Source organism: Mugil cephalus, chromosome 5 (genome assembly GCF_022458985.1).
Source record: "Mugil cephalus isolate CIBA_MC_2020 chromosome 5, CIBA_Mcephalus_1.1, whole genome shotgun sequence".
Classification (NCBI taxonomy): domain Eukaryota; kingdom Metazoa; phylum Chordata; class Actinopteri; order Mugiliformes; family Mugilidae; genus Mugil; species Mugil cephalus.
This window is the reverse complement of record NC_061774.1, coordinates 23,914,523-23,985,309: the sequence shown is the minus strand read 5'-3', so window position 1 is coordinate 23,985,309 and position 70,787 is coordinate 23,914,523. Positions and strand designations below refer to the sequence as shown.

Genomic DNA, 70,787 nt, shown 5'->3' with positions numbered 1-70,787 from the left:
CCTCTACGTTTAATTCAAATGCAGATGTTCAAAGTAAAAAGATGAGCAGGCGAAGGGAGGAATGAAACGGTACCTCGGTAATAAACCAGCCGGGCTCAGCCACCAGCGTCAGGGGGGAAACGAACCTCCCTCCTCCGTAATGGAACCGTTTAGGAACATCTTGTCTGCTGTAGACGCGCATGTTAGGAACCTGGGACAAGGCTGCATACACCTGGGATAACAAGAGACACACACTTATACAGAAACCTTTAATGGAAGGGAAACAAAAGACGATGACATTTAAAGCACAACTTTATTGAAAATTCAAAATGACTTTAGTGACGACTTGACAGGATGAAGAATAGGTTAAATTAGGTGGTAATTAAAAAACATGCTTCTCTAGACTAAAATAAAAATCTACAATTTGGACCTAAATGTGTTTTTCAGCTTTATTATCTTGGCGAAAAATACACCAAATATTTAACTGTTTTGTCTAAATCCCAAAGAGCATAGCTCTTCAACAGGGAGTCGCAAAATCTTTGGTTGATTAAACATTTTTTATACACATTTTCCCCCCACGAATTTAAATTTCCTTAAATACACTTTAACATGAATCCAACATATTTTAATAAAGAGATAAATGGAGGTAGAAAACATTATCTTCTCAACAGAGCGCCACACTAACCGAGACCTGTCAATCTCCGCCTCCTGTACACAGTAGGCCCCGCCCCTATTGATGCTGAGCCAATCACGAGGCCACATATTACGCTCTGACAATTGGCCTATTCAGTCTCCAGGTGAAATCCAGATACATGCTGCAAAATTAGCCGAGGAGAAGCTAACAGCTCGTTCCCATCAACATCCGTTCATCCACGGTTAGAAGCTGTGCTTCTCATCAGGGTCGGACATCTTGCTAATTGGGGAGTATCTGTATCAGATGAGTTGGTGATTCATTGTCCCTACTACATTTAGCTATGTTTAAATCTACTCAATATTACATATTTATCATAAGGCAGTGTTAAATATAGAACACATATAGTTGGTAGGGGGTAGCTACTTAATCTCCTTGGCCTGAAAAACATCACCTGCCCAAGAGCATCACGCCATGAAGGAAAACAACGATTCTGGTTTCACCTCTTGGTACTTGTTATCTCTGGGCCACAGACTGACCACCGGCCCCCTGTCCATCATCTTGGAAACGTCCGCCATGCTGATGTATTTATCCAGTTCGATGACCTTCTCCATCCACTGGATCTTCGTCATGCCGTGGTCTGAAAACAAGACCACGTTCAGACTGTTCCCCATGTCCATCTCCTAAAACAGAATGAAACGTGAACATTAACCACAGCAACAGAAAAGAATATATATATTGTAATAACAAGAATGATGTTATTACTCTGATTTTGCTGTTGAGCGTCTGCATGGCAACATCCAGTTGTCGCACGGCTGTTCTGACTTGTTGAGACTCTGGACCAAAGTGGTGTCCCTCCACATCTATTTTCTCATAATATATTGCTGCCATTTCTGCTTGGCCTGATCTAAACAAGGCGCAGAGAGATACACATTCCTTTAAGGATCAGCTAATATCACAGACATTTTCTTCATAGTCACATTAGTGCAGTTTAAATGCTGCAAATGTTTAAAAATGAATCAAACGATGCGATCATTTTCTCAACAGAACCATATTCTGTGTTGTTGAAAGCCTGTATCGTGACTAAATTAAAGCTAAAGCAAGTAGAGCTCCCCCTGGTGACTGGCTGCAGTATAGGTCATAAGCCCCACCTCCTCCATGATAGTGGGCGGGGCTTGGTCCAACATTTCCAATCAGTTTCAGTTTCATTTTAGTTATTTGTCACTATAGAACATTTATCTATTATTTACTTGTTTTTTTTCAACTGTAACTAATCATTTTAATTGATTGATTTGTCTATTTTTATTTTATTTACTTATTTCTTCTTTTTTTTTTTAATGGTATCCTGTGCTGCTATACGGCCTGTCACTGTGGATTCATATGTCAGGAAATGTTCTGTGAAGTGTTCTTTAAAATGTTTAAATAAAAAGTTCAAAACAATGAAACAAAAAGAAACAGGATGTGACATCATGATGACTACCAGTTGCCATGCCAACCGCTGCATGAAGCGGTCCATAGGGCAGTAAGAGTGGAGATTAGAATGGAATAGAATAAATAAATAAATAACTTTTCTTGGTGGGGGTTGAGCAGAGTGTAATATTATGAAGGAAGGAGGAAGAGGTGGAGCCTCAGGGCGGCACTATCATGTATCCCAGAGGAAGATCAGTGGCTAACTCTTTTATCCCTTCAGTTATCAGGCTGATTAATACCAACATTTAATGAGTAGTTTGTGCTTTGTGGCTTCATTATTATTGTTTTTCTTATCCTATTTGTTCCATTATTCATTCTTTTCCCTATTTTTGCATATTTGCACTTGCACATGATATTGCTGCTGGGAAACCATTAGTCCAGCTGATTACTGACAACTGAGAGTGCACTGTTAGAGTTGTATGTCTAACAAATGATTGTGTTGATGATTGGTTTATTGTGCCGGGAGCTGTAAACTGAATTGCCCGCATGGGATAAATAAAGTTTGTTGAACTGAACTGATAAAATGGCTCCGTGTGGCTCCACTCTCTGAGAAAAACCAAGATGGCAATTGTATCCGAGTGCATGGAAGTGGGGACGTGTTGTCCATATTTATATACACTCTATATCTAATCTTTTACTTTTCTGTTTGAGTGCCTTTGTAGTGTTGCTCTACACTGACACAATGAAATGTAAATATTTTAGTTGTTACAATAATTATAAATAATATTAAAAAACTATAAAAGACGCATTTGTTATGTTGCGAGACCCTGCGTCCTCATACAGGGACGTTAAGTTCTTCATTCTGCAGCCAATCACAGCACAAAAGTGGACAAAGTACAAAACCTCATCAAATTCTATGGTTGAAACTAATTAACTTTTCTGGTAGTTTGATGTGATGCGCAAATTTAACCAATTCTGTCAACAGTAACGGGCTACGACGTCGCTAATTAGCACGTCCTCGTTTGAGGACGTTGGGATTTTGGGATCTTTCCTATAATTTACCAATTAACTAAAGGATAAAAATGAATAAAATTCACTTAAAAGCCAAACTAAAAAGGTAAAAATAATAAAAATAAGTTAAAATGAGTTAATAGCCAGACTAAAAAGATAAAATATGAAACAAATAAAATAAAATAAATAAAAATCAAGTCACCAGACTAAAAAGGTAAAAATAATACAAAAAAAGTAAAATTCAGTTAAAAGTCTTCCTACCTCAGGACTTTGAGAGCATCCGTTATGGATTCTGTGAGATTCTTCTCGGAGGGGTTGTACACGTATTCCTCGCAGAAAGTTGGACGGACGCCCAGAATCTCCACCTCACAACCTGAGAATAAACACACAAAATTAATATTAGTGCATTATTGTCCATACTATAGTTTATACAATAATAAACATTATTACTCCATAGCTCACATGCTTGGCATCAGTAAACAAATTATTCAGTCTGCATTAAAAGTAGGTGACTTCTCCTTCTCTCTCTCTCTCTTTTTTAAAGTAATTAAAATATGGTTTTATCTTTATTAGGGTTCCCGTTAGCTTTCAGCCACAAACACAACAAATTAAGCAATGAAAACAAACAAAAGTTGAAATTATACTATATAACTAAAACAGAAAAACACATATCAGATAAAATAATTCAACAAATAAGTGAAGTCACGCTGAGTGTAAATCAAACAACATTAACCAATATAGTTTCAAAAATACAGCACAAAAATGACAAATCCATACAGTTACTTTCCATCTACTTATCTATATCTAATTTATGTAACTTTTTAAAATAAAATCTACCACTGATGCATATTTCAAACCAAATAAACTCTATAATGTACAGTCATATACATGAAATATACAGAACTAAATGTGTATGAAGACAAATTACAGACAATGCTCCAGACAACACACAGATCAGCCACACACATGACACATAAAGCGGATGCGTGTGACGTTGCAAACACCAATAAACACATTAATTTATATGCAGGCATTAATTTATAACAGCATTAGAGCTGTGAGCTCCTCGGGTGTTTACTGTACAGCAGAGGGAGACGTTGCCAGAGAAAACTTCTCCCTAACGATGGTGGAGCCAGATCATCTCTGTGGACGTTCACTGTCAGCAACATCCAACAATAAACTCTGAAGTCGAAAACAATCCAGAGTTTGGCTCATCTCAGGGAACTTAAACTGTATTCGAGTATTCGTCTACATTTTGAAGAGGTCCAGTTAGAGAAAAACGTCTTGAAGCAAAACGCTAAGGATCATAATGATTTAACTACTTAGTGTGATAAGTAGCCTCGTAGTAGGTGATCTATACCTGACTGTCACATTAAATTAATTCAGTACGAACAGAAAACTTTTTGACAATATTTATTGTCACATAACGTAGTTTTCTGGACACGTGTTGCTATCTTTCTTTTTCTTTCTATTTCACATGTATCTCATTTGTCTGTAGAAACTAGAGAAGTGGGCATCGATACCAGGACTTTATGATCTGAAATCCTTTTTTAAATCAAAATTTCGATACTTCAGTCATTGGAGGTGGAGGTGACGTAGGAACACAGTGGAAAGTAACTAAACTACTGAGCTGTAGCAGCACAACAAACCTTGTGAAACATCTCAGGTTAAACCACAACACAGAATATGTGTCACGACCCGTCGGCCATGAGCTGGCTACTTTGGGCTGCTGGTGGGCGTGGTTTGGGCAACTCCAGACAACACACCTGCTACTCATCTCACCTGCACTCCGGTTCCTCGTCACCTAATCAACTCCCCTATAAAAGACCAGTCTGAACATCCAGTCCCCGCCGGATCGTCGCATCAGCTCGTATGAGACACGCCAGAAAACCTGAATTTAACTTCGACAAGTAAACCTGCCTCTAACTTTGCTTTTTTCCTGTCTTTACACCAGACCTTCACACCCTCTGCTTGAAACTAGATCCGCCTGCCAGCAAGCCCAGACCGAGACCCCTGGAGCTCCGATCCATGCGCTCGCCCAGACTCTTCAGCAACTCACGCCACGACTCATTTCTGTGTTTTCAAATAAAACTCACTGAAAATCACTTTAACTCCTGGTCTGCGTTTGAGTCCTGTCACCAGTCCTGACAATATGAGACATTTGTGATGAGGAGGACGGAAGAGGTGACAATTAAGAAGCAAGTTTTCATTTTTTATTAGTTCTTAATAGTTAAACAGTAATTTATTTTAATGGTCTTATTATTTTTATTACTTATTTCTTTTTTTATTTGAAACAGCATTTATTTTCACATATTTTGTATGATTATGTATCTGTTTGGTTTTTCTGTTGTTGTATTAGCTCGGCTAATAGATAAATGAGGCCGATACCTCGAAATACGTCAGAGTTTAAAATAAATAAATAAATTACTGATGTATTCTTTATGAAGCTACGATCTGAAATACACCACTTTTTTAGATTTACCAGACACGTTAGGGTGTAGCTGCACAAAGTATCGGTATTGGATTGGTATCGCAGATACCAGCTTGGATTTTACTCAGTATCGGATCAGAAAGGAAATCGGTGGTATCGAGTTAGGGACGTACTATTCGCCACCTGGACTTGAGCATTATTACGTTGGATGCTTTAACTCTCATGCAACTGGTCTGTGGTGAGTTTCCTCTTTCCTCATCCACAAGACCTCACCAGTTGTGCACGAGGCTAATAGAGACGTCCATGCAGTCTTTAGTGACCAGTGATATCTTCTAATGCACATAACAGCAAAGGAGTAGTGGTACCAACAAATAGCTGTTGAGGAGGCGTAATGATACTTCAGATTCACTTTATTTATCCCAACAGGTCAATTCGTTAGCAGCTTTTCCACATGCATCCCATACACAGTCAGTCAATCCAATAAACAAACAAGCGAGCCAAGGAAACAATAAGTGCATGGGCCCATAATGATCAATCATAAATATCAGTGCTCCTTAAGATCAATAATCTGAGTAGTAAAACTACAAATCCCGTGGATAAATAGAATAAATAAACAGATAAAACTGAGTGGGGTCTGTGTTTACCAACAGACAATACGTCCAACAGTGACCAACAGAAAAACATGGCTGACATAGCATCTGCAGAACAATAACCAAGCTAGCGCTGTGTGTACTTACCAGGCCAGTAGTACATGAAAACCTTCCTCCCCGTCTTCTGCATGGTGACCCATAGAGGCTCTGACCCGTCCCACCAAAGAGGTAACCGGCTGTCAGGATTGGTCCCAATCACAAACTCCTTCCCGGAGGTTTCGTCCCACATGTAGTTCCCAGTCATCTGATGAATATCACAGTGTCGGCCTGAAAAGACATCAACACAGTCTGAAGGACCTTATAACATCTAACATCTCAACTACTTTAAAACTACTACTTTAAAAGTAACTACTTTAAGGAAACAAGCCCTTAGTTTGAGCACTGTAAAGAGACAAAGATGTCACAACAACATTTCAACGTTATAAACAGAAAGACAAATGCTAAATAAATAGGTATATATTGCAATAATAACAAGTGGTTTAAATTGAGAGATCCTGTCTCAGACCACTTCCCAATATGTTCAGAGGTCAGAGGTCCTTGGTTTTCATATCTGAACATTACACTGGTCACTTCCTGGATCGGATTCCCAACGATGGACGTCAACACAAGGTCTGAACGGGGCCTCATTCGATCCCCAGTCTTTACAATGTGTTCCTCACAGTCACAGTGTAATTATCCTCTTTCTGTGCCTCTATTTCATCCTTGATTTTTAGATGAAATGCTTAACATAAAACTATTTAAATGCCGATTTCACTTAAATTAGTTAATAATTCAAAAGGATTAAAAACAGGAACGTGATGAAAAAAAAACAGCATGAAATTATTAAAATCTTAAAATTTGAAATGCAGTTTTAACAAGAGGAGTTTTCATTTCCTTGCGGTGCTGTGCAGTCTTCACTGAATTCCCGAACCGCTGTGCAGAGAGTGGCTTGTCTCTGTTGTGTGTCTCGTAAGTGCAACACATGTGCAACGCATGCCCGTGTAATTGTGGCGACGTTCTAAAGCCGCCAGTGCTCTGCTCATTCTTTTGTTGCATGCCTGCGCACACTGGTCATCAAAAAGCTATGCCGCGCTGCTACTTGGCCCCCACCGCCGCCACCACCACCACCACCGCCGCCGCCACCACCGCTGCTGCTGCTACTGCTGCTGTCAGCATTTCAAAAGCCCCTCCTCCACACCAGCATCCATGCAGGCTTTAAGAGGAAACATGGGAACCGAGGCGCAATGAGGTCAGAGACAAAACATTAATGCTGCACACTACGTACTGTACAGCACAGCCTACTGTACATCACAACTACATATGTCGAATTTCCACGTTTACCCAGAAATAAACACTAATTTGTGGCGTAAAATAAGTCAGAAAAACACCTGATCATGTTAACTAGAAGTTTCTTTGAGTTGTAAATCTTTTATTGAAGCTCACAGTCAGAGTTTGGGATTATTAGGACCTAAGAAATATAAAAATTAAGCATCATCTTTCAGCAGGAAGTAGTATTTTTTTTTGTCCTCATATGTGGACACTGGGATTATTTCATTATTTATATTAGAATAATAAAGTCACCAGTGTGTGACATAAATGTAAAACTTCAAAAACAGAACTGCAAACAATTCAGTCCCAACGCCCTGAAATGATTACTTGCTAATTAGCGACGTTGTAGCTCGTTGCTATTGATGAAACGTCGCAGCCAGTGAAGTCACCATGGTTACAGCCACTGAGCGGGAAAAGGTGACAGGTGATCGTGAAGATTAGCAGCATTAGTTTGAATCATAGGCTTTAAGAGTGTCTAAATTGTAAAATTAATTAAAACAGCTGTTGTGCGATTGACTGAACCAACAGATCTGAAAAGCAGTCACTTATATTTTTACAGATATCTGACAAAGAAAAGAGAAGTAAATGGATCACTGCATTACTAAAGAAACAACTGCAATCCAGACACAGAAATCTGGTGTTGTGGTTCACATTTAGTGTCAGGTATTAATATTAATTTATGCTGTATTTTTTGATGAAGTCATACCTTAAGTTACTTGGCGTAGTTACGGTTGACAGAAACTATTTCAGTTCCAACAATAAATAAGAATAAAACAATAAACTCAATATTTGCGATCACTCCTTATCATCCTTTTAATGTCTGGTCTGATGCTAACGTTACTTCTCAGTAAAGCTCTTAGCATTAGCTTCTTTTGTTTAGCTACATTTATCATAACTAAAATTACCTAAAACTAACTTAAACTAACTGAAACTGAGGCTAATCCATTTTTACAAATCCATACTAGTTCCTATGGATCATTGTTGAGTCCATTTGTCCTTAATTTCATCTAATAATCCACATTTTTCCTGGTCTCACTGTATTTACTGATACATTTCATCATGTTTTTGCCACTTAGGGGGGCACGGCCCCAGGCAGCAGTGGATACACTCTATAGAAACGTTAATAAGCGTTAATAATTAAATTTTAACCATAGAATTTGATGGTCCTTTTGTTCCTTCCGATAAAAAAACCCGCGATCATGTTTTCACCGACTGGTGTATTGACCCTTTGCTACCACTAGATGGCAGACTACTGTGCCCACTAACAGAGAAGAATAAGCTGCAATAAAACCTAAAACTTAATGTCCCCCTATGAAGACGCAGGGTCTCAGGGGGCTAAATTAAGAGCCTAACCCAGCTGTCATTGGGCCGGGGAGGGCCAGGGGTACACCCTGGACACTGTAACTCAGGATGCATTGCGTTCAAAAGGAATGTGGACACATGTGATCCAGATCGCCTCCAAATGTGGTCAGAGACGTGGTCAGTGCTCCCCTGGGGGTGATCTGATCTTAATGCAAGGCCCCTCTGTGTTATGTTTGAGATATGTAAACCACCATTTGGTGCCACAGGGGGGCCGACTTTTGTTGGTGGCTAAGGACGTCCTCTTGAGCTAAATATTCCTACGTCTGGTTCAAGGGGTCAGATCCAGAAGTGAAAAGAGCTGCGGTAGTCATTTGCCCTTGTATGTGCATGTTGTGGAAAGTCTTAACTCGATCACACAGCCTGGTTGCCAGGTCAGTGTGGAAAATTCAACAGCAACAGTTAAATGAGTGTGAAACTGTCTCGCTTGGATTATATAGTAAATGGCCTGTGGTAGAGGTCTGGAAAGAGCGAAACTTCTTGTGGTGTTGAAAGTGATTGAGGCTTGTCTTGACAAGTCAAAAACAAACAAAAAAAACAAACTGAAACAATCTCGGGTATAACGAGTGCAAAACAACGCGTGAGATCGACTCTGCAAAATCCCTCAGGAGGTTTTTTTGGCAAAGCAGCAGCGACGGTTGATTGAGCCCATTCTTATTCCTCCACCAAAGACCAAAACAAAACATCGGCAGCACGAGCCAGCACCCTCCTAAGTTCTTCAAAACGCTGCAGAGTAGAAGCCCAGTTTATGAGGAGGTTCAACCAACCAGGTCTAGATGCTCTGCAGAAACTAGAAGACACTGACTGGAGGAGGGTTTTGTTAATCAGTAATGTCTGCGTGTGCACTATGGCCAGATCTTGTGGAATGTTAACGGCACCAGAATAGTAAAACCCCTGTTGTGCAGTTACACTTTATGTTATAACCACTTATATATCCCATCTATTTTTTTCATATGTGGCCCTCAGTACGTAGTAGAGTTCACCTGAGCTATAAGAAACACTGCTGACTTGCAGAATGAGTCAGTATCAGTATATTCAAAAACCAGCTGGTCATGTTTCAGTTCAACCACTTCATCAGATCTTGCGTTGACGAAGCTGTTATAGAAGAATGACAATTGAAGTGAGAGCCTTATATATTTAACATTATTGTTTTTGTCCAGATGTGAGTAAATGCACCAGATAATTGGTTTGAAAATGTACCTGTGTTAAATGCAAATCCCTCAAGGTTTCAATTCAGTTCAGATTTATAGTTTTGTGACCCCTGATTATAATTATAATTGTTTATTTGTGGGCTAGAGTACCACATCAGGACTACATGTGCCCCCCCTTTTGCTGCCGTAAGGAGAAAGTTAATGTATGGCATGTGCACTATGGCCAGTGTACAAATAGGAAGTTAAACTGCCTCCCGTTCAGTCAGAGTTGTCTGAAACTTAACAAAAATAAGGAAATCTCTAATTCTATATTATTATATACAGTAGAGTAGAAGCACAAAACCATCAAATCCCCCAAATAATGTTGTTTTCTTTAAATAAAGTTTGGCTTTAGATGCTATGAAGAAGGGTCGTAACAGCATAAATGCTTTGGTGTTGGTAATCAGCGCAGTACAGAAGCTACAAATAGGGGCTTTACCTTAGATAACGTGAAAGTTCAATCAAAAGTCGACCATTGACCTTTCGCAAAGCCCCAACCCCCAAATGGTCATTGTTCAATCATACATCCTAGCAACCGTTCCTATGTATACAAGGTCCGTTAAGCTGCCAACCTCCGTAAAACTAAATTAACATTGGCTAACTTGACGTCAGCTAGCTATGTAGCGAGTTCACGTTAGCCAGCTAACATTAGCTGTTGTGTCGAGTCTCAATGCTGGAAACGCTCTCTAACGTTATGTTTTGTCAGTTCACATCAAAGTTGAACATAGCGCTACAACAAGTAATTTAAACTTCTTTTTTTCATCTTTCATGTAGCATTTTGTGAATGGACAGCCTACTCCTGAGGCTACTTCTTTGAGGTCGAGGTTTTTCAGATTTTGCCAGCTATTGCTTCAATAATCGTATTTTCCCCTTCGTTTACATATTTGAATATTTTGGACATAGCCGTCAGATGCATACTGAAACTTCCTTTTGCCTCAGATCAGAGGATATCGCGCAAGTATTGCTCCAAAAAGAATCACTGACACACACCAGTGCACTGTGTTGAGACTCCGTCGGCATCGGGAAGCTTGACAAGTTAGCTAAGAGGGAACGTTTTTTTAAAAAACTGTGCTTCCAGGTGGGATCTATCAATCCCCACCAATGCCAAATTGTCTGGAATTGAATGGTATATCAAACATATGGTACGTCCTCATTACCCATAATGCCTTTGTCAATAAAAGAGAAATGTGGACAACATTCCTTCTACGTCACTATCATCATGTCATTAACAACAGCTTGACAAGAACAACTGAGAAGAGAGAGGATAAACGGATTGTTAGTCAGGATTTGATACCTGATACTGATGCACAAAGTTTCAGGAGCAAAGAAGCCTAAAAAATGCTGCTTCAGACACTTTTTGCATATATATATATATATATATATATATATATATATAGGGTCAGTGGAGAAGGGTTGGGTTTGTTGGAATCCGATTGATCTTGCACTGCCACAACTTTAATGTATAAACCTCACACATTTACAAGGCAGAGGGTTAGTGTAACTTTCTTCCTTAACACTTGAGTCTGGATGATGTGATGAGTCAGTTCAGGTCAGGATACTATGTGAATATTTAAAAATAATTTCCACATCTTGATAAGTTTAAAATGATGAAAAGTGAAGTGATATATATATATGTGTGTGTGTGTTTTCTGTGATCTGTTGGTTGTATAACTGAGATATAAAGCATGAAAACAATAAACAAGGCAAATATTTTATGGTGCATAGATTAGAGGTCTTCCATCCATGACACAAACATCAACTGTGCCTTGCAAGACAAACACAAACACATCTGCAATTTCTTAAAGCACCCAACTCTCGAGCATTGAGTCAAATCTATTGAAATATGCTTTGCACTCTACAGTGAAACTCGGAATTTAAAGCAAAAACTAAATGATAAACAAAAGAGTGGGTTTCTCTTTTTCTTTCAGCTAAAACCAATGCTATTGTGTAACAGGTCCAAAGCCCACCACCACCACCACCACCACCCCACCTCCCATGTGGCCCCCATCAATTAAAATGAGTTTTTACGCCCCTGCTCTGCACATAAAATGGATAAGATTGGGCATTACCTGTCATTAAGGAGTAATAATTGGGGTAGGACAGGCTCGGGAAGTCCGGCGTCATGTAGTCCACCTTCACCCCGTTCCCCACCAGCTCCCGGAATCCGGGCAGTGCGTTCAAGTCATCCATGTAATCGTAGCGGAATCCGTCGATGAGGAAAACCAGCAGGGGACGACCCCCGAGACCCCCGTGCGTCCCGAGGCAGAGCAGCAGCAGCACGGAGAGGACGGCGGGCTGGATCCGGGACATGGTGGCGTCGCGTCGTCCGCCAACAGAAGCGCTGGGAGCCGCTGGGAACCGGGGGCTCCTTTTAAAGTTTTTTTTTTTTTTTTTTTTTTTTGAAGAGAGAGAGAGAGAGAGAGAGAGAGAGAGAGAGAGAGAGAGAGGAGGGGTTGCCAACCAGTTTACCACCAACACCACTAGTGCGCAACCGCCATCTACAACATTGGAGAGTTCATGGTTTAATTCTTTCAGTTCTTCTTGGTTCTCATTTTATTATTTATTAGTAAGAACAAGAACACGTTGGCGGGTTTGAACCCAGGACCTGCTGTGAGATGAACCTGCTATACCATTAATTTAGTATATACTATTAATTTCTTTAAGATGCAATTAAGAACTTTAAGGTATCTGGGAATAAGTAGGTCCTAAAATATATATATATATATATATATAATAAGCATCATCTTTGATCTGGAAATGGTTTGGGAAAAAAATATGCGGACACAAGGATTATTTCAGTGTATATAACAATTTAATTCAACAATGTGAACCAAAATATAAAACTACAAACGATGAAATCCCAATGTCGTCATACACTCAATTAGTTAAATTTGCATGTCAAACTAGAAAAGTTGTATAAACAAGTGTATTTATTTGCCCTTTGCTAACAAGACAAAAGTGTCTCCTTATGAGGACAACAGGTCTAAATAAATGAAGCTGCAACAAGTTTAAAACCTAATGTCCCCATATGAGGACGCCGGGTCTCATGAGGTTAGAATGCAACCTTTTCTTTTAAGTTAGTGACGACTATCAGTGAAAATGAACACAACCTTCTTGATGTTGAGGCTTTCAAAAGCTCAACATACACCAATCAGCCACAACATTAAAACCACTGACAGGTAAATCATATTTAAACCATCTTGGACCTGGCATTCATTCGCGTGGACGCTCCAGACTTAAACACATCTTCTTCCCCATGGAACCATGAAACACACACACCTACACCCACTACTACCTCCCAGTCCAATAAACAGACTATGGCAACAACTGTTCTTTGCGCAATAATTATATTTTAACTGCAGTTTAATCGTTTTATATGCTTGTGTCTTTGTAGCTGCCAAACGAAATTATGTTGTATTCTTGTATGATGAAAATAAAGCTTCTTATCTTATCGTACATAGACACCCACCTACACCAGACAATGCACCCCCCACCACAAAGCAGTGACACTCCTTGATAGCAGCAAACATCTTCAACAGGAAAAACAAAAACAAACAAACATGAAGAACAGCACAAGGCGTTGACCTGGCCTCCACATTCACCAGATCCCAAACTGATTAACTATCTGTGGGATGATCCACAGAGGCCCCTCCCCTCAACCCATAGGACCCTTAATGCCCCCCCACTAATAACATCCTGCATCCAGACACCACAGGACCTACACAGTATTAAGAAGGTGGTCATAATGTTTTGGAGCCAAAGCTAAGCTTCTTATCCCACACACAAGATCAAGGTTCAAGGCGAACTTTACTGTCACTATAATGAGGGCTGCACTCAGTGCAATAAAGATAACACGTTTTATTTTTTATGGTAATAACTAAGGACATTTGTGAAGGTTCTCGTCGTAGTTTTAAGGCAGAGAAACAAAAACAAACAACATATTGCTCAGTTTAATAGAAACAAATGCTTGTAGACATTGAATGACATCTACTGTATGCATTAGTTGAGCAGGGCCGTATTAGGGCCAGATGCTTCATTGGGGCCATAATGGGGCCCCACCACCCCCAACCTCACAACAATCTGTGAGCGAGCAGCATGAACTGTAAACACCAGCTTTAAAGATCTGTTTGGCCCAATAGAGTGAAACTGATTGACTTTTTTTTTACAAATGCTGCAAAAAAACGAATGTTTTGCTACCGGTCTTACTGGGATCTGACAAAACCATCGTTGGATCTTTTTACTGTTTTTGTATCGTGCGTTAGACACTTTTGTTTAATTCTTGTTCAACGCAACTTTATGTGATGTTGGTTTAATAAGCGTCAGTGGTATTAAATATGGGTCAGTGTTTACCCGTTGCTTCCACTAAACAATATAATGTATTTTTTATCAGAGACATATTTATTATCTGTTACACAGACAACTTTCTAGTTATTAGTCTTCATTGCTATCAGTGGTGTGTGTACAACCTGTAAAACCCTATGTTTACATCACAGGGACCCGACAAGACCTTCAGTTTATTTTAGTTGTCTTTACTTCCACAACAAATTTGAACATTTCATTATCATTTTCAGAGTCTGGACACACGTTAACGTCTGATACAGATAAATAAAACTTAATTAAAACGAGGTGAGTTCTGAAAAATGTAAAATATTCCTTAATATATTCCTGAATGTGGATGTATAAGTCTTTCAAGTCAGTCTGGGTGTAAACTTTGGTTCATTTATGATGCCCCCTACTGGCCAAACAATATAAATACTCATATATATACACCGATCAGCCATAACATTATGACCACATGGTTGATCTTTTTTGTAGTAGTGGTAGTAGACGATAAAATGTCCAATTTCTCTTTTTGTACCTGTTTTCTAATCATTGCTTGTCATTCATTTTGTAAGATACACAGATTTGCCAACTTGTGAACACATTACAAGTACAAATACCTACTTTTTGAGATAAAGCCCCTTTTGAACAGACAGCTCAAAAATTTACAACATGCAGCTTTTATATTGTATGAATCTGTGTTCTGTCAACATTTTAATAATTATATGTCAAAATACTCAGTTTGCAGTGCACACTATTAATATAGATTAAAAATAAATGATATTTAATCGTGATTAATTGTACTTCTTAGTCAAAGGCTTAAGATGATTTGGGCTGATGTGCATTTTATGAATGAGATGAAAGACGACTCTCATCAGACTGTTCTGAGCTTTTTGAAGTTTTAATGGTTGTTAGTTTCTATCTTTTAATTCGGTAACTGTGTTGCTGCTATCTCGGCCAGGTCTCTTGTAAAAATTATTCTTGATCTCAATGGGACTAAAAGTTAGATAAAAAGCTTGTTTTTTTTCATATAAAATAAAATTAAAAACAAACAAAAAAACAAGGACATGTTCAAGATGTTGTTTTTATTTCAAACTTTTCACCAAGAAAGACATAGCAATAAGAAATATAGTTACATTTTTTATTTTTTTTTTTTTAAAAAAACTAAACAAAACAAAACAAAAACACAAAGTAAAAACAAATCAGAATGACACATCCAAATTAAAACTGCTCCAAAAGTGTACACCCTGGGATTTTCAAATTGCTACTAAAAAAGAAATACCGCCCTCGCCTCCGTGAACCGTGCAGTTGTGTTTCTACCACAGTCGGTGTGTATTCGCTACAGCAGATGTCGGTAGGCGCACAACCGCACATTTCACACTCTTAAAACAAGGACCACGTTGGACACATTTACAATATTATCACCGCAAGTAGACCAGCAACTCCCACGTTCTGCACGATAAAATTTCTTTTCTTTTTTTTTTTTTTTTTCCAGATTTTAGACATTTTTCCATTAGCATCATTAGGATAGCATCTAGCAGGTAGCACCTAGCATGCACAGGGCGACGCCAACGAACCTGGATGTGTGGCCGACTGCTGAGTTTGCATCTGAACAGCGAATCCGAAACCTTTTAAATGAACTTCATTAAAGACAAACCTGTAAATTAAGACGTTTCCTGAGCAGATTATTCATCTGTAAAAAGGCCATAAAGATTAAGAACTAGTATACATCCAGAAAAAAAAATAATAAATGACCAGCGGCTGAACCAGAGACAGTAGTGAGTCTCTCTCCGAGTAACATGGTAGAAAGTCACGGATGAGTATTAGAAGGAGGGCGGGGGGGCGATGGGGGGGGTTTGAGCTACGCCATGTGAGCCTCCACTGTTGTTTCAGTCTTCTGTAGTTTAACTGGAGTACCCGAATTCTCTTCATCCTGAGCAACAGAGCAATAAGTTCAGCAAAAAGAAGCAACCAGAGACTCAGGAAAAAAAAAAAACAACACTTTGCATTTGTCGTTTCTCTTTAATCCTCCTCAGCTTTAATAACGGGGACGATTTGTCATCATCTGCAAACTGATTCTTGGAAAAATGAACCAACCTGCTTCTACATTAATGCAAATAATAAGTGACTACAGGCGGCCGTCTTCCCTTTAGTTTTCACGTGATGTGTCCACTAGCGGGCACATTTCATCTTTCCTTAAAAAAAAGAGTGTTTTCCTGTGTCCTGCTCCAGGGCTTTTTATGGCCGTGATGTGGCTCAACCCCTGTCGGTCTGGTTCAGGTGTGGTCTGTGACACCTCTGGGTGTGGACGGCTCGTAAAAGACCAGGATGTGTGTGTGAATGAGGCTAGAATGACTCCCCCACTGGGTTATGGGGGAGTTACGGGTGTTTGTTTTTAATGTAAAGCACTTTGTGTTGGATTTAAATAAGGTGCTATATCATTAAAGTTTCCTCTGATGTGAAGATCTGAGGAGCAACATTGACGTAGTGGAGAGGATTTTTTTGGTGATTTTTTTACCCCCTTGATGCCCCATGTTGTGCAAATGAAGGCAGTTAGATAGGACTAGAAGGAGCAGTGGTTCAGACTTACAGCATTAATAACATATAAACAAAAAATTAGGTACAAAGTTACAAAGTTCACATCCAGCAAACTAAAAAATGACTTAAAACTACCAAAAACAATTATGATGAATGGCTGAATTGAAAGAATATGCGACAAGTTAAAGACTGTAAATAAAGATGGACCCGCTACAGCTCCTCAAAAGTGAAACCAGAGCGAGTAGAGCTCCCCCTGGTGGCTGGAGGCTGCAGTATAGGTGATAAGCTCCGCCTCCTCCATGTCAGTGGATGGGATTTGGGCCAAATTACACACGTCAAGTCATTGTTCCCCCAGAGGATTGCTTCTGTCATTTCAAGTAATTAATATAATACTGATCAATGTTGAAGTGACAATTTTTGGGGGGATAAGTTTTGTTTTACTTAGTTATTTGACGCTACAGAAACAGTTGTCATGTCAACCGCTGCTGACCATGAGAGTTGTAAAAAAAAAAAAAATTTAATTTCTTTGTAACTGGTGGAGGTAGAGTAGAGTGAAGCATTAATAAAACGTGAGTCTTGGCAACAGAGCCGCTAAACAAACGCGCACAAACGCAAGACACGTAATTCACTCACCTCCAACGAAAGCTTTTGTGTTGGGAGAGAGGCCGGGACATCGTGGGGGTCGCTCAGGGTCGGGAAGTCCAGCTCGATGTCCATCACGTCGTCAAGATCCAGCTCCTCGCTAAAAGGAAGAGACACACATTAGCACGGCTACAGGTTAGAATAGAAAAATACTTCATTCACTTTAGGGGGAAATTCAAGTACATCTGCTGCATTTCTTCAATCTGGCTTTAATGTCGTAGTCTCTCTATAGTTTTATTACTTTCTATGTTTTTATACTTCATGTTTCTACCTTTATTATTCATATATTTAATTGATGTTTTTAAATCTTCATTATTTTAACTGATCCTTTTCTTTATGATAGATACAGTGTCCATTAGTCTCCATGTCCTTTTTCTTGTTTCACCTCTAACATGGAACAATAAATGGCATTAAATCTGATTGATGGATTGTTTGCTGAAAGCCAAACATAAGACACGTTCTTACATGTTGTTGAGGGCCTTGTCCTGGCTGTTGTCTGTGGGGGGGTCCCAGGCGTGAAGCTTGACCTTCCACAGTTTGATCTGCTGGTCCCAGGAGCGACGGCTGTACTTCCTGAACTTATTGGGAGTCTTCGGGTGAACGCCCGGCTGACGCAGGTGCCTGAAGAAAGAAATAAATAAATAAAAAAATAGGGTGGGATTAGCATTTTACTAATGCATCAAACTTATCTCTGCACGACACTAATTATTACGAGCGTTGACCTACTTTGGGACTTCCTTGACGTATCGGTCGTAGGCTAACGTGTTCTTCCCGTAGTTGATCTGTTTTTGGCGCCGGAGCAGAACGGCCTCATCGGTCTCCATGTTTTCTCCCTCTCTAGAGTCACAGCTGAAAACAGGAGGTGAAAACAGGTTTACTCCCCACTTATAGATACACACCAAGACAATATTGACAATAAGTGTGCATTAGAAAAAAAATCATTTACCACCGACGCACTGACACTGAACTCTGTTTTAAGGTGTTTTTCTGTTGTAACTACTTCAGTTTAGTGTGTACTTTCCAAATATAAAGTACCAGTAAAAGCAAACCTATATTCCTCTGGAAAAACTCAAGATAAAATAGAGTCAGGTCCCGACAGGAATTTAAGGTCGTGTGGTCTCTTGCTGCATCTCGTTCAGAAATAACATAATTGTTCATATTTGTCACTACTACAATATGTTCCCTTGTAGCCGATGTCTTAATGTCAGGCGTACCTTATTTCTTATATTGGCATAGTTTGTTGCATGGTAAATGTTATTTCTGGGTTCATTTAAACCTTCATGCTTCTTATATACTGAATTTATAAATAAAAATCTAAAAATCCCCCTCAAAAAAGCAAACCCATGCTAAACCACCTATTTAGACGTGTAATACAGAGACAATAATATATAATGTGTGAAAATATAACATAATGTGTCCAACTTAAAGTCTTTTACTCCTTTTGCTATTATAGTTTTAAACACAGACCCAGTCATTTTAGATAAAACTTATCTAAATCGATTTATTTATGGGATTTTTCCTGCTGATTTCATTGATCTTAATGAGCACTGATTCTGTGATCGATCATCATGGACCCACGCACTTATTGTTTCCCTGGCTTGTTTGTTTATTTGATTGGCTGACTGTGTATGTGGAGAAGCTAAAAATGAATGTGGGGGTGTCTGCAGGTTTGAATAAGTGAAATTTAAGACTTTTTAAGGCCGTTATGGGTTAAATTCAAGACCTACACAAAGAACGCAAATTTAGGCAAATCAGAATCACTTTGAAAGCAACAAAATTTATCGTCATTCATCTATGAACTCGGGATATGACTGAGGTGGGCTCCACTAATGAGGAACAGAAACATAATAGGCCGGAGCCAGAGGGGGGTCATACTGCAAATGAAGTGGTAATAAATGGACATAAGGATTTAAGACTTGACTAAATGTAATTTAAGACGTACAATGTAAAATACGCTCATATTTAAAGACGTTTAAATCTTAAATCGGGATTTAGACTCTGCAGAAACCCTGGAACTGCCATGTTGGGATGAATAAAAAGGACTTACCTCTCAGAAGAGCCAGATGAGGTCTTCCTCTCCCTGACCTCTCCGCCCAGTATCCTCCTCCTGTAGCTGAACAGAGGACACACAGTCAGGCCGACAAGTGGAATCACACGGACCAGGAAAGAAACGCAACAGAAAAAAAAAAACGGATAAGTACCGCTGGATGTCTCTGTGCACGTCCCTCCTCATCTCGTCATCCTCCACCTGGCTGCCCCAGTCGGCCCGTCTCCCGCAGCGTGACACCGGCCCCGTGCCTTCTGGGGTGGTGAAACTAGGAAGGAAAAAAAAACGCCAGCAGCCGTGAAAATCTGCTTCGACGTTAAAACGTAAAAACTACATCCTTCTGTGGGAACGCACGCCGCTCACCTGGCGTTTCTGCCGTCTGGGTGTCTGTCCGTATGCCGGCCGTTCTCCACGCCGTCGCCGTCCACAGCGCCCTTGGCCCGCAAGCTCCCATCTACCCCCCTCTTCCTGGAGTGGTTCCACCGGGACGGGCCGCCGCTCCTTCGCAGAAACAGAACATGATAAAGATTTAGACGAGTACGCAGCATCCATGTGTCAGACAGTCCAATAAATACTATCATATGCTACCATGACATACACCAATCAGGCATAACATTATGCACTAATATTGTGTATGTCTGTCTAAGTAACATCCACATGAATGAATGTCAGGTCCAAAAGTTTCCCAGATTAATTGAATTATCACAAGATGGCTGATGCTATTCACTTCTTCTGTCTCTCCTGGTTTTAATGTTGTGGCAGATCTGTGCATGCCACTAACTTATGCATTTAAATTTAAAATTATATTTTACATGCCACTTTTGCCTCATTGCTTGCTCTGAGTGTTTCCACATCTATAGTGTTGCTATAGTCAAATAAACGCTGCAGGTGATTGTTATCTGCAGCCTCTTCCTTCGAGGATCCCGTCAGTTCAGTTTCGTTTGCTGAAATGGAGACCTAACCAACGCTGCCCCTGCATCCACCTCCTCCCTACAGATTGTTCCAAGGACAGTCTGTTCACATATTTAATCTCCTTTTAGAAATACGGGACTCAAACCTGGACTGATCCTCACCGTGAGAAACTGTTTCCGTCCAGTTTGCAGCCAGATGGATCCAACCACGATAAGCTGGAGGATTCCGGTTCATTTCACACACAGTAAACACCAGAAAATGGGCTTTAAACGTGCAGCTATAACCTCTTCTTTCTCGTCCTTTCTCCTCATGCCACCGGCGACTCAAAGCGTTAAAGTTAAAGTCAGGAACAATGGCCATAAACTAGCAGCTAGCGGCGTGGCTGCCGGTTTAAAGCCACTTTAATTAAAAAGGGGTAAAGGTGGCTAATGTAGAAGCACGGGCTTAAACCAAAGTTAAAGTTAGAAAAAGCAGGCATGCAAAGACTCTAACAAAGACTCTTCCATTGTGTTGGAGCAGGAACACAAATGTTAGTTCCTGATATGGGATCGAAGATGTGGTTTCCAAATATTCAACACTGACCTTTTTTCGTGTTCGCTGCTGTGAGCGTCGCGTCCTCTGCCCTGGATACAGTCAGACATGTTTTAGAAAACTAACACAAGTATTAATGATAGAAGTAGAAGAATTTGGGGGGGAAAAAATGCGCCCGGGCCTCTGCGGAGTCTCTGTTGCTTCTGATCTGAATCTATTGACACCGCACACCCGCCAACTCCGAAAGACGCGCGACCTAAACAATTCAATTGGTCACATGACCGGAAGACGTCGTGGGTGGACGCGCGTAACACGCCACACGTAAATCAGTATCCAGTCAATGACGTAAACACGCTGTTCGCAGCTAAATCTCTAAATTCATCTCCGCTGAATATGTTATATTATTATTAAAATAAATATGATTTATTTTATTATTATTTTTTCTTTCTTTCATTTCTTCTTCTTCTTCCGCTTCTTCTTCTTCTTCTTCTTCTTCTTCTTCTTCTTCTTCTTCTTCCAGTTTTAATGCTCTTGGCGTGTTGCTGCCATCCACAGGATGGAGGTTATTTACAACAGTGGGGAAACTGCAGTTTGCAACTGCAAACATGGGGCAGAAAAGTAACAAGAATAAAGAGTGGACTGTGTAAAAGATAAATAATGTGATAAAAATAATAATAAAATAGAATAGAATAAACTATATACAAGTTTTAGCATATATACAAAAAGTACTGAACTGCAACAAAAAGTATTGAATTGCAAACAGATATTACATGTTATGAATGTCAAATCAGTCTTATTGGTGACAGTAGTGACAAAAACTGATCTTATTCACATTATTCACTTGAAGTACAAGTATAGAAAAGCCGTCGAAATTGAGTCCAATATCAAAATCTTTTCATCTTTCTTTCATCTTTCATTGGATTCCAGAGAATAAACATGGAGACAGTTCAGAGAGGACTTGCCATCAGTCTTCAAGACGAGTAATCTAAGAAGGAACAATATCATTAGTGCTCTCAACGTAAAATGGCAATTCATATAGATATAGTTTAAGTAATCTAAACTTGGAAATGTGAGTTCATTTGACGAGACAGGATGTGTTTTCGTCAACAGATAATGTAACCTACAAAGTTGTTTATATATAACTTACAGTGACATCAGAAGAAGAACTTTAATACTAATGGTCTTTGCACACAATAATACTAATATTAAAATCTGTCAGAAACTATAACTTGTATGTAGTAGCAGTTGTAGTTGCAAACTATATAAATACAAGTTATAGTGATATATGTGTCCTATTTTTTTTAAACTGTGTATTTGGGGAAATGTGGACACGAATAAAAGCAGAAAATGTGTTTCGATCACATTAAGCAGCAGAGTAACTGTGCACGATTCACCACCGAGAGCAGTGGCAGCAAAATTACTGTCTTCAATTAAATGAAATGAATGAGCAAGACATGCATTAGTTGTGATACAGCAAAAAAAAAAAAAAAACTTGTGTCGTGCCTCGCTGACGCCTTCGGGGGTGACAGGAACTAAGAGCCAGTCCCTCTGTAGCCGGGGTGTGATCCTCCAGCAGCCTCCTGCAGCAGCATGGACAGCGATGATGAAAACGTGGAGGAGGTTGTGGAAGGTACAGAACCTCTTCTCTTTAGTGCTATTTACGCGAAAATAATAATAATAAAAAAAAAAATGGACCAAAAACGGAGGACGTTTAACTCTCCCTGTGATTTGAGATGGTGATGTCACTTCTCCACTAAAGTCTCCATGTGTCGGGTTTGTGAGAAGGCCTCGCTCGGCGCCTCTTAGAACCGCGGACTTTATTTCTGGAGAGCATCCGCCTGACAGGCGACCGAGCCCGGCGTGGGTGGCGTCAGTGAGCCGCGGGGGTTATGGAGCGAAGAGAGGAGCGACATTAAATGCTCCAGCCGCGTTTGCTACTCACTTTGTTGGGATAATTAGCTGTTGCAGACGTGGTGTGCTCATACTTTACTGGGATTTTCCTAAAAAGCAACGTGGAGCTATTTATGTTATGTTATGTTGGTTTATTTTTAATGGGAGCAAATTAACAGGCTTCTCTGGAGCTTCGGTATAAAAAAATATTTGTGACCTGGAAAACTCTGGAAAACCCATTTTGCTTTAAGATGAGATGGATAAACTGTCTCTGGGTAATAAAAATGTTACATATATATATAGATATATATATTTAATTCGCTATGTGAAGTTGGGAGCCGGTACGCCGCCATCTTTGTTTAGATTTAAAGAGACAGAATTGAACTTTGGGAATAAATTAAAAGAAACTTATATATTTTTTTGTCACTAAGATGATGTATTGTTACAAGATTCCTTGAGGAGTCTAGATAATGTACTTATCTTTAGAGCAGCAATAAACTACTGATTGGAAACGGCCTGAGGAAGTTCACTGATCAGGCATAACATTATGACCACCTTCCTAATATTGTGAAGCTCTCCCCTGTGCCTCCAAAACAGATGTAGGAAGATTATTGTATTTATCTCTGTACGATCACTAATTCCAAAAATCCCATAAACTAGGATAGTTTCAGTTCATGGTTATTAGCAAACAGTGCTGTTAGTTTGTTTAAAGGTAAAGCTGCCTTATAATCTATCCTATATGGTCTGTGGTAAAGTTTTACCAAGCAGATGGTCCTGATTAACGTTAAATCAGGGATGTACGATAATTTTCCTCAAAAATCCGATAATTTTAAGCCAATTTGTCATTTCTCATCTGGCAACACTGCATAGATACTTGATAATTTTGGGATTTTGGGTGAATTTGGAGGCCACCTTTTCTAGTTGTTCCTGGATCATCAAGGATCATCATTGCTATCGGGTGGTGGGGGGTGTCTGGTCTGGTCTATGTAGGTCCTACATGTCTTAGTAACATCCACACGAATGGATGCTGGGTCCAGAAGTTCCACACCAGAACACTGTAATGTCACAACGTTCAATTAAATTTTATTTGGTCAATGTTACTTACTTAGAAAATTCACATATCTTTTTTTCCCTTGTGCCTGTTTAGGTCCTTTGGATGAAGACGGTCAGCCACATGGTTTCTGCACAGTGACCTACTCGTCCAGCGATCGCTTTGAGGGACACTTCACTCACGGAGAGAAGAATGGAAAGGGGAAGTTCTTCTTCTTTGATGGAAGGTACAACAAATTCTCTACCTGTGTGGAAGCAATTGATTTCAGCTTTATGTACCAAAATATTGGTTGACAAATCTTGAATGTGCAATCTGTCCTTAATCACCAGCCAATAAAAACTTATTCTACTCAAATACACCTTTACGTGCCTTGACATGGTCGAACTTCATTTTAACTTCTCTCATCCCCGCAGTACCTTGGAGGGTTTTTACGTAGACGACGCTCTGCAGGGCCAGGGGGTTTACACATACGAGGACGGGGGGGTCCTCAATGGGACGTACGTGGACGGCGAGCTCAACGGGCCCGCTCAAGAGTTCGACGGGGAGGGCCGCGTGGCGTTCAAGGGCCAGTACAAAGATAACAACCGCTGTGGGGAATGCTGGGTCTACTACCCTGTGAGTCAGCTCAGTGCTTGCTGCGACAAACTGGTTTTATTTACATGCTTCAAAGTAATAATGATAAATGATAGTGACATTCTGCACTTAAAGAGCAAAGCAAATACTTAATGTGGAAGTAATTTGTGTGGACTGTTTTTGCTGACTCTGTGTGTTGTGCTTGTTGGTGTGTACTGTGGTGCATCTAGGACGGGGGCTGTGTGTTTGGGCAGGTGAATGAGGACGGGGAGATGACCGGCGACTCCGTGGCGTACGTCTACCCGGACGGCCGCACGGCTCTTTACGGGACGTTTGTGGACGGCGAGTTAATCGAGGCTCGTGTGGCTACTCTGATCTCCAACCAGGCGGGAAGACCACGCTTCGAAATCACACCCAACAGTGAGTGGTGATGTCTTATTTGTGATGGGAACCTCCAATTAAATGAACTACTGCATATAAATATACAGTAAAATATATACAACTCCATGTTATTCATTCATTCATATTCTTGTACATTTGTACACATGCAAGTATTTCTTTGCTAATTTTATTCTATTTTTTTATTTTATTTATTTTTTATTTGTTTTTATTTCATTTATTTTTCATTTTTTTAATTAAATTAAATTTATTCATTCATATTCTTATACATTTGTACACATGCAAATCTTGTATTGTTTCATTTTTTAAATTTAATTTTGCTTATTCTGTTTTATTTATTTTTATCTTTATTTTTAATTTTTTTAATTTAATTTGTCCATCCATATTCTTATAAAATCTTATAAATCTCGTAAATTCTTTCACTTCTTCTATTTTATTTTATTTATTTATATTTTATTTATTATTAATTTGCTTTTATTTTATTTATTTTTCATTTTTATATTTAATTTAATTTAATTTATTCATCAATATTTTCTTAATTTGCACGCATGCAAATCCTATAAATTCTTTTGCTTATTCTGTTCTATTCTATTTATTTATTTATTTTTTTGCTGTCTTACACCTATTTGTCTTTTTACTTGTGGTTTCCAGGAGTGTTTTCTATTATGTGTAACCGACCTGCTGTGGCCAAGCAGTTTCAGTTAAGCCTATGTTAGCTTCAAGGGTCCATGGATCTATTTAGGACTCTCTGAATTCAGTCACATCTGTTTTTCAAGATGCAAATTAGATCAACAAGGAAACGACTAAAATGTTCTCCTGTGACAGACAGAGTTCACATCCTGGAAACAGCTTTGATCAAAATCAAGATACTTCCATCATATTAACGATGATGTTATCCAGTAAATCAGATAAGTGGGTCCTAAGCCAGATGAAATACTGAACTATGACGGGGCAGCAACACGGAGCAGGAACAAGCTTTCGAGGAGTCAAACAGTATTTGATATTCGGTGGCAGTGCCTTCAAGACTTTAAGGATATTTTCATGTGTTTCCATCCTCCTGGAGTTATGGACATAAACCAGGAATTCAAATTCCAAAAAAACAAAAAAGAAAAGTGTTTGGTTTAGAGGTAAAAAAAAGAAAACTGTGTCTGTTTGTACTAGAATTATACCTTGACATTATGACTTCTGGAAATTGGATTCATGGAGTTCATGTTGTGTCCTCCCTGTACTTGATGGAGAGATACAACCAGACAATAACTATAAATGCCATTATCTCTTTTCAAGGTCCTGTGTATTCGTACGACAAGTCCACATCCTCCTGTATCGCCACCCACACCCTGATGCCGGACCCCTACGAGAGCCAGAGGTAGGTCGACTCCTCACCGACCCCTTACGTGGAGAGATGACGTCCTCCTTCCTGAATTCAGGGCTCAGATTTTTTTTACGAAGCAACACTTCATACTGTACCTCTATTGTCTTCCCGTGTCAGGGTGTTTGTGGCGGACTCTGTGATCCAAGGAGCGGGGCAGGGCCTGTTTGCCAAGACGGACGCCGACGCCGACACAGTGATGGCTTTTTATAACGGAGTACGCATCACACACTCAGAGGTAGGACTGGAGGCCGGCAGTTTCCAGAAGACGGCGTTTTGGTGAGATGGTCTGGCTTTTCCGAGGGGGAAATTTGACCTGTGTCTAAATGAAAAGTCATAATTTTCACCCTCATACTAGGTTGTTGCTGTTCCAAAGAAATTATTTGGGATAAGGTACAGTTTCTGGCTTCCAGCTCAGACCCTGTAGTTCATAGGTCACTGTCCTATTTGTTGGTGTGCATCATGAGTTAACACTGGCCACTCTCTACAGATTACTAGGACACATCTCTAGTGCACAAGTTAAAAATACAGAGCCTCCTCAGAAAAGGAAGTTGCTGAGTCGGAAGGAAATGTCTATTGGTGTGTAGAGCGCTACAGGTTACTAACAGGACCAGACCCAGAAACTGTCCCAGACAGACCGGGACCTACAGTCAAAACTAAAGGTTTATTATTCAAAACTGGGCAGGGCGCTTCTATTTTAACCGGTGCAGCTTTCGGTAAGTGTTAAGTGGATGAGGAAACGTACCACAGACTAATTGCATGAGAGTTAAGGCGTCCGACGTGATAACAGTTTTCGACTTTCTGAATATGCTCCTTGTCCCAGTTTACATGCAACGGAGAAAATCAAATAATTGACGGGAACATGTCCTCCTCCTCCTCCACACTAGGTGGCGATATGTGTCTATTCAGCCTCCTTTCCGGTTGACCTATTACATCTTATAATGAACAAGAGTCGTTCATGTGGCGGACCAACATTTCACACAACAACCACATGGATAATAGTACACCTTTTTTAATCGCGCTACTTCTGGTGCAGATAAGATGGCGCTGTCCCTCAGGTGGTTCTTCTACCGCCTCTGTTTACCTTCTTCTTCCGCGACCGACTTCTTTGGATGTTTTTATTCCGCATCATCTGGGTGTTTTAATTGGATAAGAAGAGCTCAGATTTTAGTCGGAGTATATGCACTTAAGTTGTCCAGTTAAAGTCGTATTAAGGCAATAATTTTTTCACGCGCATGTAAACGTACACGTGACTCAGATAATCAAGTCTGTGCACTCCAGGTGGTAAATCTAACATCTCTACAGACAGATGAGAGAGTTGGAGGCAAGTTAAAGAAAGGTAAAAGAAACTGACGAGTGTTCGGTTGTTAAGAAGCGTTGAGATTTATTACGTGTAAAATCGGTTGAGACTCAACAGAAAAGGGGTAAATTCAAGCTTCTCCTGCCTTTATTTTCTAAAGTTATTATTTGAACATTTACACCTTTTATTTATTTTCCTCTTATTTTGAAGTGCAGCTCACTTTTATTTAGAAAGTGAGAGAACATATTATAGATAATCTGCAGTGATGTAGCTTCAGCTCTGTCTGTAACATGACAATAAATATATGAATTCATTTAATTAGATAGTCAGGTATAGATTACATGTAGATGTTGATGCAACTACTAGGCTGCTTGCATATATATCACACTAAATAAAATAAGATATTATGATTTTAGACGTTTGTTTCAAGAAGTTCTCTCTAACTGGACCTCTTTAACTTTAATTTAGATGAACGTAACTGTATATTCTAACGTGAACTTTCTTCCGTTCAGTGATCGATATGAAAGTTTCATTTGTGCCACTGTGTATCTTCCTCCTCCTCGGTGTTTTTATTTATAATATGTCCACATGGACTCCTCAGGTGGACAGCCGAGACTGGGCGATGAACGGGAACACGATCTCTCTGGACGAAGACACCGTGATTGACGTCCCTCGGCCGTTTGACCAGACGGAGCGGTACTGCGCCACTCTGGGGCACAAGGCGAATCACTCCTTCACCCCCAACTGCAAATACGACCCGTGAGTTCAACGCAGCAGCGAGAGGGAGGAAGTCTTTGTTATGATCTGAGATTAACCAGAAATAGAAACTGTATATACTGGACTTTGACTTCAGGCTGTTAACAAAGGCAAGTTAACAAAATGGGAATTAATATTTTTATTTGGAGAGAGGGGAGTTGGATGTGAGTTAAGATAATTATAATGATCGAAAAATGCAGTATTTAGTATTTTTAAGTAGTATTTATATTAGGTAAATAATTAACAACAGAATAAAATAATAAAAAGTACATTTTCGGACCAATAATAAACATAACATAATTATACTACTAAATATAGTAGTAGTAATGTAAACAAAAACAGAACAAAACAACCAAAAAACTACTAAAAATAGATATGGTAGGACTCTTGTGTTTAAATAAAAATAAATAAATAAAATAAAAATACTTAGTTATATATTTTAATTATAATAAATGTTGTGTTTAACTAGTAGCATTTTCTATAATAAATACTATACCATTATTATTATTATTATTATTGTTATTATTATTAACAATAATAAACCTTGTAACAATATTAATAATGGTAATATTTTTATTTTTATTTTATTTTTTACTAAATAAAACATCAATCTGAAAAGAGACTACTGAAGACTACTGAAATAAAAATGAATAAAATCAATTATTATGATTATTGTTGTATGTTTAAAGAAAGTGAATTAATAAATAATAATAATAATAACAATAAAGGCTCAGTTATTGACATCAGGGGTTAAATTTAAGAAATTGTCTCTTAGTTATAGGATGCACAGCTGCAGTTACAAGACATTTCATCTAAATTACTTCAACATTAATGTATTTTTCGCTGCATTGCGACGCCACCGCGCTTGCGTTTCGTGTCTGAATGAATTTGCTTGTTGTCTCTTGTTGTCCTTTTTGGCTCCGCGCAGGTTTGTCCATCCACGTTTTGGGCCGATCAAGTGCGTCCGAACCCTGAGGGCCGTGCACAAAGACGAGGAGCTGACGGTCGCCTACGGTTACGACCACGAGCCCACGGGGAAAAACGGCCCCGAGGCTCCCGACTGGTACAAGCAGGAGCTGGAGGTGTTCCAGCGGAGACAGGTGGGCCCCACCGGCCACTGAGGAAAAACAGATGAATACCTCTGGACAAAAGAATAACCCCCCTCCATCACCCCCCACCCACCACCACCTGTACCTGTGCTACCCCCCCTTACAAGCCTCCTGGCGCATTTGCACTTGTACTTGAAAGTCCCCGCAGTTTTCAATCCCCCCCCTCCCCAACTTCATGCATATTTAAGAAGTTATACGTTATATGGCATTCGGGCGGACTGCAGCAGCTTGAGAAATACGTTACGAACCGGAGGCCTCGCTCGGGCAAAAGCAACACAAGAACTATGCAAGAAACCAAACGGTGTTAGGAGACATGTCTCTGGGTGGAGGTGTCACGCACTGGCCTCTCCACCCTTACAGAGTTATTCAAACGGGAGTCAAGGGTTACACGTGTACGGTTGGTGCTTATAAATTTAGGATACGATAAAATCCTAACTATTACCATTAGTTTTTAGTTTTCATTATTAGCTGTAAGTAGCAGTTTAAGTTGCAGGACTTTTGCTCATTATTTGTACCGCACACACTACACTACTTACTCTCATTATGTTACACTGACTATTTTATTTATAATATCTGAAGTCGATTGACTACTGTGTTGTTCCCTGAAGTTTATAATGACGATTTGTAACTTGAGGACTCTGGAAAAAATAAATAAATAATGGAAAAGGTCCACCACTCCAGAAGAGACCTGTGAGCTTTGATCCACTTTTCTAACCTAATTATCTGTGTTCTTACGCTCTCAAAAATAAAAGTCCAAGAGAAGGAAAATGAATCCACGCGCCTCATTTGTCTCACAATGGATATAGTTTGTGTTTTTTTTATTTGTTTTTTTAGGACCACTGCTGCTATACTAACCCCATGAACTGGATTTTCTTGGGTCGATACAGTGGAGCAGGTTTAAACTATCTCTGTCCCTACATTTGTTACACCTGTGAAGAGACAGACAACAGATTGTTGTGCACAATTACTAATGCAGAAATACTCCTCAGGTGAAAGATTTCTGTGAAAATAACTTGAAAATGACAAAATATGTAATATTTTATAGGACCGGGGTGTAACATTTAATGACATCTAGATGCCTCGCCAACACACTCATGGATGTAGAACTCCTATTTCTCTAATATTCAGTGCAGAAAATATGTAGTATAGTAAAAGTATAAGGAAATAGACAATTTCAGTGCATTTTACATACAGTTGATGCTTTTACTGTGCGAATTACCTAATGAAGGGACCGTACAGCATTATTCCAAAAATACATTTAGCATTTTTAATGATAAAAAAACAAAACAAATGCAACTTATTTGTAAATGGCATTAACTAATAAGAGGCAGAAGAAAGAATAAAACAGTTACTTAACAATATTTTGAAGAGTACTTATTAATCATGTGCTGTCTACATCAGGTGTTAGTTCAAGATATTTTAGTGTAAACAATGTGATTTTTATGTTAATTTATTGATGTGTTTAATGTTATTATTGACAGATGTCTTTATACCATCCCTACACATACCTAAGATTGTTCTGTGTGTTACTTTACAACCTTTGTACATTCTGACTTTGGTAGATAAAAAAAATATATACTGAATTATTATTACAGTTGATATGTAATCTGTAGTAGCAATCACAACGTTAGAAGGATGACGAGGAGTGATCGCAAATATTCTGTTTATTGTTATTCATTTTTAGAACTGACGTAGCTACAGTCGGCCATAAATACGCCAAAACAACATCCACAAACTTATCTGACAGCCCTCTAGAACGTAACTTAAGAAGTAAGTTAAGGTTTTAACTTCATCAAAAAATACAGCATAAATTAATATTACCTGACACTAAATGTGAACCACACAACACCAGGTTTCTGTGTCTAGATTCTAGTTGTTTCACTTCTTTCTTTGGCAGTTGGGAGATATCTATAAAATAATATATCTCGACTGCTTTTCAAATCTGTTGGTTCAGACAATCGTACAACAGCTCTTCACATTTTTAAAAAAAAAAAAATTATTTTACAATTTAGACGCTGTTAAAACCTATGATTCAAACTAATGCTGCTAATCTCCATGTTCAACCGTCACTTTTTGTCGCTGGGCGACCGTAACCATGGAGACTTCAGCTAACTGTCACGTCACGTTCACACCCTGTATTTGGTTCGACAGAAAACATTTATTTATTGATATATTTTTATATATATGTATATATATTTACTTTTATATATATATATATATATATATATATTTAAAAAAAAAAAAAAAAAAAAGCTCGGTACATTCTAACAGGTGTAGGGGGGCGTGGCTTTGCAGCCTGACAGTCCAAACTCTGGGCAACCAAGAACCCGCCGCTTCCGGTTCACCTGCTGTTGGTCAACCAGGTTAATGGATAAACTTCCCAGCTGCTCATGTGAGCACCGAAACCAGCCTGCAAACCCGGAAGATTCACGCCACCGTGGATAAAAAAAAGTACTGGAATAAAAAAAAAAAACATTTTCAGAGACAGTTCTCGCCAACGGTGCTGATGTACCTGAGAGGGAAATCCAACCAAGCGGTGAACACCATCAGTCCTAGGGTTAGGGTTAGTTAACGTTTTCCCTTCACGGGTTATTTTAAAACTACACGTCGGGGCTGCTGTTGGGAGCTTTTCGGCAGAGATGGACCGACACAGGTACTTTATTTTTAACCAGAAGGGCGTGCTCGTACTCGGCGTCCTCCAGGTGGCCTGTGCGGGTCTTTGCGTGGTCTGCGGCTTCATGGACGCAGTTTTCCGCAGAAACACTCCGCTGAGCACCACCAGGACGCCGGTGTGGGGAGGACTGGTGAGACTCATCCTCTTTTTATTATTATTATTATTATAGTCAGTGGCAGGATAATCAAAACTTTACCTGTTATATTCTACCCACATGACAACCTGAACTCGCTGTAATCTTCAAACAACCTTTACACTTTGGCATAAGGTCAATTATCGTTCATGGAAATAAGTTTCTCGGTGCAAAAGTGGATGTAAAAATGAGTTATTTTATTTATTTAGTTACGTATTTTTGACTAAATTATTTTTTATTAATTGCCACCCTCTTAAAATAATTAAATATTAGGCTTATATTAAATGTATGATATCACCACCTTCCTAAAATAATGGCCTATTTTTTCTGACAAAATTATTTTTACGGTAATATTAAATATCATATGTATTATTGTGTTATTTTAAAATGTTTGGTGTTTTGTGTTTTCTGCAAAACCTAATAATAATGATAAAGAAAGACTTAAAACATTATTTTAAGAGGTTGTCAAACAAAAATAAACTGCATCTAAGTGCTAAATGAGGCAAAACAGTTTCTAAACCACAAATCACTCCACCTTCTTTATTGTTCATTAATTTTACTTACGGGGGTTCCCTGACGCATGATGTTCACCGGGTATAGGGAAGTATGGGGGTACTAAAAATAAATAATAAAATAAATAAATGTACATGTGCACGTAAGAAAGGGAAAAAAACACACAGGAAGTAAATGTTTCATACATGTTAGGTAAATATTGTTCAAATGTTTTGTTTTGTTTTTTTTCATTCATTCAATTATTCACCAGCTAGTGGTTTTTAACACTCAGTCTCCTGAAGGTTTTGTCAGTAAGACTTCATTAAATGTCTAGTAATACTGATCAGACTCTGGCTGGTGAGTGACTCATAACATCCTGTTGGAACTGGCCTTTGTCCTGTCTCAGCCTACCGCTCCTCCGTCTCATTTCATTCCATTTTCACTTTCTTTCTTTCTTTCTTTCTTTCTTTCTTTCTTTCTTTCCTTTTTAGATCATGGCCTGTCCGGGCATTTTGGCGCTGTTTGCCTCTCAATGGAAAAAATCAAAACTGGTAAGTGTGATGATGGCCGAATGATCCTTTTTTATCGTTATACTCCCCCATGGTCGGATGAAAAATTGTTAGACGCCCTTTGGCCTCCATTGTGCTGGACGCTCTGCTGACTTACTGCCCTCTGAATATGGATGATGTCACCAACTTTTCACACTTTACTCTTCATTGACGTTGAAACGACAGAGGAAAAAATACAACATACCTACACAGCGTTTTCTGGTTTTATCACAGACAAACTCTATTTATTGCAAAAACGCTCACTAAGAAATTAGTTTGTAAAGTTTAGAGACCATTTCCCATGTTGATCCACCTGAAACTAATATAAGAGGGAATGTGTAGGAAGCACTGATCCCTGTGGAACCCCATAACCCGACCCCCTTCACTCTGCCATTCAGCCAGTCGTCTACACATTTTTTGAAGTTTAAGTATCTCAAATTTGTACTTGAATGGATGTAGTTGGCTCCGGTCCGACCATCCCTGACTCTAAAGTGAAGCCTTCAAAATGAATATTCTGAATAAATGCTTGTCAGTGGAACATGTTACCAACATCAGTTCAGTAGTACTCTCCATTAAAGACCGTTTGGTAGATTCATTTTGTGTTTGGGTGTTTGGGTCGTGGTTCAGTCCTGCATCCTCAGTCCCTATCTTGTACCCGAACCAGGTTCTGTATCCTCATCCCGCCCCTTCCCTTCCCTGGACCTAGCGTAACGAAACATCCCTAATGATGTGCCACATACTGTCTACTGCTGTTGGCTAGGCTAGTTAGCTCTTGTTGGTTTCTAGCTGGACGTTTTTTCAGTTAGACTCGGCTTCTAAATGTGTTTTGTCTGTGATCTTGGCACAAGCGATTGTAATGTGTGTATCCTGTGTCGTAATGAATGGTAATCTCCATTGCGTCTGTCTGCAGGTGAGTGTGGCGGTTGTGGCTGCGTTGGTTTCCTGTCTGACCACAGTGGTCGTAGCAGGCTACTCGTGTTTGACGCTCACCTACGGAGAGGAGAATAAAGAAGTCTTCCACCACCACGACAGTCCTGAAGTGGTAACTACCAAAACACTCACAGGCGCACACAAGCCACACAGTTTATTCATTGAATAATTATACGGATAATAATACGGATGAAAATAATAATAATAATAATTATATGGATCTCTGGCTTGTTCAGTTTAATTCAGATCACTTTATTTGTCCCCAGGGGTTAATTTAAAAGGGCACGAGTAGCTGAAAATGCACAAATTCGCAATCTATAGACATATAAAGACAAAAAAAAAGCACACAGTACGGCATAAAACTACATTTCATTTAAAATATATATATATATCCAAGAACTTTCCCAGAAGTAATGGTTCTTTCATTGCATTGCACTGATTTGTGTTTCTGCAGCATGGTGAGCAGTGGGGAAAATGTTTTTGATTATGGAAAAGTGCTGATTGCATGCAATTTTTTTTTAAATTGATAATCTATTCATGTTTTGCTTCTTATTTAGTCTTTCTGAAAGTGAAAAAGCAAATTACGAAAATATATACAGACCAAATAACACATACGCATTTGTTCTCATTTCTAAGTCCGTCTATGTTTGTGATTCTCACCAGTGGAGGAGTTAATGGGTGTTTAGGCTTCTGCATTAATTTGACTCCGTAGCCCAGAAATGTAACTATGCTTTGAAGTGACGCCACCACATGAGCTGTGATTGGTCTGCTTGGTAGTAGCGTGTTTACACTTTTGCATTTCTGGCTGCTTTTCCATCTTCACAATTATCAAATTGATGGTTTTGGACATTGAGGAAAGGTTAAATGAGGAGGTTCAGAGAAAAAAACGTGTGAAATTTCACCAAAACCTTCGGTTGCCATTACAGAAAGTTAGGCAGGAAGTAGAAACAAAAATTAATCCGACTAGTGTTGTTGCTACAGAGTGAGCCAGACTGATGAGGGCACAAGTATAAATGGCTCACACCAATGTAAGCTACGTACTTAGGTAACGGCGTCTATTGCTATTTAATTCCACATAGAAATGTGCAAAAACCTAAATATTGTAATAATCTGGTAAATGAAACCCCTACATTTCCAAAAATCTCTCAAACGTTCTCATGAGGTGGTTTTTCCAGACGTATTGATATAAAAGTGTATCAGGGGGTCATGTCACCAGTTCTTCTGAAGTCTCATGTGACGAGAATTTAAGAGAATTATGGGATATCATGGGACAAGACTTTACGAGAGTCACAGCTCATTTGCAAAACACCTTTCAATGGAATCACGTACAAATTTCATCAATATCACTTTTATTTTGCAACAAAAAAAACGTAATAGAAACAGAGCTTATGTCCCACGGTACCTTAAATGAGCCTTGAAGTTTTAATTTTAACTTATTTTAGTTTTAATTCTCCGGTCACGGCTGCTCATATTGTACTAAATGGACTCGTGTTGCATTTCATTTCCTCATCTTGGCACATGTTTGATTTATTATTCGTAATTCTGACACAACGCGGTGATAATAACGTCTTCCGTCCGTCTCGTCTGCGCAGACGTTTGTCCTTCATAGGATGGTGAAAGGGGCCAATGCCACCATCCTGCTCAGCTGCAGCATCAGCTTTGTCCTCTCGTCTCTCATTGCCTACGTGGGCTGCCGTAGTCTTCCTCTCTGCGCCTGCTACGACACCCGGACCGGTCTGGTAGGAGCAACATAGTCTATTAACGGCTTTAAAGCAGCTTAAACGTTGGTTTATATATGGAATACTGTTCATGTTTGATCCAAGAGTGAATGAATACATAAATAAATAAATACGGGTATTTATAAAGAAACTAAGGCTACAAATGTATAGTTCAGTTAATAAATCAAAAGATCTTTTTTATTTATTTCTTAGTTATCTACGTACGCTAGCAGGTGCAAAACCTTCCCCGGCTTTTTATTTTAGCTAGAAACTTGTGGTAGATTAAAGCTGTGTGAACTTATAAGAGCATTTCAGACTTCACTCTTCATTATCTTATTATTCATTTTCATGTTTAAAAACCTACTTTGACAGACGAGACCTATTGGATTCAACATGTGTGGTGTATTTTTATGGCTTTGGAGATGTGAGCTAAATGTAAAATGAGTTTGACAGATAATAGATTTGGTCTGAGTTTATAATCTAAATCCAGCAAAGAGCAGGACTGGTTGTTGTTGACAGACCACTACAGGTTTAACATTCGTTTTAAAAGTGTTTTTTGTGTGTGTGTTGCAGGAGACCCTCGTTCCTCAGTATGATACTGGGGACACTGAGATGGTGTGTACATGGCAAGGTAGGATCTAATGTTTACATGTTCTAAAACTAACGAGTAGAAATTAAGAGAGAGATTTAAAAATAAGGCTCCATGGAGACTCATAGAATAGATTACAACATTTCAAAAGGTGTGTGCTCACATTATGGACGGAGACTTAGCACCAGTGTCACCATGCATCAGTGTTATCTACTAAATGAGGCTGAATATTATTGCAGACCTGTCGTCATATTTACTAAATACACCGATCAGCCACAACATTAAAACCACTGACAGGAGAAGTGAATAACATTTGAACCATCTTCTGACAATTCAGTGTTCTACTGGGAAACTTTTGGACATGACATTGATGTTACTTAGACATGTGGCACCCAACCTAGATCAAACCAGACACCCCCCACCTCCATAACACCCCCCCCCCCCCCCCCCAACAGGATGCAGCCTGACACACACACACACACGCTTTAGGAAGAACTCAAACAAACATGAAAAACAGCACAAGGTGTTGACCTGACGTCCAAATTCTCTAGATCCCAAACTGATCAAGTGTCTGTGGGATGATCCACAGAGGCTCCTCCTCTCAGCCCATAGGACCCAAAGACCCCCCCACTAAAAACATTCTGTTGCCAGACACAGACATACAATGAAGGTGGTCATAGCGTTATGTCTGATTAGCGTATTTGCTGAAGAACTTCAGAAATTGGTTCCATATTTTCAGATATTGCTTTGTCTTTTAATGTACATACTATTCTTCTCGGCTCTTTATTGCATTGCTTTTTTTGTTATTTTTTCTGTAATCTCTTGACCACTAGCTCATAATCCAGATGTGGTGGTGACTGTCGCCTTAGCAGTCATGTGACGTAGCTCTCCTTTGTGTCCAGCAGGGGGCGACGACAGACTCTTCAACTCCCCGGCTCATCTGACTGACGGCGGCACCGCTGAGGAAGAGGAGGCCTCCTCCAAACTGCCTCCGTACAGCAGACTGACCTGAAACACATCCACGGCACAGAGGCTGGTTCTTAATGTTCCTGTTTGTGGACGATTCTATGCAATCACGGGAAATATCTTCACGCAGTTCTTTCTGTGAACGGACAGAGAAGGGATCCCAAGGCATATGAATCTCGAGTGTTTGTGATCAGACCAAGCACTTTTGGACTATGACGCCGTCCTATTTGCTCTCATTTCTGTTGCTAGTTGCTGAAACTGTGCCAAACTTGAATATGTGTACGTGGCTGAAATAATTGATTCCCCGTGTGCGGTGCGAGAGTGAATTTTGTTCTGAGCTCATACATTTTTATGTGTATTTAATAAATAAAACTGACTGGACTGAAGAAAGAATATTTAAAGAAAGAGTGACTGCATATATATATATATATTTTTTTTTTTGTTGAAATGTTCAGGGTAGTTTATTGCAGGTTACACATGACAAAACCACTGCAAGCATCTTCCCTTCATCACTCATCCCCAGTAGTTTCATTATTCTCATTCACGTACAAGAGCAGTGTTGGTTGATTGTGGCTTTAGTGAACGAAAATAATAATAATAAAAAAAAAATAATAAGGCAAAATGAAATTACAAAGGACACTTTGAGAACAGGATAAAGCAGCAACCAAATCTAGAACAATAACACACCCACACAATGTCTTGTCTTCTGCTGCGTTGCTGACAGGGCCACAGAGACGCTCGGGACGTCTCCTGCTTCCCGTGTGCATAGCCTCTGAACAGTTAGTCCTGAGAGAAGGCCGTTTGGTTTGATAGTCTGCGTCCTCTACGAAGACGTAACGCGGTGGCGGTGATCAGCAGATGGAGCCACAGGACCAGCTGTGGTCACGGCAAACGTATCCAAAAGCACTAAAAGGCCCACGACTGCAAACTAACCTGATATGGATGACAGTCGAAGTGGGGGGGGGGGGCTGCCGCGGTTTTAAAAGATTATATTGTACAACGGTGCAAGACATGCTGAATATTGTATCACGGGCTTGACATACAGCGTAGCTAGTGAGAGAAGGCATCCATGTACGTGAGGGGAGGCCTGGGCGAGCACTACGACGCCTTTACTCTTTATCAGACGTATGTGTTTTCACTGCTTAAAATCGCTAACCTACACGTTACTTTACTTCTGTTTAGTGGCGAACAAAGACTATCCCTTTTCTGATCTTCCTCCTATTGTTAAAGGTTCCCTTTTGAGTCCTTCAGCAGATCCCTGGTGCATTCTCCCCATCGCTAAGTGCAAAGTATTAGCGGCCGCATGCTAAAACACTGAGCTAAAACAAAGCTGTCACCTCATTTAAAGCTGCGGTAATTTTATTTTATTTATTTATTTACTTTTTTTGGCCACTTGGGGGAAGTATTTAAATTATATTTAAAGAAGGGCGGCGTGTGAACCAGCCGAAGTGAAGCCAAAATAGTTTGTTTTAGTTTGGCCCAAGTTAAATCCACTAACATGGAGGAGGTGGAGCTTATGACCTATACTGCAGACAGACACCAGGGGGAGCTCTAGTTGCTTTGGCTTCACTGTAGAGGAGCTGTACGTCTTTACTTACAGTCTCCCAAAAGAGGAGCATTTAAATTAATGCTCCTTTTGAACCCATGTACCTCAGAATAATGCTGCCACATCATTATGCTCATCATTCATGAGGAAATTCTTATTTTTCTCACGCTGTCAGAGCTTCTTTGTGACTTTGTGGTTGATCTCTTACTGCTCCTTTAACTAGCGCTCAACCCCTCATGAAAACCTGACCTGAATGTCTTTCGTCTGAGCTTATGTTCACTGTTCACTGGAAATGAGAAATGCACTTAATATACAAACTTAAACCCTGCGATACCACATTAAACCTCGTCACTATGGTTGATGGTTGTGCCCTTTTTCACCTATAGCAAAACTAATCGTTGCTGGATGACGTAAAATTAAAAAAAAAAATTTAAAAAAAGGCACCCTGTGGAGTTTCTGTGGAGTTTAAATTACGTCTACGCTCTTTTTCTTGGACTAATAAGTGGTTTAGACTTGTAGTAGCGTATTCCGCTTTAGTGGATCTACCTTGAGGACCCCCACGATAATACTCTTTTTGGTTATTATTTCTGTTTTCCTCCTTCAGGTTCAAACTCAAAAGGCTGAATAGATTTTCTCGCTGTAGAGTCACAACTACAGCGTCAGAGAATTTACCGAACTAGGCAGAGGGAACGTTTGACATCATTACCCAGACTGCATTGCGACGTAAACAACAGCGGCGACCTACGAGTGAAATTATATTTTCAAATTTTAGAAAAACGAAGGGATCGAGGATATTTTCTAAGAATTACACATCTAGTTAAAGTCGGGGTTAATGGGTTTCCCACAACACCTTCCAGGAGATGTTTCACAATAAGAGCATTATTGAGAAATGAAACAGTAGTTGCCTCATAATTTAAGATGCAGAAGTTTGTATTAACAGCGTCATGCAGTAACTTTGAACAGTGCAACCGGCAGCGAGATTTCTTAATAAAATACGGTAAATTACTCTTGTGAAACAGATGTAATGTAAAACAAAAAACTGTTATTATTTATTGGTTTAAAGGAAAAAAACTCCACAGGCCGTCTTTAATTAGAGCTGCATTTAAAGGAGGCAGAAAAAAAATCACATTTTATTTAATGGGGAAATTACGTTCTTTTAATGTCTGTGATGCTGTTCTATGTAACTTTCATCGTTCTTTTATTGAAAGAATTTTAACCTTTTCCTTTATCTGCTGGTTCAATGGGCCGTCCGAGCAGATCTTTATTAAACTACTTATTAAACTTAATCTATAATTTGCCCAATCTTTTATTCTTTCTCATATTAAGCTTTTAAACACAGACCTCACTCATTTTAGATGAAACAATTTTTAAGGCTTTAACTATTTATTTGTTGAATCTATTTATTTATTTATTGGATTTTTACATCTGATTATTATTGATCCTAACGAGCACCGACTTTGTGATCGATCATTTTATTTTATTTATGGGCCCATGCACTTATTGTGTCCTTGCCTTCTTTGTTTATTTCATTGATTGATTGACTGTATATGAGATGCAGGTGGAAAGGCTGCAAATGAATTGCCCTGTTGGGATAAATAAAGTTGTCTGAATCTGAATCACATTCGAACATGAGTCCATCTCCACAACCTTAACCCGAACCCCAAACGAAAAGTCACGTATGCTACTCCGTTATGAAGCGTCCTGTTATTTTGTCCACCTCCTTCGAGGACTTTAGTTGTTCTTAAAAGGACACAAACTATTTAAGGAATCTGTATTTTTGGCCACGTTCTCTGAAACATTCCCAAGGAGCAACAAACATTGTAAAACAGTACCCATAACCATTTAAAAATCACTCATGAGCACAAGCAGTGAAAAGATGTATCCTCGTCCCTGCGTTCCTCTGATCGTGAAGCCAGATCCGTTTTGTCTTTTTTTTTTTTTTTTTTGTGTTGTTGACTTCCACTCTTCCCTCCGCCCACACCAGCCCCCGAGGAGCATCGGGCTGAAGTCGTCTACCTTCCTCCCTTGACGTTCTCCTCCTCTCAGCAGCTGCTGCAGCTCCAGCTCCTGCCCCCGTCCGCCCCGTCCTCCCGTCCCCGGTTCAGGTTGACGGCGCCGCCCCCCGACGCCTCGGGCGGCTGGCTGAGCACCAGGGGCTTCTGAGACTTCAGCTTGTGGGCCACCGTCATAAAAATAGCCTCCACGTGGTCACTGTTTCCATAGTTCCCCTCCCCTTGGCTGTTGGGGTTCTTTGCGGACGTCTCGAACAGCGGCATGGAGTGGGCGTCCGCAAACTGTTGCGCCACGTCCGTGCCCACTTGGACGGAGTCCTGGAGGTCGCACTTGTTCCCCACGAGGATCCGGGGCACCTCCGTGCCCAAGGCGTGCTGCTTGCACTCTTCTATCCAGGCGGGGAGGCTGCGGAAGCTGGTGGCGTTGGTGACGTCGTAGACGAAGACGACGGCGTGCACGTTGCGGTAGTAGTGCTGCACCATGGATTTCCTGAAGCGCTCCTGGCCGGCAGTGTCCCACAGCTGGATCTGTGGGGGAGGATGAAGTGGATGAGTGGAAATAAAATCACAACCAACACACTGCTCTAGTTAGAAGTAGTCAAAGGGTGATGTTATGCCTCCGTGCAGCTGTCAATCAGAAGGTAATTAAAGCGTTGAGATGCATTTTTTGCGCACAATGTGATTTATTAACAAGAAATATGTTGAACAACTGAGCAAATTTCATACCAAACACAGTCAGTTAAAATGGAGAAATATAGACTGCTGCTGAATCTATCCATAGAGAGACTCTTGTGTTATTAACTATTTTTTTCGTTATGATATAATCTTTTAATATACCGTCATATAGGTGTATTTTATTACACAGTGTTCAATGTAGCACATCTAAACACACATCAACTTTGACTGCGTCACTGTGAGGTGTGGTGAAGATGGAAAGGCCAGAAAAATGAAGAACGAGACGACTTGTGCCAAGAAAAAGGTGACGTGTCGGTTGTTTGGGGTTTTTGTTAAGGCGACCAGACGTCCCTGATTTCTGGACATTCGCAAAAATGTCCCCAATTTTAGCTTTTTATGATTGAGGAAAAAAATGTTGCGCGCAGACTATAGTTATTACGGTAGCCGGTCGCACTGGTATTGACATTACACAGAAGTTTAAATATGAATAAATATGTATGTTGATGTATATAATTTGTTTCTTCATCTGAATAACATTTAATAATTTTTTTTTTATCTCCGAGCTGTAAATGTCCCCAAATTTCCACATCATTAGTCAGTGTTAACACGGGACCATGCAAACCTGTTTTACTACTAGTGTGTGATTATTCTACAATATTTACTCATCATCACAGTAAAATATCTAAATTTTCAGTAACTATATTCAGTATGTTCTTTAACCAGTAGATGTATGAAAAAAAAAGAACCGTGACACCGTCAGAATTTTGAAAAATACCATGATTTTTTTTCCATTTTTTTCCGTCATACTTCCCAGCCGTGAATAAGACCCTACCAGGTTAGACTCAGCTGCCGGCTTTAGTAACTGTGACGACTTCTTTTCAAGTCACAGAAGTCAAACTTTCAGTGAAGTTCATTTCCTTCTGTACATGAATCCTAATCTCACATCAACATGAGCAAAACCTCTGGAAGAAGTCAGCTTAATGTTTTCCACGGAAAAAGGAAGGGTAAATGTCAGCAATGAAGTACCAACTCGTGAATTGATTGCAATTGGTGTGAAATTTGCTCAGTTATTCAATAGACAACGATCAAGCGTAACATTATGACCATCTTCCTAATATTGTGTAGGTCTCCCTTGCGCCTCCAGAACAGTTGTGACTCATCAGAGAACGGACACGGCCTTTCTGAGGATCCTATGGGTTGAGGGGAGGATCCCACAGATACTCGATCAGTTTGGGAAAGCAGGTCAACAAGTGTGCCTAAACCTCTTTTGTGTGTGTGTGTGTGTGTGTGTGTGTGTGTGTGTCAGGCTGCATCCTGCTGGTGATCATTGTCATTGCCATGTGATGGGGGGGGGGGGCACCTGGTCTGGTCGAACGAATGAACGAATGAATGCCAGGTCCAAAAGTTTCCCAGCAGAAAACTGAATTGTCACCAGACGGTTTAAATGTTATTGACTTCTACTGTCAGTGGTCATAATGTTGTGGCTGATCGGTGTAATCGTGCAAAATGTCAAAAGCTACTTTGTTTTATCACTTGTGTGGTTAAGCCTGTGTTTTTAGGGCCTAAATTAATCTAAACTGTTGTGAATTTCTCATAGAGGGGAATAAAGTGTCTCTCTATATAAACTTAATCATCAGGGTCAATAGTCGATGGGTCAAAAATGTGGGTCAAGCAGCACCGACATTCCCATGAGCAAGGCATTTTACACACAATACCACCAAAATCGACGTGTTGCATCGCATTGAGAGTTGCTTTTCACTGTGCACACCTTGATTTTCTCGCCGTCAATCTCGACCAGCCTCTCCCTGAAGTCCACCCCGATCGTGGCCTCGGTCTTGTCGGGGAACTTGCCGGCGCAGAAGCGGTAGGTCAGGCACGTCTTCCCGACCCCGGAGTCCCCGATCACGATGATCTTGAAGATGCGGGTCCTCGGAGGAGGGAGGTTCACGCTCGCAAGGGAGCCCGAGAATTCAGCCGGAGACCCGGTCTCCGCCATAATGAAACCGAGGTGACGATCAGCAGCGGCTCCGGTAGTCGGTCCCAGTCAGCTGCAGCTTGGAACCAATAATTATAATAATTATAATAAAAAAAAAATAATGACCTAAGGGAGGACAGCTACCGCTCTCAGTCCAGATCGGTTTGACCTGTTTTCTGGAGAGTGTTTTCATACGCATCGACGCTCCGATATTGTCAATATATATACGCACAGTGCGTCCAGATCGAAGCATGCGCATCCCTGTAAACGCTCCCAGTCCGGTGCTGATGTGTCATGCGCAGAAGAGTTCGACTCTGAGAACCGATGAGTCGGAGCGAATCGGAAGAGCCGATTCCCATCCAGTGAGAGCCGACTCCCCAATGTCTTCTTAGTAATTCTTTAATGTCAATCTATTGTCTCACAAAGCTATAATTTGGTTTAAAATAATAATAATAATAATAATAATAATAATAATGAAAATAAATTGCATTTAAAGAAGAAGATGAGGTAGGAATGATAAGTACAAAACAAAGTTTAATATATGAAGGTCTAAGAGACAATATCATTCCATCATCTTTTTGAATATATTGCATGTTTCTTTTTTCTACTTTTTTATTTATCTTTTTCTTTTGAATATATATATTCGAAATAAATAAAGCTCGATCGATCATTTTATGTTTAAACCACGTGATTTCTATTATTGTTCTGATTTTTTTTCTTGTCATCTCATCACAGACAAACCTTTAAAAAAAATATATTTTTTTAAAATGAGTCTATGCTCTGTACTAACACCAATTACTGGCTCTATTGGTCTGTGTAGGGCGTTTATTTGATTGCAGTGTTTTGTCCATTGGTTTGCACAATTTAAGTTTTATTGAAACGTGAAACAAAAGTAATAATGTCACAGAATAACTGGACAAAACGAGACAATTATTATGCTTTTCATAAAAAAACACTTGAATGAAAAAGGTTTTATCAACACACACACAAACCACTACGTCCACTAGGGACCTCTGTGTTGTATTGTCGTTTATTATTACCACCTAATACACGCATTTTGTCTGTTATTTTTTGTTCCTATCAGCATTTCTGCTGCACCAACATTTAATTTTGATGTGAATCTGAATGTCTGACTAAAGTCCACTAAATAAAGAGTCGACTCTTCTTTGGGAGCCGTGTCAAAAGAGCCCACTTTCAGAAAAGAGGCGAACTTCCCATCACTACAATGGCTCAGCTGTGAAGCCACGTACAATGTTGTCTAAAGGAAGTCTCTTCTCGCGAGATTCCGTTTCGTGCGGCGTTCACAGTCCCGTGGGAAGTTATGTAAAAATCGCACCTCAAACCGTTCAGTCCAACCACCACTATTGACTACTGAATGTTGTGTTCGTGTTTCCCGGTAAATCTTACACTGTTAATGTGAATCTAGACTGTAAATAAAGATGGACGATGTCTGTCGGACGACTCTTAATAAACACAAATAAAATGAAAGATAAAATAAAATATAAGTAATATCCAGTCAAATAAAATAGAAAATAGTTTTTCTATTTTTGTCAGCTCCTGGGTCTCATATCTTTTGTTTCGCTACAAAGTCCGGTCAAAAATTATGAACTGATGGTTGTTATGAATTGTTATTTGTTGTTTGTTATTTGAGTGAACAAATTTGGTATCCAGTTGACTCATTACACAGAGACAGGAGAAATTACATCAAAAAGCATCAAAAAACAAAACAGAAGTGAGGTACAATATATAAAAATAATGAATAAAATTTACATACATATATATAAACAGTATACAAAGTGTAAGTAAAATATACAGAGATATATATAACAATATACAAAATATTATGAAAGCAATATATACAGTATATATGTAATGCAATAAAATGGATATGAAGATGTGTGGTGATATAATTATAGTGTAAAACATACTCAAGATGAAGATTCAAGAAAACTTTATTGATCCCACGGGGAAATTATTTTGTCCTTTTAAAGAGAGAAATACATGTATGAACAAGACATAAAAATAAAATAAAATAAAATAAAATAAACCACTCACTGATCAGAAAACCAGTCATCAGTCCAAATTCTGCTGGTAATGAGTTTCCTTTTCAGTTTTAATAATATCATGCAGTAAATGCTCTTTCACTGTTTGCATTGGGAAGTCGGGTGACTAGAAATTTAGCAGCTGTGGAAATTTAAACTGTGCAATCATTTAAAAGACACATGAGCAAACACGCTCCACTTTTCAGCTTCCTCCCTCTTCGTGCACACAGCTTGAAGAGCTTCTATGTAGTGATGTGCATACGTACACTCAACTTCAACTAAATCAACTTACAAGCGGTAAAACTCTTTTCTGACTCTGAGTCTTTTCACAGCGTGACTGGATTTACTCAAGCTCTGCTGTACATTTCTAAATATTTAACCTTTACTTTACAAATGCAACTGATATTTAACCTTCTGCTCTTTTGAACGTTTAGAAACATCTTGTTAGAGTTGAAGAAACTTGACACAACTTTACAACAGGCAAAAAGAGTGAGAACTCACAGGTGACTGGGCTGATTTTGTGCTTTGATGGAGCGAATAACAAATATGTATATAAGACAATTACATAGACAGAAAGAAGTGACATGTTTGTGTTCTACTCCACATTTCATGCAATAAACAATCTGTTCAGCTGTAAAAAGGAAGTTGTTTTATACACCTTTGCTTGTAGTTTTTTTTTTTTACCAACATGACCATAACATGAATGGCCGTAGGGCATTAAATCCCATTTAAGTCATTAATATCTCCAGAAGTATTTCATTTTGACCACTCTCACAACCCTCCAGAGGACAAACCGTTACAGAAAATGAATAAATTCCATGTGGACTACAGCAATAAATACTGCTACAGCCACAGGAAATCATTCCTACAACTCCTCACTTTGAGCGTCAGACACTAATTAGTTGGTTGGATAAATTCCTTCTTGTGCAGATTGTGCAATAACTCATGTTCACTTTCTTATCATATACTTGTACATTTTATATTTCTTTATATATTTATTGGACCCTCTGTGAAATACACCCTATTCAATCGAAACACGTGTTCACTTGTACTTGCACATATTAGTTTTTTATACATATCTTTTTGACATTGATGTGTGTATTCTTATCCTGATTGTCTACTTAATTTGCATATTCTTATGGCCCACATAGCTCTTTGTTCTGAACACTGGTACACTTTGAGTAGGAGCTGCTGTAACGAAAAGTCAGTAAAGTAATTCTGATTCACATTCTGAATGAACACATTCAGTTACTGTAGGTCACACTCTGCGTCACTTACAGTAACTGCATGAGAACATGTTTGAAAATAATTTGAGGTGCATTCATTAAGTATTTTTAACTGCATATATTTTACTTCTGGTACTTAGTTCTTGTCTCAGGAATGACTTTGTCATGGTTTATGTAAAAGCAGATGTTACATACTGGTCTCTATAGCCGCTCACTGCTGCCCCCCCAGAGGCCAGAACTAAAACAAACCTTATTTCTTCTAAAAATTTGAGCTGTTTCTAGAGACCTCAGTGCTGCTGGAGTTTAAAAATCACCATTTTCGGATTTACAAATGGTTTGATGGACAAAATGAGACACATGAAGACATTATCTTGAGTTTTAGAAAAAGTAAAATGCGTTAAGGCTCTTATAAAAGTAATTATGAAATGTCCTCATCAAATTGCACAACGCCGAAAAATACTACTCTCTGACATTTGAAGGGCAAACGTGGGCTCTAAATCTAGAGAAATCTAAATTCCTTGCCCATTTTTCATTACTGCTAGCTTCAGCTTCTGCCTTAATTTGAATAATATATCGAATGTATTGAATAACATGCCAGATATTCACCAACACCACCAACAGGAGGATGTCTTCATTTCTATCTGCAAATCTTTCCCTCTTTTGAAACTCGTTACTATTTTGCACAACTTTTTTTTTTTTGCCATGCACTAGAAAAGCCAGAACACTGTGCTAAGGTCATTGTTCCCTGTCCATGTATTCCATTTGAATGCAATGAAACTCAGCTTCTTCCAAGTTTTTAAACAACATTTCTTCCATGGCTTGTAGCAGAAAACTGAGGTGTGTTTAGAAGCAAATCTAAACAATCTCTGGGTTGTTCTTTTTTTTACAATAACTGCCTAAGTAATATTTGAATATTTTTTGAAACAAAGAAAAAACACAATTTGCACAATTCTGCAGCATCTGTTCATTCAAGGCAGGGACGCCCGTCGCTATTGCTCTTCATATCTTCATATTTGTTTTTCGCAAATTTTTGTTTTTTAAACCAACTGATAGCTTTGTGACACAGTAGTTTGACATTAAAAATCCCCTAAAGCTTTAAACCCTACAATCGGCCCCGGTAAACAGTAGCAACAGTAGTAAAAATGTTGGATTGAGCAGCCGATATGTCCATTCAGCAGCATCACTGATGTAACACACGTGAAACTCTCGGCGTATTCATTGTTACATCATGACCTTCACATGCCCACTGCCCGGGCCTGCCTCGCGATGGCCGTTATCAAAAAAAACTCAAAACCGATACTAAAAATATATCTAATCTTCACAAAAAACAAGTATTTTGTTTGTTGCTACCAGATTGTTGAGGATGCGAGTATATGTAACTCAAAATCAGTTCTATAATATTTTATTAAAGTGGTAAAATATTCAGGCAGTAGACGCGCAGCTAAAATGTGGGGTCCTTCAGCGGTTCATGGTGCAACATGTGTTGGATAATTCGAGAAGAAGCTTCGTAGTTCCTTTACGCACTGCAGCTCAAAGACAAGCAGTCTCTCCAGCTCCCAGCTCCGGGGTTTTTAAGACACCTTGTGGAAGTCCGCAGTTCAAGTCTTCGCTCTTCAACATTTTGCTGCTTTTTGTGCTTTGTCACTGAAAGCTTTGACTGTATTTAGTTCGCCTGTTAGCGGAGTTGTCAAGGAAAAAAGAGAAAATGTTGAGTGTCGCCAGAAGTGTTTCAAGGACTCTTCCAACCGGGAGCTGCACAAGAAACGTGTCATCTTTGATTAAGAAGGTAGGTTAAACATATTCTTAATATCAGTTTTATATATATGTATACGAGCAAATGTGTGGCGTTTTTTTTGTGGGATTTGACAGCTAGCCGGCTAGCTTAGCATTAGCTTGAGGCCACCCCATGTCGTGTGCTGCTCGTATTTTATGTCATTTCATCCTGTGTTGTTCAACTGGCAAAATAACACATTTATAGACAAGGTGATGTGTTGTTAAATATCCTAATTGGCTGTTAACTATTTAATAGTAGCTCGAGTTTGCTCTGCTGCGTAATTACAGGTGTGTGTGTGGGGCTAAGCTAACGCGTCCCGTCTTACAATGGACGTCACGTGAATTTATCAGACGTCTAATTCAAATTAAAAGAAGAAAATAATCTTAATTTGCTCCTAATCTAATCATTTGAGTCGGTAAATGTGCTGTGAGATGGTGTTTAACTGGATCCGAGGCTGTGGATCTGTGACCTTCATTGAGGTGTCCCCACCCCCAACACGCTGCACCACTTATCACATGGTGTTCCCAAGTTTCCATTAACACAATCATTTTATTTCATTTATTTATTTAATGAATTGGGACAATGCACATTCATCATCATCCTGGGTGCTTTAGGCATCAGTGTAAATGCACCGGACTTGACACACATGCTAATTTTCAGTCCCAAGCCAGAGACTTGCACAACACTAACACACCAGACTTACACTACAAATCATACAATGGATATTTGCAAAACCAGACCGAGGCAGACAATGTTGAAACAAACAGTATTATAACAAAACATTTTGACCCACAAGGTTTTTTTTTGCCTTGTCTTATCTTGCCGAAACTAGAACCTCACTGTCTGCAGTTTATAATCTTAGCAAATATCTTATATTAAGCATTTTTAGCTTAATGTTGCCGCCCTTTCTGTTTCAATTAAAGAGGATTTCCTGTAATATATGTCTGTCTGTGCTTACATTTCTTGATTTCCTTCTCAGATTATTATTTTTTTTATTGTGATGTCCAAATATATGAAACGATCACACCTCAGCACATCTGTTTTGTATTGACTAACAGCTGTGTAATTCTTGTGATGTGTTCGTAGGCCTGCTGGACCGGCTTCCAACCAGACGCTCTCAGAGCCCTGTCCAGGAGGGACTATGCGTGAGTATTGACAGATACATAAGAACTAAGATCAACTTATACCTTTTACAGTAAAATCTAAATGATCCGTATGGGTGCGTGTTGCAGGTCTGAAGCTGTCAAAGGCGCCGTCATTGGCATCGACCTGGGAACCACCAACTCATGTGTTGCGGTTATGGAGGGAAAACAGGCCAAGGTGAGGATGAGCACACGCCGCACATGTCAGTGACACTGGGTTAAGTAATCGAGTTAGGTTTCTACCCAGCACATCTGAAGGGAAACATGAATGTTGAGATGTTGGCCCTTGTGGACTAGATTGAGAGAAACTACCTCTGTTTGTTGTTCTGTATTTGATTCAAGTCTTATCTCTTGTTGAACTAATGAGTGGTTGAAGTTGATGCTGAGTTCAAGAACTGCGTGTTGCGAAATTCTGTCAAAGGTTAATCAGGAACAAGATTTAGTTTGATTAATATACATGGAATGTATATACACTGATCAAGCATAACATTATGACCAGTGACTGGAGGAGAAGTAAATTAAATAACATTGACCTTTTTGTGTCAATTAAATGTTCTGCTGGGAAACTTTTGAGCCTGGCATTCGTTCATGTGGATGTTACTTAGACATGTAGCACCAACCTAGACCAGACACCCCCACCCCATAGCAATCACACACCTTGATGGCAGCAGCCATCCCCAGCAGGATGCAGCCTGACACAGACACACACACAAGATGCCTGAGCAACAACTCAAAAAAACACAAAGAGCAGAACAAGGTGTTGACCTGATCCAGGGTTCCTAGACAAGTCTGGAATTAGATTTTATAAATTTCCAGGTCAAGTATGGAAAAATATTCATGTTTGCAAGACTGTTATCACGGTTCAGTTTTGTAAAACCTGAAATTATGAATATCTAAAGAATGAGTTTGTTCTTAACTTATTTGTAAAAGCTGCTTTAATCTTCTAGAACATTATTTGGTGACATGACAGCACATATATTCAGATTTATTAAAACTAACGATTAATTCCATAATTTATTTACATGATGCACAACTATTTACTCAAATACCATACATTTGATTTATAGAGAATTTCAATTGTGTAGGAACCTTGTAGATCTCAAACTGATCCAGTATCTGTGAGATGACCCCTCCTCTCAACCCAAAGGCCCCCAATAACAAAATTGTGTTACCAGACACCACAGGAGGCCCATGTCCATTCTCTGATGAGTCACAATTACTCGATTTCACAATTAATCTCAGTATTAAGCGCTACAACTAATTGATTGTAACGTTTCCTGAATACCGTCAGAAAATATTATCCCGGAACCATAATTAAGGGCAACTCAAACGTAACGAAAACAAAGTTACGCAACACCCACACAGTGTTTCCCCTACATTCATTTAGGAGTGTCAGGTCACCATTCCTAAATCCTAGCCGCCGCTCCTTTAAATTATTTTTTGTATTGACACAAATACACCACTGCCGCACGTCTCCACCTTCACTGCAGAGTCATGCACTCATGAGTCGGGTACTAGCGACTACGAAGGTAAACAACAGATAACTGTCCTGCTCAGTATCTACTCTTTGAGGTTCTTAATCTACCAGTCACCACCGGTCACTTTTTAAACTTCCTCTAGTGTCTCGATTCGCTGGACGACGCTCGGTTTATCAATAAAGAACGAGGATATTATGGCCCAGAAGTTTAACACCACATGTCTGTTTCTGTTTATTATCTCGTCTTTTGATTGTGACGTTCCCGCTACACGCTGGTCTGTGGACAGTTTCACGAAGCTGCACGTTAAATTATCCGACGTTTCATCGAGTGGTTTTCTTTTTGCTTAAGTGCATGTGTGTACGAATATAATTATTGGATCATATAATTAGTAATGTAATTATATTTTGGCATCAAAACACAGAGATAAAGGAAACTTTAAGACCTTTAAGGAGTGTTCATGTGATTTTACATATGAATAGAGTTAATAATAATAATGCATAATAATCGCGATTATCGTAATTATCATGTCTCTGACAATAATTGTACTAAGGAAAACTGTAATCGTGACATCCCTAGTCACAACTGTTTTGGAGGCACGAGGGAGGGTGGTCATAATGTTATGCCTGATTAATGTGTGCGTGTTCAGTAGCAGGTTATTGCATTTGTTTTTTCATTTTGCTCTGTGTGCCCACATTTATTGAAAGACGACACACGTTCTATACGTCTAGACAGTGTCTGGTAATATTATATTAAGTTTATATTAATAAGTGTCTGGTTCAAGCGACAGGCTGCAGTGACTCGGCGAGGGTCTTTTTTTTTTTTCCATTGTTCTTCAGGTTAAATTAACAGTCGGTTAAATTGTCTCATGTGCAGGTGCTGGAGAACGCAGAGGGAGCCAGGACGACTCCTTCGGTCGTCGCCTTCACTGCGGAGGGGGAGCGTCTGGTGGGCATGCCGGCTAAACGCCAGGCCGTCACCAACCCCCAGAACACGCTGTACGCCACCAAGAGGCTCATCGGACGCCGCTACGACGACGCAGAGGTCCAGAAAGACTTGTGAGTGATGTTGTTAAAAACTATTAGGCATTATTATTTGATAATTGTGTTTTACACCTTATTCTGTAAATAGTTTGTGCGTTTTTACCTGACGTAAGCTTCTCTCTTCATAAACAGGAAGAACGTCCCGTATAAGATTGTGCGTGCGTCTAATGGTGACGCGTGGGTCGAGGCTCATGGGAAAATGTATTCTCCCAGCCAGGCCGGAGCCTTCGTTCTCATGAAGATGAAGGAGACTGCAGGTACAAAACAAAACAAACAAAAAAAAGTCTTTTTACATCTTCTTCGTGTGAGCAGTATTTTTTTTTGCTAATGATTTGCTATTTGTGTTGTAGAAAACTACCTGGGAACTAAAGTGAAGAACGCCGTCATCACTGTACCAGCCTACTTCAATGACTCTCAGAGACAGGTACAAACACACACACACACTTTGTTTGATAAAAGTAGACGACAAAATAAAAAAAATCAGAACATTTACCTCAATATTTTTTTAAATTTATGTAAGTGAAGTGTGATTATGTGAAGGAAACAGGGTATGTTATACATAATACTATGTAATCGGAGAAGTTTTAAACAATATTTTTTTATTATAATTAAATTATTTCTGTATGATGGAGACATACAGACATACAGAACATGCAAAAAAACATGCGTGTCTGTTTACATATGTTTGTGGGAGAAGGGAGTATCTCTTGTGTCTATTGTTTTTTTTTATGTAAAGCACTTTTGCTGCATCTTTTGTATGAAAAGTGCTCTATAAAGTTGTAGCTGCTATAATGCAGCTACTGCCACCTGTTGGTACTTGTCTGTTACTGCAGTGACTATATACCGTTATTTTCTATTTATTTATATATGTTATTTGTGTATATACACGGTTATATGCCCTTTATTTGTTTGTGTAAACGACACTGTTATAAGAGACCCTATTAGAAGCCACTATTAGAAGAAATACGGTAGTCAACAAATCTAAAAAACAACATCTTGATGTCTCCTCGGTTCCCAGGCCACTAAAGATGCTGGACAGATCTCTGGTCTGAACGTCCTGCGTGTGATCAACGAGCCGACGGCTGCTGCTCTGGCCTACGGCCTGGACAAGACCCAGGACAAGATGTGAGTGGACGCCGGTGGAGTTTGATGCTTTAAGGAAAACATTTGTCAGAACTTCGCCTTTACTACCATTGTGTGTGTGTGTCTGTGTGCTTCCAGCATCGCCGTGTACGATCTGGGCGGAGGAACGTTCGATATCTCGGTCCTGGAGATCCAGAAGGGCGTCTTTGAGGTGAAGTCCACCAACGGTGACACTTTCCTGGGAGGAGAAGACTTTGACCAGCACCTCCTCAGACACATCGTGAAGGAGTTCAAGAGAGAGGTAAGGAGTGTTTCGCTTTGTCTTAACCTCTGGTTTTTCTTTGTCTTCTTGGTTTTTCATGCGTGTTGTTTGTTTTTTGTTTTTCTTTAGTCTGGTGTGGATCTGACGAAGGACAACATGGCTCTTCAGAGAGTCAGAGAAGCTGCTGAGAAGGCAAAGTGTGAGCTGTCGTCTTCACTGCAGGTAAATAGAAAAGAGTCCTTTTAATTTACTACCCTCTTGTAACCTTAGTGGACAAAAACACCCACGTCCAAAAACTGCTATAAAAAGAGATTAATATTTTTTTCATTTGTTTCTGCATAAATCTCTTGAACCACTTCAGCACTTTACAAAACAACTAAAAATTCAATAATCTTTGAGGATTTTTAACCCTTTAAATGCCAGTTTGATTACTTGAAGTCACTGTTGTAGTTATGATGGAAGTCAATGGGACATTTTTGTCTAAGGTTACAAGAGGGTTGTAAATTTTAAATTTGATGCTACACAAAAACTAATAATACGATTAAGTTAATGTTTTAGATAATCTTAGTCATATCCAAGACTGATCTGAAAAAAATTCCCCAGCCACCCAACGTTAGTTTTATGGAGAAAAGCAAATCTTTATTTATTTATTTGTAAAAACGGTGATTTCTAGTAATTAAACTGTCATTTAAAGGGTTGAAATTCCTCATAATTTTTGAATTATTGGTAGATTTGTAAAGTGCTGAAGTGGTTTAAGAGATTTATGCAGAAAAAAATTATTATTATTATTATTATTATTCCGCAGTTTTTGGACATGGCTGTTTTTGTCCGCTAAGGTTAGAATGAAGTTTTATCACGATTATCTAATAATGTAAACATAAAATAAATGATAAAAGAAACACACATCTGGTCATGAGACGGAAAAAAAGAGTCTTATAATTGTTTCTCAGATAAGAAACACATTTCTGAGGTAGGAATTAACTTCAAACACTATTTACACAATGAATGCATATTAAAACATATATTTAGATATATAAAAACTACAAATTATACTTTCTCAATACCAGTTTTAGTGTCTTGCGATGCATCGTTACATCCCTAATCTTTAAGCTTTTTTTAAACCATGTCTTGACTCTGTCACATGTCTGGGATGATCTTCATTCTTGACTCTAGTCCAGCGCTCAGTCAGCTGTCCAGGATCTCTGTGTCTGGCTCAGTGTTACAGTGCTGGTAGAGGAAGCTCCTGAGTTTTGCTCCACTGCAGCAGATTCTGTTTTAGTTTCTGCTGCTGCTGAGCTGCTGCAGGACTCGACCCAGTGAGAGTGGACTGTCCTGATTCTGATCCTGCAGGACAGACCTAGTACAGGGTCATACAAACATCTGGTCCACAAAAAAAAAAATGAAAACCATCCGTTAAAAGAATACACCAAGTGATATGAAGTAATATTTTTTTTTTCTCTTTTCTTAGACTGATATCAACCTCCCCTACCTAACCATGGACGCCTCCGGCCCCAAACATCTCAACATGAAGCTGACTCGCGCTCAGTTTGAAGGCATCGTGGCCGACCTGATCCGTCGCACCGTGGCTCCCTGTCAGAAAGCCATGCAGGACGCCGAGGTGTCCAAGGGAGACATCGGAGAGGTGCTGCTGGTGGGAGGCATGTCCCGCATGCCCAAGGTACGTAATGAACGGTGCAGTGTGGATTACGTTTTTGTTCAGATTTTAACCTCCGAGCGGTTTAATTTCCCCATTTGTCTTTATTTGGGATTAGTAGGATATAAGAACTATAAAAAACAAAGCATTGTATTTGAACAGGAAGTAGTTTTTGGAATAAATGATGTCCTCATGTGTGGACATGGGGATTATTTCATATAATAAAATAATATAAATATAATGAAGTCACCAATATGTAACAAAATATCCAACTGTTCATTTTCATGTCTAAACATTGCTGTGCAAAACTTGCAAATAATGAACATCCTCATTCGAGTAATTGCTAATTAGCAAAGTTGTAGCTTGTTACAATAGATAGAATCTGTCATATTAAATTAGAAAAGTTAATAATCATAAATAAACAAGTTTGAACTGTAAAATTTAATTAGGTTTTGTGCCTTGTCCACATTTGATGCATGCACAGCTGCAGAATGAATCCACTGAAATGGCCGCTATCATGTTTCTACACCAACTAATATCTTGTTAAAAGTTTAAATGAAGCAAATTAAGCTGCCACAAACCTAAAATTTAATGTCCCCATATGAGGACCCAGGGTCTTCAAGAGGTGCTTTTATATTAGATCTGCTAAATATGTCCTGTTTGTACTTGAGCTACACTAAAGTTTAATATGGGGGGATCAGGAGAACTTCATGACTGGTCATAGCTGCTGTTCACGTATAAATACACGAGTAACGCACTCGCTTCGTCTCTGCAGGTCCAGCAGACGGTCCAGGACCTGTTCGGCCGCGCCCCCAGCAAGTCCGTCAACCCGGACGAGGCCGTTGCCATAGGAGCAGCCATCCAGGGCGGCGTTCTGGCCGGCGATGTCACAGACGTGCTGCTCTTGGACGTGACTCCGCTGTCGCTGGGTATCGAGACTCTCGGAGGCGTCTTCACCAAACTCATCAACAGGAACACCACCATCCCCACCAAGAAGAGCCAGGTACGTGAACGCACCACTGTGCAGGTAACGTTTGTCTCCGTTCAGACAGCGCTGACCTACGTCACTGCCCCCTCCAGGTGTTCTCCACAGCGGCTGATGGACAGACTCAGGTGGAGATCAAGGTGTGCCAGGGCGAGAGGGAGATGGCGACGGACAACAAGGTGCTGGGTCAGTTCACTCTGGTGGGAATCCCCCCCGCCCCCCGCGGCGTCCCTCAGATCGAGGTCACCTTCGACATTGACGCCAACGGCATCGTCCACGTCTCCGCCAAGGACAAGGGCACCGGCCGCGAACAGCAGAGTGAGTGTCGGTTTAAAGTATTAAAATCACAGCTGAAGCCTTCACATGAAAGTTAAACCTGTTCGTTTTAATTTCTAAAAGTTTTTTCACATTTGAAAAAAGTGTTTATTTGAAGTCCTCAAAGTGAAGTCTCGCGTGACAAAAATTGTGGGATATTACGAGACAAGACTTTACGAGAGTTGCGGCTCATTCACAAAACACCTTTTAATGCAAACGCGTACAAAGTACTTTATGAAAATTTCAGGACTATCACTTTTATTTTTGAAACACCGCTATTAACAAATGAGTTGGATTCACATTCATGTGTGGATTAAAATTCTAGGCGCTGATGTTTATGCACGGAGCTGTAACCACTGAGGAAATAACACTTCCAGTCATTTCTTGTTAAACAGCCACAAAATTTGGCAGCGAAATAACGTTCGAGGATATGAACACAGAATATTTGTCTTTTAATTAAAAGTTTACAGCTTGAGTATTTTTCTCCCCCGAGTGCCTCAAATGGCCGCGCTCCCTCCGTTCGCGTGACTCCGTAGTTTAATTAGCAGCATCTAAATGTCAGATCCGTCGCCTGATGAAGCTCATCTCTTCTGGCTCATCCTCTTCCTCAGTTGTGATCCAGTCTTCTGGAGGCCTCAGCAAAGATGACATTGAGAACATGATCAAGAATGCAGAGAAGTACGCAGAGGAGGACAGAAGGAGAAAGGTAAGACGATGCACCGTACTTGAACCTGCCACGTTTCTTTCTTTCTTTCTGTTTGGTGTTATTCACAAGACCTGCCACGATATTCATAAATCAATTAATCACACAATAAATGAGAACATGTGCATGCTCGCCTCTGGCTCGAAACATCGCAAAATGGTGTGAGCTCACAGAGAGTTGAGTTCCTACATTACAACATTAGAAAAATTTTCATTTTGAGAGTTGTAACGCAGCATTGCGTGTTAAGGAAACTATACTTTTTATTCCTATTTTGCTAACAAAGACGGAGTCCATTTTATTTTTATTGTTTGTTTTATTTAGGATATTTAGGATGCCAATGTTAAATACTCTTGAGAATTAAAAGTTGAGTTGCTTTTGAAAGGGTTTACTTGGATTATTACGCCATGTTTTCATGACATTAACCGCTTGAGACCCGAGCTTTTATTTGGTCTGTATTTTTAATTTCTCCACGGTATATTTGGGATCAGTAGGACCTAGGACGTATGCAAACTAAGCATCATGTTTGAACAGAAAGTAGTGAAGAAATTACGTCCTCATATGTGGACGCTGGTATTATTTCATTATTTATAGCAATTAAACTGTTTATTTTAATATCTGCAATTCTATCGTTGCTCAGCCATGTTCAAACAGTGAAGTCCCAATGTCCTCAAGCAAGTACTTGCTAATTAGCTCGTTACTATTGATAAGATGTGTTAAATTTGTGAGTCATAACAAACTAGAAACGTTAATAAGCATAAATAAGTTTTAACCTTTGCTACCACTGGACTAAATCGGCCTTTAATGAGCACGATGGGTTTACATGAAGCGGAATAAGCTGCAATAAAACCTATAACTTCATGTCCCCATATGAGGACGCAGATATCGTGTTATCGTGACGGACAGAGGTCGTTAACTGTGTTTTGTGGCTTCAGGACCGAGTGGAGGCCGTGAACATGGCCGAGGGCATCGTCCACGACACAGAATCCAAGATGGAGGAGTTCAAGGACCAGCTTCCCGCTGATGAGGTACAACTGGTTTAACGTAGACTTAATTATAGACTAAACACATGTATGTCCACGTTTAACACAACAGCCTCAACAGGACAACACAAGAAAAATAAACCTGTTCTTAAATACAGTGGAGAGACGTATTCTCAGTTCAGCTCCTGAATGAAGAAGTTTTGAATGAAACCAATATGAAATAAGTTCAGCTACTACTTGTTACATAGCTGTGAGTTTTGGATTCAGTTTAAAGTAATTAATTAACAATTATTTATTTATTAATTATAGATTCATATAATTTTGTAAAAGATGTATCTAGAGCATGTTAATGATGCTTCAGACATTCACTTGTGCAAGATTAGTGATGTGTGTGTGCACCCTACACATTTTCCACCTCTCTTGTCCTTATTCACTCCGGTTTCTCCCTCTTTGATTCGTCCAACCACCAGTGCGCCAAGCTGAAGGAGGAGATCACAAAGGTCAGGGATCTTCTGACCAACAAGGACTCAGAGACGGGAGAGAACATCAAACAGGCCGCCACCAACCTGCAGCAGGCGTCGCTCAAGCTCTTCGAAATGGCCTACAAGAAGGTAGGAGCCACGTTCAGTGTGTTTAAATAAAGTTAAAGGATGGCGTACGAGGCACAATTGGGTCAATGCCGAGATGTTTGCCGCCTTCTCTCCCCCTCCTCGCTTCTGTTCTTCTCCCTCGATGCGTCTGAGCAACATGAATAATTTTGAATGAACTCTTTTTCTTCAAACACCCATCTGTTTGTGCGCCTGTAACATTTCCACTGGAAGAACACAAGTTGTCAGCCTGCTGGCTGCATTGACAATTAATCGAGCTGTAACACAGACGGTGGAGACACAACAACAAACAGACACAGAAACACTGTGTAAACACAACAGAACAAGTGACGGCACAGGATATTACATGGGTTATAGTTTGGAGGGTTAGGTTTAAATTCTTCTTTAATCACGCACATAATGATGGAAAATGACAAACCTCTCCACTTCTGGTGCGTCTGCTCTAGATCCCAAAAAAAAGACGCATAGAATACACCACTTTAAGTATTTAAACAAACTTTTAAGTGTAAATGTTGGTGATGTTTTAGCTTTTATATTGAGCCTAGACAAGCTAACGTTAGCCTTAGAGCAGCACTACAAAAAATGCTACCGACATGGTTCACAAACACAGACTGTAAATAAGGATGAAGATGGAACTGCGCCTCTAAAATGAAGCCAAAGCAAATAGAGCTCCCCCTGGTGGCTGGAGGCTGCAGTGCAGGCCATAAGCTCCACCCCCTCCATATTAGTGGGCGGGGCTTGAGCCAAACTGAAATACTAAAATAAAATGAATTCAAGGCTAGTTTGTCACTTTAGGTAGTTAATATAATTTATTGTATAACTTTTGTGATGCAGTAGAACCAGGATGCGACATCATGGTGACTACCAGTTGCCATGCCAACTGCTCTGTGAAGCTGTCCTGTAGGACCACAAGTAGGAAAAAGTAAATAAGTGCAGTGTACAATTCAACAGTACCTTGTAACTGGTGGAGGTAGAGCAGAGTGCAGTATTTAAAACAACCAGGGTTGACCAAAGTGCTATACAGATCAAAAAGCTGCACAGAATGTAAAATTTACCCATACAGTGGCGCAATTACAATAAATAAAATACACATTGTGATAAAATGGAGCAAAACAAATGAAATATAAATTAAATTTTTGCCAGATGTCAACTTAAACTCGATTAAAAGCTCCACTCTCGAATCATACTGATCAGACTCTGGTCGTGTCATCCATATTTATATACAGTCTATGCTCCAGTAACATCTGTAGTTATCATGCTGCAGATGGGCCCATTAAATCATTTGGCTGGGCTTTAAGTGGTGATTATTCCTTGAAACATGCCCCATAGTGAAATCTAAACATCACACAGTCTGTGAGTCTGTCAGTTTAAAGTCTGGGTGGTTTTATACTCGGTACAGGGAAAAATACGCATTTAAATACTTTATTTAAACTCATAAAACGTCGATGTAGATGGAACACATCAGATATTTGCAAATTAGAGATTGCACCAAGTACATATTTTGGTTTAACTATATAATAAATAAAATGTGGATTAGTTTACTTCAGTTTACATCAACATTATTTATTCACTTTTAGGCGCATTTGTCCCAGAAGGGAGATTTATTTCCACTGGACTGTACACACACATTCAGCACAACAGAAAAATTGGATAAGACAAAGTGTTCAGATCAACATCAGCTTGTGATATAAGACAGTGAATGTGGTGGACATGGATGCTCCTTCTCATGTGAGCTCAACAGAATTTAAAAGTCCTGTATCTGTCTGTATTTGATGATGTGGTTTTTTCCAACAAGATATTTCACAGTGGCACCATTGGAGATGATTCCTGAAGGATTAGAGCTGCATTAAAAAGTAAAACCGTTAGATGGCTGAAACCAGATCTGCCCACTTATAATATATATATGGATTCAAATACTATGGGATCTTTATCAAATGGAGCAAGTAACATACACGTCAAGGCTCCAAAGATCCATTTTTGTGGTTGTGGTTTACTTCCTCTCTGCTTGTGTGTCTTGGAGTTGAACATCTAATATTTTAATTGTAGGTCTAATTAACACTGAAATATGTTTAATTGCATATGGATACAGCTGGAAAGGAAGATAATTGTACCCGTTGATGTAAAAAAAAAAGAAATGCAAATTGAGTTGTGTGAGGTCGGGTGTGGGAAGGCCGATGGTTTTTGGTTTTCCAGGTGTGTGACGGGTGTTTATTTCGGAGTTGAATTCACATCCCTGACCTGGTCTATGCTCCTTTTCTACCTGCAGATGGCAGCAGAGAGGGACGGCGGCAGCAGCGGCGGCAGCAGCGGCGGCAGCAGCGGCAGCAGCGGCAGCAGCGACGGCTCGAGTTCATCGGAGGGAGAGAAGAAGGAAGGCCAGCAGTAGACACTTGCACTTGGTTGTCACAAGGTTACCATGACAACAGAGGACTCTTTGCCTGGAGGGGTTTGGGGGGGGGCGTTAGTCATTCTTACCGTAATATATTATTCTACTGTGTTTTGGCAGTAAAATACTCGCAAACAAATGATAAATGTCCGCGTACGCTACTCCACGACCCGTGACCTGTCTGTATGTAATTTAACTGTGTCAGACACAATGTTTGTGTATTTTTTTTTTTTTTTTTTTATTTACGAAAGCTCTTGATTCACATTCTGAGTTAGGTGAATGTTTGTCTCCTCTCGTTGTTTTTGTGCGTCATCTTCAGGTCGTAGCAGTTTTGCGCCACGGGGTTCACGCAGAGATTGGAGTGTCATTCGATCTATTTAACATGACACGATATAACAGGACAAAGCTCTACATCTGTTTATAGAGATCTTGTTTTAATAGTGAGCTCGCAACAGCTTCACTGTAATGTGAACCTGAACAGAACTGCTGTAGTTAGGTTTTCATTTCATCATTTTCTCTTTCTTTACGAATGCTTTCAGGAAGGAATTGTGATCCCATTGTGATCTGTGTGAGGATGAGTTCAAGCTTTAGTTAATTTCTCAGATCCTGTGTAGTGTGACAAACCCGATCTTTGAGTTTCTTCGCATCCTCTTTTTGTCGCCTGAATCATTTCTGTCTGTACGGTCCATGTGAGATGAGGCAGAGGAGTTGGGATTATTGAGGCTGAGATTGCACAACACAGGATGAGGCCTTAGTTCACCTCCCATTATTTCACACGGACGCCAGGATACAAAGAACCGGTGCAGGGGTTTTGAGAAATGTGAACCCGCAGAAAGAAATCGTGCCGCTGCCACAAACTGCTCCGTGTAACTTTCTCCACGCCTGGTTGTTGTTGGTGATCCAGAGAACGAGGTGGGAGGTAGTGAAATGTTTTTTTTTTGTTTTGTTTTGTTTTTTTGCTGTTTTGGGGGGAAATTATAATATTACTGAGTGAAATTTTGAGGGTCACGATAACTGTTGTCTTTTCTAATAAAAAAAATCAAATGTGAACGCGTGGTTTAATAATTATATTTGTATAATTTGTAAGTGTTGGTGGCGTTAATGAGGAAGAACTGGGAGAAATAACAGGTTTCTCTGCTGCTGCCACCAACTAAAGACATAAAGTTATTATTAAATTATTATTATTTCCAACGCCCACTATCAAAGTTGTCTTGAGTAACTTTCTACTCTGTGCATCATGCAACCTTCTCTTTCAGTCTTTAGGGAAAAAAAAAAATCTTCAACTAAAACCATTTTCAACAGATCAGCCACATCATTGACCCTTTCATGCATAGTGGTCACTTTAGGGGACAGCTATTTAAAAGCTGTTTGTTTTGTTTTTTTGTTTTGTTTTTGTACACTACAGGCCAAAAGTTTGGAAGCAAGATCAAATTTGTGCATAAAAGATCATAGTTTCATTGATATAAATCTGCATCTAAATAAACGTGATTATTATCTAAAGAGTAACTTATCCGAAGATATTTTTACTATAATTATCAGCTGTTTGAGTTTTTCTTTCTTCTCCTCTGGCTTTAACAACAGCATGACATATGAGGAATTTGTTCCACAAGGGATATTTGTATGAAGAAAACTAAAGAGTTAAAGGGAATAATTCCAATTATTATTATTTTTTTATTATTCTTTTGCACTGAAGTTGTGACTCTTCTTGACCCTAAAACTAAGTCTTCTTTTCTTTTGCTGACATGTATTCAGTAATGGTCTGGTAACATTAATGTAAACCTAAAGGTATTCAATTGCATCATTTTTTTATGCCTAAAGAGGAATAAAAATACACCTAAGGTTCAGGCACAACAATCAGGCATAACATTATGACCACCTTCCTAATATTGCGTAACTCTCCCTTGTGCCTCCAAAACAGTTGTTACTCATCAGAGAATGGACGTGGTCAGTGGGGACATGTGGTCTGGCCTGGTCTGGTCTGGTCTGGGCTACATGTCTAACATCCACATGAACGAATACCAGGTCCAAAAGTTTCCCAGCAGAACATTGAATTGTCACAAGATGGTTCAATGTTATTTCCTTCTACAGTCTGTCAGTTTTAATGTTGTGGCTGATCGGTCTCTTAATTTTGATAATAATAATAATAATACAACGTTTCACCCCGTTCTGTGAATTTTCATGCGTTTAATTTGCCCTGAGCTACTCCGTCCAACCCGCCGACATTAAAGCCTTTAATATCGGCGGCAAACAGTGGAACGATGATGATGACGATGTTAACTGAGCTCTTTATTTATATGGAAATGTGTCCTCGTCTGGATGACAGACAAGGACAAACTACTTCTTAGCGTATCTGTTAAGGAAACATCTGTGGCCTTGAAACTAATTGTACAAAGACTGAGTAGTGTTAATGCTGATGAAAAGGTGTTTAAAAGCTGAGTTTCAGGCCTGACGTCCACTTTGTGGCAGCCTTGTTGTTGGCTGATTCACTGCATGAGTTGGTCAGACATAATTGTTGTTCTTCCTCTAGAGCACATAAAAACCCAGAAATCCCATTTTGTACAAGGATTACTTTTAACCTTTTGTCCACATGGACATCCAGCAGAGGGAGGCAGTGCTTTATCTTTCAGCTGCGACTGGGAAGCACAGATTTACAAAGCTGCATCAAACCAATCAGCCACAACATTATGACCGGGGGAAGGACAGGAGAAGTAAATAACATGTTCTGCTGGGCCTTGTGGATGTTACTTAGATGTTTACGGCACAAGGTGTTGACCTGGCCTCCAAATTCACTAGATCCCAAACTGATCAAGTATCTATGGGATGATCCTCAGAGGTCCCCCATGTCCATTTACTGATGAATCGCATCTGATTTGGAGGCACAACAGAGACCTACACAATATTAGGAAGGTGGTCATAATGTTATGACTGATCGGTGCGTGCTGGAGCTTGTTGAGCGGTTTTCTTCAACCGCCTTCATTTGCAAACAAGCATTTCCTTGGCTACAGCGTGGAGCTACAGCCAGAACCTGGTGATAGATGGATTCCTGCTGCAAAATTCTGTAATAACATAAAAGTCTTCCCGAGTTGTTTATCGCAGTAAATCTTATATACACTTTGCTTAGAGAACCCATTCGTTCCCAAGATAAGGCTAGATCAGAGGAAGGTAATAATAGGAATTGTGTCAAAGACGCTTCGAGGAAGTGTCACTCCGGTGATTTCTTGTGGGTTCATCGTTAACAACAAAAACAAGCTTCCCTGTAATCCATTATTTATACAAAACACTGACTACATTTTACAATACAGACACGCAAGCGGTTTCAACCTTTTCTTCTTAGTGTCAGTTAGGAGGCGAATAAGCCCATTTCCCAAAGTGCTCAATTAATCTTTAAAAGCCAAAGGAAATGTATGAATGTCTATTTCTTTTCTCCCTGCGTTACCAGTCTACCAGAAGCAGTTTTTGCCTCTTGTTACATTAATCTTAAACTTCAAATTGCTCAAGGTGAGCTCTGTTTAGTTCATGAAGACGTCAGTCCAGTCATAATCGAGAGTTTTGTCAACAAACTGACACATACTGTATGAACGCTTTGATATATATTTATTTAGCCGTGCTGGTTAAATATTTGGACGTGGCATTTGTGTGGAAGTTACTTGGACATGTACCACCCACTTAGACTACAACAGGCCCCCCCTGATCAGTCACAACAGTTTTAGAGGCACAAGAGGAGACGTAGACACTTCACAGCTTGTAAACACTGTGATGTATTTTGAGGGGCGGAGCTTAGCTGGAGGCAAAACATCTCAAACACTATAGCCTGTAAACCCCTAGCAGCTAGCATTGGCATTAACCTCTAACAAGAATCCCCCAAATAATTATTAACATAACGTAATTTAGTCTAACCCATAGAGTTATCAAGGAGGAAACTGATATCAAATGTGCGTTGTTGATGATTCTCTCACTCCAATTCTTTCTTTTAATCGCGTTCAACCAAAGTTGTCAGTGGCTGGTATGCGATAAAACTTCAAGTTAGTGTTTTTGCTTTTTCGGTTTTGGCCCCAAAAATACAGCAAGACGACATTTCCCCAGTTGACAGAGACTGTGTTGCCTCTGTTTTGCCTCCAGCTAATGTTTTGATGCCACAATGACGTAGGCCATGAAGGGGTCTATTAGGAAGGTGGTCATAATATTGTGGCTGAACAGTGTATTATACATCCATTATACATCCAAATTAAAGCCACTGTCCCTCTTCCCTATTTATTTAATAAAGCAGAGAGGTCACATGGAAGCAAATGAGTGAGAGATACAGCGAATGATCTCATGATTACACCATCACCCTTTATGGATTATTGTTCATTTTCAAATCAATGGTGAATTATGTTATTACATCCAGTCTTAAATTTGCTGCAAACTTTTACATCTACAATATTTCTGAGTCAAAGCCGCCATGTGCAATTTGAAGAACAACCCAAAAAATAATCCCTTGAGCCTGTTGAGCCCTGAATCTGAGAATCTGATGTGTGTCCGAGACTGGTTGTTGATGTTAAAGCATTGATTAAAGCTCAGCTTCAGAACAGAAGGATCCACGAAAGACATCACGTCTAAAGGACCTAACTACTATTCACTCAGTGTGGTAAATGCCATGTCATTAGGTGTTTTCTTTCCCGTTTATTGACTTTTTTTTTCCTCCTTCAACCATTAATTTTTTGTCCGTCACAATGTGCAATTTTGTTTCTGTCACTGCGTCTCTTTGCTCGGCTGCACAGATCACATTCTCATTATGCAGCTCACTGGCACATAAAACAGCTCGCGTGATGGAGCTGTGTCAAACAAATAATATGTGCAAAGAGCGGAGAATGATTGAGATAAAGAAAATAAAATAGCCATGTCGTGTGTGTTTAAATGGAGGTTTAGGAAGCAGTGGTGGCTGCTTCAGGCGCCTCTTCCAGTTATCAAGAGAAAAAAAAAACGACTTCACAAACATGTTTGATTTACAAATATAGATAACCAGTCAATGCTTCCTCTATTTGAGAGGTCAAAATACTTCTCGGATGGAGCTGTTCTGCCATATTTTTGCTGGGGACATCGTTAGCAACTAATGATGGGAAGTCTCTCTTGTCAAAGAGTCGCCTTTTTTGGCTCAGCTCCCTTAAAAGAGTCGGCTCTTACGACTCCCAAACGGCTCCTCACATAATTTCACTGTGAGGCTTCTATTTTATCCTGATTTAGTTTGTGTGTTGATAAGCGAACTTCATTTGCTGTTTTCATAAAAGCCTTATTATGCATTTTCTTTTCATTGCAAAAGCCCCAAAAGTACAATTAACTATTGTTTAACATTTTAACTGAACCTTTTTAGATGAAAGTCTTTAGGCTGGTTTATAGAAATACCTGATGCCTCAGCCTGGATGTCTAGTTTTTGTACCTGTATACACTTTTTCCCAACGCTCTTACATTTAAATCTCCCAAAATGTACCACTACACTCGCTGCCTCCCTTAATTATTTAACACAATCTTTCTCCAATCAAAATAAAGTCACTCTATGTCCTGTGTCATAGATTAGCAGGACAGAAGTTTGAGCTCACCCCAACGGGAATCGACTCTTCTCATTCGCTACAAAGAATCATCTTGGAGTCGGCTTGTTCGCAAACGGCACATCACTACTTGCAGGCTAATTTAAAGTACGCTGTAACCTACGTACGTAGTCTACGCTGGTGTGAGCCATTTATTCTTGTGCGCTCGTCAGTCTGACTCTGTAACAACACCACCCAAACACTAGTCGGCGCTGTGTCTTTTCTAGCCAGTCGGTTTAATTTTGTTTCTACTTCCTGCTTCAGTTTCAGCAACCGTTTCCGAAATCTACAGGTTGAATCGTACAAACGTTTGTATCTCCGAACCACCTCAGTTAACCTTTCCTTGATGCATCCATCTTTGTCGATCCAAAACAATCAATTTCAGAGATTCAGAAGAAGCCGGAAATACTAAAACAGAAACTGCTCTCGCGGCCCGTGTTGCCACGGCATGTAGTTATATTTCTGCAGAGGTGCACGTCAGCTATGGCGTTCGGGTCGGCCTATGCTCTGAGCTGTCACCGTAGCTGCGCCGTCAAATTGATGCAGACGCCTAAACCGCCTGTGAGTCTGAGCTGGAGTGACAGAATCATGGTGTGCGACGGCAGAGCTGTCCACATGTGCATCTTTCCTGGAGTCTGATGAAGGCTTCAGTTACTTAACTTTTACTGTGTATAGACAGTCTGCAACCAGTGGCGTGGGGACTTTTTTTTAGAGAACGCCAGATTAGACAAAAACTTTAATATAATCTGATTTTTTTGTCATTCCATTACTATTTCGAGCTATTAGAGCGCCCAGTTTCATTTTACCAGGACGTACACATTCTTGTTATCTAACACCAAAATGCATTTTCTCTCGCCCTCCCTCATTCACACGCACACACGGATTGTCCTCTTGACTTGACTTAAACAACTTATTTATTTATTATTTTATAGTTACTAAATACTTCAAATCCTCCATCACTGTGAAACGAAATGTCAACACAAACTTGCTGGCTCCATGATGACGGTACTGTGTCGGTCTGAGGCCAATGGATGACTTCCCTTGGCATAGTTCTGTTGAATCACAGGTGACCAATGTCATGACAGCAGCCTCACCTGATTGGTTAATCATTCTTCTTTTTTATTCTTTTATTTATTAAATTTTTTTCACCAAGCACCAGCTCTGCCTGGCGTCCCTTCAGACAATAGTGCAGTACCTCATTTGGCCACGTAACCTTTAGAGGGGCGCTGTTTAGCACGTCGTGAAATCCTCAATAATTAGAGAAGAGAAACGAGGAAGAGAACAAGCGACACAACAGAGAATTGCCGAAACTGTTGAGAAGAGCGTTTTTATTTAATGTCAGCTACAGTGATAAAAAAAAAAAAAAAAGGCTTATCTTCCCTTGGATTCCTGGAGAAAACGCCACAGTTTGCAACTAACTTCTAAAATAATCCTCTGACCTCGAAGAGCAAAACGTTTTTCCTGATAATTGACCAGCGCATGCTGTGCTTGTTGGGGAAACAAATGTCTGTGAAGGTTCTTGGTTGTCGTACGTGTTTTAAAAAGGACTTGTAGAGTTTCTTGAAGACGTTTCACCACTCAGCCGAGTAGCTTCTTCAGTTCTCAGAGACTGGTGAGAAGTTGAGGTTTAAACTGGTGCCACTAATTACTGTTAATAATTGACCATTAACTATGTAATGTAGTGCATGCTGTACATTTGGGGAAACCAACCAACCCATCCACAAACACATGTCAAACACAGGAGAGCCAGCTAATCAGGGAACAATCAACAGTCCACCTACATCTGACACTCGTTTGAAGATAGCAACGCCAGAATCTTAGGCAATCTTAGAAGACAGATGGTTTTAGAGAGGGGTAAAGGAAGCCATCTATATCTATAACTCCCCACCAGTCTCTCTGAACTGAAGAAGCTACTTGGATGAGTCTTCAAGAAACTCTACAAGTCCAGTTGCCCTTTAAAACACCTTTTGGATTGTTGGGCGAACCAAGTGTTGTTCCCCAAACGCCGGGATAGTTGGACACACATACTGCGCAGCCAGTCGCACACAGAGACCAGACCTTGCCACACAATCCGAGAAACAAACACTGCCTCTCCAGTATACTCACTCACTATCCTCTCACGCACAGACACGCAAAGGGCAACATTGTCAACCTCATTCCTCAGATGCAGCGAGCGTTGTTTATGATTCCATCAGCAGCTTCAGTGGTGCTGAGAGCCTGCAGAGAGCCAGGTTCAAGCTATGCATTATTGATCCCACCCATCTTGGATTATTTAAAAGTGGATGCAGGATCAACTCGAAATAAAGTGCTCGCTTTGTTGCCCGAATTCTTTATTGAGTTCGGTGCTGAGTGCAAATTGAGCCCGTGTACCCCCCCCCTAGTCTCGGAAAACAAACTTCAAGGGAAGCGTTGTCATTTCTGTGTTTCGCTCGTGTTGCTAAGAAACATCAACGGAAGCGTTTCAGATTCCTCTCACAGCTATCGTGTTGCTGCCTTCAAGTGCTGCGGAAAATATTGTTGTGATGAGCAGAGAGTATCCAAAAGGAGAAGGTGGGGAATTTGTAACAATCCCCCAGTTGCCAGATTAAAGACTAAGCACATAAAAGCCCTGCCAGTGAGCGCTGGTAACAGCGATGAACACAATGTTTGGATGAAAAGGTTAAAAATAAAGACGTGCGTTGATATGCGTTGCCTCCTCCTGCTTCTTCGGCATCGAACTGTAGCTCTGAGCCTTTGATTTGTGGGATTAGAGCGAGAAAATAAAGGTGTTTTAAAGTCATTATGTGTTTCCCCTCCTTAAAGTTAATAGTGTAGGTTTTGTATAGAAATAGAGACAAGCTAAGTCAACACCAATCAGGCATAACATTATGACCATCTTCCTAGTATTTTGTAGTACTTTCCCATCAGATAGTGGACACGGACCTTCTGAGGGTCCATGTGATCTAGTTAGTCGGGGGGTCTTTGGGTCCTATGGGTTGAAGGGAGGGGTCTCTGTGGATCATCCCACAGATACTTGATAAGTTTGGGATCTAGTGAATTTGGAGGCCAGGTCAACACCTTATGCTGTTCTTCATGTTTTATTTTATGTGGTCAATGTTGTTTACATGGTCATAATATTGTGGCTGATCGGTGTATACATGGTTTCAGCACATTCATTCATCATCTCAGGTTCCCAGGGTCAGACCCGTTGCACTTAATTTCAGCATCTGATGGACGTTTCCTTAGTATATTCAAAGAAATGTTAATTATATTCAAAGAAATGTTAATTAGTTTGAGTCACATTTTATTGATTGATTTTTTTTTAATTTTTAGTTTTAGGGTGATTATCCTCCAATAGATCATTAGGTCTGTTATTAATGAGCTTATGCGTGTGACAAAAATCCAAGCTAGTCCAAACGTATCCCCGTAAATCATACGAGAACGTTCACTCCTTTACTGGTCGGGTGTGTCTGGTTTGGAAGCAAATAGGAAGAAAGTAAACAGCCCTGTAGCTCTGTGACAAAATGAGCCAAATGCACTTTGAAAAACCCTTCGTTAAAATACAGTACTGCTCATTACTTTGCTAAGAAAACATGCCTTCTACTGACGCCACAGCCAAACGCAGTAGCCATGGCTACGGGAGCTATTTATCTCAACCAGTGACCATGACAGGTTCCATCACTGTTAGTGTGTTCACACCTGTCCAAACGAAATAAATGAATATATCAATGGATATACCATGTTAGTCCACTCTTTTGTCATCTTGTTTTCCCTATGCTGACTCTTTAGCTCCTACCATGAATGTTGAAGGGACAGTCATTATAAAACAGCTATGGGTTGTGATTAGCTGCCCTCATAAGTCTCGTATATAGTGCTTTTCTATATATGTTTTTTCTATCTGC

The 70,787-nt window shown here is 39.8% G+C and overlaps 6 protein-coding genes across 8 annotated transcripts in view; 3 read left to right on the top strand and 3 right to left on the bottom strand.

The window, feature by feature from the left end:
• Positions 1-12,341, bottom strand: part of enpp6 (ectonucleotide pyrophosphatase/phosphodiesterase 6) — a 15,035-nt gene extending 2,694 nt beyond the window's left edge. The window contains exons 1-6 of the mRNA XM_047585282.1: positions 12,039-12,341; positions 6,200-6,379; positions 3,293-3,404; positions 1,376-1,517; positions 1,114-1,293; positions 74-211 (exon numbers count right to left, since the gene is read on the bottom strand). Of these exons, the coding sequence (XP_047441238.1) occupies positions 74-211; positions 1,114-1,293; positions 1,376-1,517; positions 3,293-3,404; positions 6,200-6,379; positions 12,039-12,279 (993 nt within the window). The 5' untranslated portion in view covers positions 12,280-12,341. The remainder of the gene's footprint in view (positions 1-73; positions 212-1,113; positions 1,294-1,375; positions 1,518-3,292; positions 3,405-6,199; positions 6,380-12,038) is intronic.
• A 3,014-nt stretch (positions 12,342-15,355) lies between these two features.
• LOC125007629 (stem-loop binding protein) lies at positions 15,356-21,242 on the bottom strand. Of its 2 annotated transcripts, none has more exons than XM_047584351.1 (8): positions 21,011-21,242; positions 19,880-20,017; positions 19,671-19,784; positions 19,517-19,576; positions 18,196-18,318; positions 17,935-18,090; positions 17,461-17,569; positions 15,356-16,222 (listed from the first exon to the last, which is right to left on the bottom strand). In XM_047584351.1, the coding sequence occupies exons 1-8, from the start codon at positions 21,067-21,069 to the stop codon at positions 16,151-16,153; spliced, it is 831 nt and encodes a 276-aa protein (XP_047440307.1). In that variant the 5' UTR covers positions 21,070-21,242; the 3' UTR covers positions 15,356-16,150. The 2 variants fall into 2 exon arrangements, with proteins under 2 accessions (XP_047440307.1, XP_047440306.1); XM_047584350.1 differs by having other exon boundaries at positions 19,517-19,582; positions 21,011-21,238.
• A 1,216-nt stretch (positions 21,243-22,458) lies between these two features.
• setd7 (SET domain containing 7, histone lysine methyltransferase) lies at positions 22,459-30,174 on the top strand. The gene is made up of 8 exons (XM_047585929.1): positions 22,459-22,589; positions 23,997-24,126; positions 24,314-24,515; positions 24,704-24,893; positions 26,157-26,238; positions 26,362-26,479; positions 28,143-28,300; positions 29,226-30,174. The coding sequence occupies exons 1-8, from the start codon at positions 22,550-22,552 to the stop codon at positions 29,416-29,418; spliced, it is 1,113 nt and encodes a 370-aa protein (XP_047441885.1). The 5' UTR covers positions 22,459-22,549; the 3' UTR covers positions 29,419-30,174.
• A 1,565-nt stretch (positions 30,175-31,739) lies between these two features.
• Positions 31,740-38,071, top strand: zgc:113425 (uncharacterized protein LOC541425 homolog). Of its 2 annotated transcripts, none has more exons than XM_047585763.1 (6): positions 31,740-32,210; positions 33,197-33,256; positions 34,164-34,295; positions 35,776-35,922; positions 36,475-36,532; positions 37,396-38,071. In XM_047585763.1, exons 1-6 carry the CDS (start codon positions 32,046-32,048, stop codon positions 37,500-37,502), a joined length of 669 nt encoding a protein of 222 aa, XP_047441719.1. In that variant the 5' UTR covers positions 31,740-32,045; the 3' UTR covers positions 37,503-38,071. The 2 variants fall into 2 exon arrangements, with proteins under 2 accessions (XP_047441719.1, XP_047441718.1); XM_047585762.1 differs by having other exon boundaries at positions 31,742-32,210; positions 37,393-38,071.
• Positions 37,887-43,938, bottom strand: rab33ba (RAB33B, member RAS oncogene family a). Its single transcript, XM_047585761.1, has 2 exons — positions 43,458-43,938; positions 37,887-41,542 (listed from the first exon to the last, which is right to left on the bottom strand). The coding sequence occupies exons 1-2, from the start codon at positions 43,683-43,685 to the stop codon at positions 41,045-41,047; spliced, it is 726 nt and encodes a 241-aa protein (XP_047441717.1). The 5' UTR covers positions 43,686-43,938; the 3' UTR covers positions 37,887-41,044.
• A 4,490-nt stretch (positions 43,939-48,428) lies between these two features.
• On the top strand, positions 48,429-62,392 carry hspa9 (heat shock protein 9). Its single transcript, XM_047584758.1, has 16 exons — positions 48,429-48,718; positions 49,793-49,851; positions 49,939-50,026; positions 52,200-52,381; positions 52,499-52,623; positions 52,717-52,790; positions 53,385-53,491; positions 53,588-53,750; positions 53,841-53,933; positions 55,180-55,389; positions 56,141-56,368; positions 56,446-56,668; positions 57,277-57,371; positions 58,301-58,393; positions 58,819-58,959; positions 61,223-62,392. Exons 1-16 carry the CDS (start codon positions 48,638-48,640, stop codon positions 61,340-61,342), a joined length of 2,082 nt encoding a protein of 693 aa, XP_047440714.1. The 5' UTR covers positions 48,429-48,637; the 3' UTR covers positions 61,343-62,392.
• Positions 62,393-70,787: the final 8,395 nt, after the last annotated feature.

Excerpts from the sequence above, each read along its gene's own strand:
- LOC125007629 (XM_047584350.1), bottom strand. The coding sequence starts at position 21,069 with ATGTCTGACTGTATCCAGGGCAGAGGACGCGACGCTCACAGCAGCGAA. Across the intron at positions 18,319-19,516 it reads TCATCTGGCTCTTCTGAGAG|CTGTGACTCTAGAGAGGGAG; the intron begins GTAAGTCCTTTT and ends TCCTGTTTTCAG. Across the intron at positions 18,091-18,195 it reads TACGTCAAGGAAGTCCCAAA|GCACCTGCGTCAGCCGGGCG; the intron begins GTAGGTCAACGC and ends TTCTTTCTTCAG.
- setd7 (XM_047585929.1), top strand. The coding sequence starts at position 22,550 with ATGGACAGCGATGATGAAAACGTGGAGGAGGTTGTGGAAG. Across the intron at positions 24,516-24,703 it reads AATGCTGGGTCTACTACCCT|GACGGGGGCTGTGTGTTTGG; the intron begins GTGAGTCAGCTC and ends TGGTGCATCTAG. Across the intron at positions 26,480-28,142 it reads TACGCATCACACACTCAGAG|GTGGACAGCCGAGACTGGGC; the intron begins GTAGGACTGGAG and ends TGGACTCCTCAG.
- zgc:113425 (XM_047585762.1), top strand. The coding sequence starts at position 32,046 with ATGGACCGACACAGGTACTTTATTTTTAACCAGAAGGGCGTGCTCGTA. Across the intron at positions 34,296-35,775 it reads ACCACGACAGTCCTGAAGTG|ACGTTTGTCCTTCATAGGAT; the intron begins GTAACTACCAAA and ends TCGTCTGCGCAG. Across the intron at positions 35,923-36,474 it reads ACGACACCCGGACCGGTCTG|GAGACCCTCGTTCCTCAGTA; the intron begins GTAGGAGCAACA and ends TGTGTGTTGCAG.
- rab33ba (XM_047585761.1), bottom strand. The coding sequence starts at position 43,685 with ATGGCGGAGACCGGGTCTCCGGCTGAATTCTCGGGCTCCCTTGCGAGC. Across the intron at positions 41,543-43,457 it reads TTGACGGCGAGAAAATCAAG|ATCCAGCTGTGGGACACTGC; the intron begins GTGTGCACAGTG and ends CCTCCCCCACAG.
- hspa9 (XM_047584758.1), top strand. The coding sequence starts at position 48,638 with ATGTTGAGTGTCGCCAGAAGTGTTTCAAGGACTCTTCCAACCGGGAGC. Across the intron at positions 49,852-49,938 it reads CTGTCCAGGAGGGACTATGC|GTCTGAAGCTGTCAAAGGCG; the intron begins GTGAGTATTGAC and ends TGCGTGTTGCAG. Across the intron at positions 58,960-61,222 it reads TCGAAATGGCCTACAAGAAG|ATGGCAGCAGAGAGGGACGG; the intron begins GTAGGAGCCACG and ends TTCTACCTGCAG.